At 43.5% G+C, this 72089-nt stretch overlaps 1 protein-coding gene across 1 annotated transcript; it reads right to left on the bottom strand.

The window, feature by feature from the left end:
* Window positions 1-15326: 15326 nt before the first annotated feature.
* ptpn2a (protein tyrosine phosphatase non-receptor type 2a) lies at window positions 15327-60903 on the bottom strand. Its single transcript, XM_084459266.1, has 9 exons — window positions 60766-60903; window positions 58892-58982; window positions 58520-58620; window positions 52035-52133; window positions 28667-28804; window positions 27761-27970; window positions 24145-24306; window positions 23792-23961; window positions 15327-16587 (listed from the first exon to the last, which is right to left on the bottom strand). Exons 1-9 carry the CDS (start codon window positions 60820-60822, stop codon window positions 16401-16403), a joined length of 1215 nt encoding a protein of 404 aa, XP_084315392.1. The 5' UTR covers window positions 60823-60903; the 3' UTR covers window positions 15327-16400.
* Between the last annotated feature and the right edge of the window lie 11186 nt (window positions 60904-72089).

Below are 72089 nucleotides of genomic sequence, written 5' to 3'. Positions count from 1 at the left end.
CAATCGAGAGGAAGCAACGGCTGACATGCCTTGTGGACTAGGGCAATTCTCCTTTGCAAGATCAGGCGTAGCACAGTGGATAGGGAGTCGGCCTTGCAAGCAGCAGGTACTGAGTTCGAATCTCGTTCAACCACATGTCAGATTTTCCTCCAATCTGCATGAAAAGTGATAGGCCTACACAATCTGTAGACCAATCCTAGTCTACAAAGGTTCAATATGAGTTTTGGATTTTCCAATGCGTTCGCTTGTGACAGCCAATTGCATTTGGCGACAATGCCGCTAAACAGGAGTTGTATCAGAAATGCTTTAATAGCATTTAATTCAGGGCCCTTGCACCCTCTGGCCCTTCCAGCTGACATTAATTAAGTGCTCAGGACTCAGGCTCAAGTGTGAAGGGGCGGAAAGGTGGTTTGCGCACTCAAATTGGGATTCAGCTAATGTATCAAAACCACATTTGGCACACTGGTTATAGACCCCCTGTCATCAAGTCACATGTTGACAGCTTGAGAATTAGATACCATTCATGTCGTTTTAATCTAATCTATTTTTATACACTTGCCTTTTTATATAATAGCCTTGTTCTATTAAAGCTGTAAATGGAATGCATGCATTCTGCAATCATACACACTATCTCAAACAGAAATACCATGAAAGTTATTAAAGTCGAAATTCCTTTATAAACACAGAAATAACTGTACTTAAACACGACTGTTACAACAGCAACTATATCACACATACATCAATTATACATAGCTTATAGTATAATATCTCTACCCAAGGCCTTCTACAGAAATGCACACTTTTAAAAATGGGCCTCCATAACCTTAAATGAGTAGATGGCTGCCTCTGCTGCTTAGGGGCCTTTGCAAAAGAGGCCTTTCTATGAGGCCTGTAGTGTTGTGGGTGGGCTTCGGCAAGCCCTGCAACTGGTTGATGGAGTTTGTGGCTGGTGATGGTTGATGAGCATCAGCAATAGCAATAATAATAATAATATTTTATTTGTAAATGCACTTTACATTGAACAAACAAAGTGCTACAGGACAAAACATAAAAAAGCTACAGCAGCTAATGTGAAAAAAAACTAAAACTATGACAAGACAGGCTACACAGGGCTAGAACTAACACAAACAATCTGACACAATCTAACAAAAAGCTTTCATAAAAAGGTGGGTTTTTATGCCTTTTTAAAAAGCATCCAGAATCTGTGGCTCCCTCAGATGGTCAGGGATAGCATGGGAGCGGCGGAGCAGAAGGCCCGTCTCCCATTTGGAGCTTGGTCCTCGGGGGCTGGAGGAGGTTGGCCTGTCCCACTGCTGTTGAAACTGAATGAAATTCAACAAGCCCCACTACTGGTATCTGCCACACAAGATCAATGCTTCTTTATGACCGGTAAGCTCAGAAAAATTTAAAACAGACTAATTTGGTGATCAATTCAATTCAATTCAAACAACTTTATTAGTCCCACTAGGGGAAATTTATTTAGATCAGCTTGTTGCACAAAAATCATAAAAACAAATGTTATACAAATGTTACTGTTGGCTGTGTCGTAAACACTTGGAGACAGCTGGCTGTAAGCGACAAGCAGGCAGACTGGAAAAGATGAGCTACCTGCAACAGTGGTCTCTCTAAGAACCTGTTACAGACATGCATGTACAGAACCTGTTACAGACATGTACAGGGAAGTAATAAGAACCTGTTACAGACATGTATAGGGAAGTAATAATTTACTCAGAATAATTTAAAATAAATGCATTTGTTAATCAACTAATTCACTGTCACCTGGAAACAGCCACGGCTTCTAGTTCTACTTTAACTTATCAATTACCCCCATAATAGGTCTACCTGAGGACTTCTACATAAATGCCCACTTTGAGAAATTAACTGCCCTCCACAACCCCAAGATAGTATAATTGCCTTTGTTGCAAAAGAGGCCTTTCTATGAGACCTGGGGCCTCATATAACAAACAGCGTGTAAATTCACGTGTAAAAGAGGGCGTACAACGAAAACGAGGAAAAGGCGAACTGTCGCGTACGACGAGAATATTTACACGCTTTTCGGATCTGTACACGCTGCTGCGCCGATTCCTCAAAGAAAGATTTGACGGTGTCGTAGAAGAGAGCGGACGTGCACGCGTCTCGTGTTCCGCCCTCTCCACGCCCAAATTCAACCATATATGGTAAAAACTATGACAGCGCACAACGTGGATACCCGGAAGGAACCGACATAATATAGCGTGGAGAAAAAAAGTAAAGACAATTACGTTTATGGAAAAACGCAGAAAGAAGAGAAACTTTTCGGAGACGGAGGTGCATGTGCTTGTTGGTGAGGTCCACGCGAGGAAAGAAAATCATCTTCGGAAGGTAAGCTATTTGTACGAGCCTACATTTGTCTGATTGCTCCTACAGTTTAGGTAGCCTACTGTACGTTTCGTGCATCCTGTATTTGGCGTAGGCTACACGGACATGCTGTATTATGTGGCTGTGAGGAAAGCAAACATTCCACACATTCTGTGGTAGGCTATGATTGATTTAGGACCAAAAACAGGGAACGATAACACAGATGATCACTTCATAATGTTAGACCACATTAAACATTTTCCCCTCTGGGAAATTAAGACTCTCATCTAAATCACCCGGTAAATCACACTTAAGCATTTATTTGGCTGCCAACAGAAAAACATATCAATTGAATATGGCTACACAATTAAATGTTTAATGCATAATCAAGTTAACAGACAAACTCAAAGTAAATGACTGAAATTGTTTCTCCAGACTCTGATGTGGGGTGGGACTCAGAGGAGGGGGAGTCTGCAGTGGTCCTTGACCTGACGGTCGTGCCCCCGCCGGTTGCAGCCTCCACCTCCAGCGCCACGACCTCCAGTGCCTCCACCTCCAGCGCGCCGGCCTCCACCTCCAGTGCCATCTCCAGCGCCTCCGTCTCCATCTCCACCGCCCACGCCTCCACCTCCGGCTGCCAGCGTCCCTGCCTCAAGGGTCCCTGAGGGCTGGGCTTCCTCTCAGACGCTGTGCTGGAGGCTCATGACCCTAGAGGCCCAGAGGGACATGGCAGAAGGGATTGGGGCAGTTGTGCAGCAGTTGGTGGAGGTCACCACATTACACCACCAGAGCCAACAGGACATCCTCACTGCACTTCATTCCCACACATGCTGTCACGGACCTCACACAGTCACTCACTACCACACTCACGGACCTCACACATGCACTCACAAACGCACTCACACACCTCACACAGTCACCCACCAACAGACAATAAAATGGTAACAATGTGAACATTACTTTGTCTTCATAGCTGGCGCCCTTTGGCCCCGATGGTAACCCTCATGACGGGGAGGGGGCTGAGGGCTTGGGTCCTCATTTTGTGGTAGGGTCTTGACTGGTTCTCATTCTTATCAGCTTTGAATATATATCTTGGCAAACATAACACAGGATGATGTACAAGGAGTGGACAGATACCTAGTGAAAGTACTATTGGTTGCTAGTAAAAAGACAATAATGAGCGCTTGGTATAAGGTGGAACCCCCAACCAAGGAGCAGTGGCTGGGTGTTGTGGAAGAGATTTATGTTAGGGAGAAGTTCACGCATGCATTGAGGATGCAGGAAGGAAAGTTTGAAGGGAGATGGGAAAAATGGATGGATTATAGAAGGAAGTGTGATGATACCACTAATATTGAAATTGTAATATTTGATTAAGAGAAAAAAGCTGCATGGATGGAAGTACCCATAAGCTGTTATTGTAAGTTTTTATGTTTTATTGTATTGTCGTTGTATGGATGGAAAATTCTAATAAAGATTAAAGTAAAGAAGAAAAAGAATATATCTTGGCTATGCACACACCAACAAGCCAGCCGTCACGCGCAGCGCCTGCCTCCAGTCTAGCCCCTACCCTGCTGTGCGCCAGGATGGATGAGTCATGCGTGGAGCCAGGCCACCGTGCCACTACACTTGTGATGAGCATGTCGGCGTCACATATGATTTGGGTATTTATAGTGTGCACATTTTTGCGATTCACATAGACGTATTCATTCAATGATGGTGCCCTTATGTGGGTGCAGTCGCCATCGCCGTCACCTCTTTGGAGTTCTATCTCGGCCAGTAGGCCGAGTAGCGCCGGATTCATTTAGGCTCGCATTACGCACAGGAGGACTGTCATTTATATGCTTACCAAACAGCAAACAGGTCCACATTATCACATATTAATGACAATCTAATTGGTCAATTATTGCCGTTTGATGGAGTGCCTGCATTAGGTGTGCGCATAGGTTAAGTTTGGGGAACAAATCCATATCGGACCATTAATGAGCCGGTTAGAGGACACGTCTAATCTTGCATTGCGATATATGTTTTTGCTGAATTGGGCTATTAGCCTACATGATTGTGCGTTCATGAACTTTCGCTCTTATTCTCTCCATCAAACATTGTAATTCACCGACGCACCACCTGCGTCGCCAGTTCCCCTTGTGTTCAAAAAGGGTGTAAAAAAACGTGTAAATCGGTACGACAAGTTGAGAGGTGTCCTACAAAAGCACGTAGAAAGGCGACTAAATATCCGCCCTTTTGGCTTGATAGGTCGCGCTGTGGGGGGGGGGGGGAATGGCGTACGCCTGAAATCGCGGAAAAGACCGTGTAAAAGAAGGCGTACCTCAGTGATATATGAGGCCCCTGTAGTGGTGGTGTGGATAGGCTTCGGCAAACCTGGCCACTGGTTGATAGTCCCTATGGGAGGTGATGGCTGATGAACCTGAGAAGACAAGAAATCTTTTCTTTTTTTTTTAGCATTTTGAGATTGTCTCTCATTGGAAAGTGCATTATAAATATTATGATGATTATTATAGTTATTTACCAGCAGCTTACCAGCTATGAAGAACCTGAGTAGGGGGACGAATGGTAATACACTCCACAGCATTGTAAGGTCTCCTCTACATTCAGGGAAGCTGGAGCAGGGTCGACTACCTTTGTAATAGTTAATTTCAAATCTGTAAGGTAATTAGAGGAGACATGTCCTTCTACAAAAAGTGTACATGCTTTAACATACAGTAGGTGAAGCAAACCAACATAATGAATGTTTAACAAGAATAACATCACTTGTATAATATATCATATATACAGATGTGGGAACATAAGAATGTAACTTGACCCGCGGTATTCTAACAGGCGCTTTACGGCATTCTGCACCACCGCTCGCCTGCCCATAGGGGCGCAGTAATACCACTCATTGACCCATTGCTGTAGCTCATCTCGCACATAAGATGAGCCTACCGTTCTCAAACTCCTTGTTCTCTGTCTGGTTGTAATTTAATTATTACGAACAAAGCCTATCTATTTATAGTTTCTATCTCTGTAAATGTCGCCGGGTCTATATCTGTTAACTGTCGGGACAAGTAGAAGTTTAATACATTAGGCTGACTGAGTGTTCTCATATGGAACATGGCATCAGGACGAGTAAGATGGCTAACGGAGATGACCAGAGATGTGTTTGAAATGGTTCACTCACTCCCTATTCCCTATTACCATGGATGTATTGAGTGATACTCATAGTATACTACATAGGGAATGATTTAACAGTTTTGGGACACTACATGGAATGTCATTGCGTAGGATATTCATGACGCAAACTAGCAGACGCGCCGATCACTGATGGCAGCAGGTTGAAATATCAGGTAGTATTCAGGTTCCATGTTTAGTTGAATGATAAATCCCATATAAATGGTTGGAATTCTAATGATGTGCAAGTGTGATTTTGTCAACTTTAGTGCTGTCTGCTAATAGCAGGCTGTGAAGCTGCACGATAAGACCGTGATAGCAAGTTAGCTCACGACAGCAGCTTCCATAATAGTAACGGTAGCTGTCGGTGGCTAAAAAGCAGATAGCTAACTTTACAACGATGATTCCTGTAGCTATTTTGATTTTGATGCTATTAGTTCAACTTCTGTTTCTCGGGCAGGAACGGAGACGTGCTCGCATTAGCAGCAAAGCAGCTACAGGAATGATCTTAACATTATCTAACTGCTTTAGCCACTGATAGCTACCGTCTTCTTCACTTCTCCTTTGGTAAAACATGACACCGTTGTATTGTGGTATTGTGGAGTGCTTAGGCAGAAGCAGGAAGAGAAACCCGTCATGGGACCTTACATCAGAAAAAATATGGAATGGTAGTGAACGGCGTGAGAAGCTATTGTAAGCTAGCCTGCAACGTAAACAACCACCATTCACGTGACACAGGGAACAGACGTCAGCTAGCTAGCTAACTGTATCAGCTAACAACTATGTGAACTCAAACTCCTTGTTCTCTTTCTGGTTGTAATTTTAATTATTACGAACAAAGCCTATCTATCTATATCAGGCCTATCTATCTCTGTAACTGTCGTCGGGTCTATATCGGTTAACTCATATGGAACAAGGTATCGGGACAAGTAGAGGTTAAAGACAGTAGGCTAACTAGCTAGCTAGCAGAGTGTTCTCATGTGGAACATGGCATCAGGACGAGTAAGCTAGCTAACGGGGCTGACTAGAGATGTGTTTGAAATGGTTCACTCACCCCCTATTCCCCAAGTAGTGTTAGCCATATAGTGAACTACATAGGGAATAATTGCTTCGGATATTCATGGAATGTACACACCAGTTAGCTAGCAACTACGTGGACACAGGCTGATCTACTATACGGAATTGGACCGAGGAGTGTTCTCATATGGAACTAGGCTAACAAGACCAGCAGTAGTGTTTGTGGTTTAATTTTTGTCCTTCGCTTGGCTATTCTTGTTGGGGTGAATTGACCAGCTGTTTCAAATCGCCGGACGAGATGCCTGCTTCTATGACTGGATCTACACAGCAAACAAGCATAACAGTGCGTCATGAAGACCGACGACTTGCTACATTAGGCTACCTCCTGGAATACCCCACTTAAGGTCTTTCATATTGAAATTATCTTGATGGTCTGGGGAGTTGCGAGACGTGTTAAGGGAGTGCATCAGTCGTGATCCTTGACAGTAGACTACCAGCCTGCGCTGCGCTCAGCACAAAGTTGGATGAATGGATGGACTTATTGGAATCCTGGAAAATGTTGATTGCCCTCTAAAATCATGAAAGCATAAATGTAAAAATGCAGCAACAGAAGTAGTCTAGATGAGATGGTGGTTTAAATGAATGGCAACACGTAGCCTAGAGGAAAACATCAATTGAGACTGGTGATAATGCTGATAATCTACAGTAGGGCCTACCTCTGGCTGAGTTCATGGTTACAACCATTCATCTCTTACACATGGGCCTATACAATACTTGCACAATACTTTGGACGTTAAATCCATCCATCTATCAATCAAACTAGCGAATTCAATCCAACACCTGTGGAATGGCCGGTCATGGCAAAGCACCTGCTAACGTAGGCTACCCCCCTCCCCACGATCCAGGGCTAGGAAACCGGTCCATCCAGTTTTACTGAATATAAAATAATTTGTAGGGGTGGGGGGGTTACAATAGTCTAGTCCAGGTTCACTGGCGAGTGGCGAGCTAGTCAGATATGGCGCATGCATGTGTGGACATTGTAGGCCTATAACCTAAAGAATAAAAGTAGGCTATGTCTAACATTCATTGGAGTGGTCCAGTTGGATAGGCTAGTCTAATCTAAATAAATTGAGGACCTGTATTTTCAGTGTTTGCTGGTAGCGAATGCCACAGACAGACAGGGAGGAAATCTATTCGTCTATTCGTTTCATTGTTTCATTGTTTGTGCTCTGTATGCACAATGACTCTTTCCATGTTTTTCAGTTTTACCCTTTTCATCAATAAAACATCATTTTTACAACCATGTCTCATTGATTGGGAAGCCATTTAGAGCTGCTGGTCTAGCCTACTTATTCGGACTCAGAGGATGACATAACTGTTTATTGAGAAACAATTGATAGGCAGGCTGGGCTATATAAAGAAATACCACAGTGCATGTAGTCTAGATATATTACATTATGGTTATACACTTTATGGTAGACTGCCCTCTCGCTCGCTATAAGCAGGCTACATTGTGGCTGTTTTGTTCATCGCAGAAGCCTATAGCCTAGGCTACACATTAAAAAAAATATATATATAGAAGGAATCAGAATATGTGGAAATTTAATTTGAGCCTATTTTAATAGAATTCAAATTGTGCTTAGAGGGAATTATTTTCAACGGACATTATGGCCAGAGCATCTATAGATCATGCCAACACTAGCCTAACTGATGAAGTCGTGGCCTTAAACTTTGCATGATTTGCATTTGCATTGTTTTTAATGTTACTAAAAGCAACATATGATTTGTTTGTGAAAGGCGTCATAGGCCTATAGGCCTATCACGTGTCCTAACTACACGCGACGCGAGCGAGCTTTAGCGACAAAATGCGTTCCATTGCTTTGTTTTTTATTGTTATGTCTTAACTGGATGCGAGCGACGTAGCACGAAGCAGCGCAACGTTTTAACTGCCCTTTTGACGCTCGCCCTGTTTCTATTGTCCTCCTGTCGCTCGCGTTGACAGGCGTTCGTTCTTTAACTGTCTTCAGATGGGAATATAGACAAATGACGTAACAGAACAGGAAATTTAACGGTTTCAGTTATGAAAGCAAGCATGCGATGTCGCGTTCTGTTGCTCGCGTCGCAAGCAGTTAGGACACAGTGTAAGACGCCTTTCTCATTTTTTAGAATAAAGCCTAGGCCGCACTTTAACAAGAATATAGCCTACACTTCACAAAAGGAGAAGAATAGATGAAACGGCTACAAGAACAGCATCCAAAGCAAGGATCCAAATAAAACAGTAGTCTACTGTACAGATGCAGCATAGAACGTAGATACATAATACTTATCTAATTAATAATTATCTAAGTTAATAGGCCTATGAGAACGCAACGCTTTTTACGGTAGGCTAGGCCTATGCGTCTTGTGGTTGTACTGTAGCCTAGGCTACAACTTAAGGCTTAGGCCCTATTGAATTCCTTTTATAGCCTACTAGGCTACTCAATATTATCGAATTATCTAGTTGATATATGAATAAAACAATAAGCCGTTTTAATGGCTATGGGCTACTAGTTGTAGCTATAAACGAGTAACTGCGCTCTGCTCTTACGCACGGTTGAGGCGGCAGCTCAAATACACTTTGCGCATATCCTCTGCACCTTGGCAGTGCAACTGCCACAGACAGCTATGGTGCACTTCATGCATTGGTAGACAGTTCTGTTCTTGCTGCAGCTTGTCTGGGGGTATTCTTCTGTGGACACTGCGAGGGGCGCCGCCGGTGGCTGTTTGGACGCCAGAGGGTGCAGCTCTTCAGCCAACTGGAGGATGTCGCGTCTGGGGAGGCTCTGCGTCTCTCCACCAGTCCCCAGCGAGTCCAAGCTCCCCCAATGAATAATACTTATTTATAATAGCCTACATAGCGCAAAACTGTGCATATAATAGGCTGTAGCCAGCGCGAAACTGCGCATTCCCTATAGCCGTTCATTGAAAGGCTGGCGGCCGGTATAAATAAATAAAAACATACACGGTATTTTGTCATTTGAATGATCTTGAATATATATAAATTCAAGATCATTCAAATAACAAAATATGGTGTATGTTTTTTTAATTTATAATTTAACAATAGGGGGTGCAACAGAACACAATTTTAGGGAAAGTCATTGACAGGCGGACTTCAATGTTTTATTAAAATATAGTTATGTGCAAATGAAAACCCACAATCGACCGATGGACGTCTTTGGCAGTTCTAGTGTTAAGACCTTAGCCTGATGTTGGAAATCAGATAAAGGCGTTCACAAGACCATTTCAATAATCGCATTATTACAATTATCGGTTGATCGGTGTATGGTGTGCATGTGAACGCACTCACTGTCAAACCTGCCGCTATCTATGCACAAGATAGTTAATGTCCGGATATGATTGGCAATGAGTGATCTTTACTCATGGCGACTATGTCAATTTTGTATGGATCCACACCTCCGATCAAGCTTATTTTTTCTTTGTATCGTGCTGAAGCCATATAGCCTACTGCGCTCAGACTTGGCTACATTAGCTGGTGCCCCGTCTTCAAATTTACTTCCGGGGTTTACGAGTAGCCTACCAGTTGAATGCGTTCCAGAAACAAAACGCAAAACCCCCACGTTCACCACATCTTTACTAACAAATATATTTACAATACTGTTATTTTGCGCATTTGACCAAACAGCCACCACGTCTTGACCCGACGTCAGTTATCGAGATAGATAGGTTACCGTAGGCCTGGATATAGGTGTTCGTAATAATTAAATTACATCCAGATGGAGAAAACGTGTTTGAGAACAAGGTAATAATAACAATTAAACGTTATTTGTATAGCACCTTTCATACAGATACATTCAGCTCAAAGTGCTTTACAACAGAGCATTTAAATTAAAGAATATGAAATTTAATGATGCTTCATTCGTAGACTATAGGAGAAAAACACTGAGCCCAGCCTGCTAAATCTACTCAAAGACGCCACCTGGCGGTGGTGCATCACTAAAACGAAATAACACCCGTCTGAAAAAGCCTACCTGACTGGTCTCGTCATTCTCCTCTCTCTTCCTCTTCAATAACCTAGCCTACCTGACTGGTCTCATCATTCTCCTCTCTCTTCCTCTTCAATAACCTAGCCTACCTGACTGGTCTCATCATTCTCCTCTCTCTTCCTCTTCAATAACCTAGCCTACCTGACTGGTCTCGTCATTCTCCTCTCTCTTCCTCTTCAATAACCTAGCCTACCTGACTGGTCTCGTCATTCTCCTCTCTCTTCCTCTTCAATAACCTAGCCTACCTGACTGGTCTCATCATTCTCCTCTCTCTTCCTCTTCAATAACCTAGCCTACCTGACTGGTCTCGTCATTCTCCTCTCTCTTCCTCTTCAATAACCTAGCCTACCTGACTGGTCTCATCATTCTCCTCTCTCTTCCTCTTCAATAACCTAGCCTACCTGACTGGTCTCGTCATTCTCCTCTCTCTTCCTCTTCAATAACCTAGCCTACCTGACTGGTCTCATCATTCTCCTCTCTCTTCCTCTTCAATAACCTAGCCTACCTAACTGGTCTCGTCATTCTCCTCTCTCTTCCTCTTCAATAACCTAGCCTACCTGACTGGTCTCGTCATTCTCCTCTCTCTTCCTCTTCAATAACCTAGCCTACCTGACTGGTCTCATCATTCTCCTCTCTCTTCCTCTTCAATAACCTAGCCTACCTGACTGGTCTCGTCATTCTCCTCTCTCTTCCTCTTCAATAACCTAGCCTACCTGACTGGTCTCATCATTCTCCTCTCTCTTCCTCTTCAATAACCTAGCCTACCTGACTGGTCTCGTCATTCTCTTCTCTCTTCCTCTTCAATAACCTAGCCTACCTGACTGGTCTCATCATTCTCCTCTCTCTTCCTCTTCAATAACCTAGCCTACCTGACTGGTCTCATCATTCTCCTCTCTCTTCCTCTTCAATAACCTAGCCTACCTGACTGGTCTCATCATTATCCTCACTCTTCCTCTTCAATAACCTAGCCTACCTGACTGGTCTCATCATTCTCCTCTCTCTTCCTCTTCAATAACCTAGCCTACCTGACTGGTCTCATCATTCTCCTCTCTCTTCCTCTTCAATAACCTAGCCTACCTGACTGGTCTCATCATTCTCCTCTCTCTTCCTCTTCAATAACCTAGCCTACCTGACTGGTCTCATCATTCTCCTCTCTCTTCCTCTTCAATAACCTAGCCTACCTGACTGGTCTCATCATTCTCCTCTCTCTTCCTCTTCAATAACCTAGCCTACCTGACTGGTCTCATCATTCTCCTCTCTTCCTCTTCAATAACCTAGCCTACCTGACTGGTCTCATCATTCTCCTCTCTCTTCCTCTTCAATAACCTAGCCTACCTGACTGGTCTCATCATTCTCCTCTCTCTTCCTCTTCAATAACCTAGCCTACCTGACTGGTCTCATCATTATCCTCACTCTTCCTCTTCAATAACCTAGCCTACCTGACTGGTCTCATCATTCTCCTCTCTCTTCCTCTTCAATAACCTAGCCTACCTGACTGGTCTCATCATTCTCCTCTCTCTTCCTCTTCAATAACCTAGCCTACCTGACTGGTCTCGTCATTCTCCCCTCTCTTCCTCTTCAATAACCTAGCCTACCTGACTGGTCTCGTCATTCTCCTCTCTCTTCCTCTTCAAAAATCGTCGTATGCCCATCTGGAAAATTGTATTGATATATTAGGTTATAGGATCCGCTAGTTGTCATCAGGGAATTATAAAACCAAAGGCTTTACCAACGTGCTTGAGATGGGCAGGAGCTGTCGGCACGTCTAACTGTAGCTATAACGGCACTTAGATTACTAACATAAATGTATTTTAGACAGTAGGCTAGGCATTTTGTGGAGTAGGCCTAGGTGCCAGCTAGCACCAGTGTTTGGCCCAATTCGCCTTATTCACCTCAGCTGCCATATTGGTCAGTCTGACGTAATGAGGGGTGCGGATGGGGAAGTGCCCGTTGCCATCAACGCTGTAAAAACATCATTTCAAGAACCAAAATAGTCAAAATAACAGGCTGAATACACTACCGGGGTTACAAACTCATCATTACCAGACTACGATTGTTTTTCACTGCCGTTGTTTTCGCGTTTGGAAATACATCGGAGTGAATGCAGCTGACGGCTAACTATGGCTCATACCACAAGTCTGGTAATGATGAGTTTGTAACCCCGATAGTGTATAGAGCCTGTTATTTTGACTATTTCGGTTCTTGAAGTGGTGTTTTTACAGCGAACTTTTAACATTGAAGTCAACGGGCACTTCCGCATCCGCACCCCAGACTGACCAATATGGCTGCCAGGTGAATAAGGCGCATTCAAACACTGGTTAACACTATGGTAATATTTGAGCGTCAAAAGCCTACCTATCTTTCATTGCAACCTCATGCCGCTCACTGAAGAAAAAATCCCTTCACGCGCCGAGTCTTCCGATCACCTCAGAAAGGAGCAGCATGGAGCGGCACAGAGCGCGCGGCCTATAGGCTCTTTATTGAAAATAAATAGTCCTAATGTGGGCGCGACAGTGGTTTTGAAAGCGCATTTAGGCAGAAATATTTAGAAAGTTTTATTTATATATAGCCTAATTTGTATTATTGTTTTTTGTATCAAATGTTTGGTGTGGCAGCAAGGATCTTGCCGTGGTGTTGCGGGTGATTACTGTTTTTTTGCTTCCCTCTGGAATATGTAGGGGTGGGTCGTATGCCCACCTCCCCTCTCTGTAAGGCGCCGTAGGAGGGCCCCGAGTCAATCAATCAATCAAAGCTTTATTTGTATAGCGCATTTCATACCCAGAGGCAACACATGAAGCCCCGGTCCCCAGTGGGCAGCTGCGCCAGAACACAAAGCATTAGACCTCTACACCACATTGGACCCCACTTGTTGGCACATTTATCAATTGTGTAAAACTCAAAGAATTACACAGTTCTTTGAAAGAGTCTAGAGCCGGTGTGTGAGCCAGTCCCAGTTCAAAGCCTGGATTACAGTAATGTGTATTTGCATGGCTACGTATAAGAACCGCTAAAACGATCTGTGATTACACTGGCTTTTTGGGCAAAAACACCACAATGCAGCTCCAGATTTCTAAACTGAATCCTCACCTCGGGAGTATTCTACAGCCTCCGGATTCTCGTTGTCCCTGGGGTAGTGTATTGCTGGGTGCAAATGGAGGAAAATGTGCTTTTTTCATAGTGAGGCAAGAGCCTTTTGACAAGTTCACTTTATCTGTAAGCAATTCAAAGTATCTGGCTTTGGATCTGTCTCCAAACAGGATTACAGAGCTTTTACATCTAGACCTCCCTTCCTTTATCCACTCGATCTGCTCTGAAAGTGTGAACCCATCAGCTGAGACAGTAATGCTTATGAACCATGGTGCTGATGGGACACAGTTGATAACTCACTCATAGCCAGATAATGCTACAAAAGAGGAATGTTTTATTCAAGAAGTTCATGTTTTGCTTTCCAAAACATTGCTGTTTTCACTGCAGCACCAGTGCACAAAACCTAAATCTCACATGAACTCATCGAAAGTTAGTCAAATCTGTTCACAGTAGTCAAAGATGTTCAAAGTACGCTCAAAGTATAATTTGCCTAAACCAATCCAACAGGCACTAATATTCCAGTGCTAAGTAATTAATTAATTCATTTTCATTCATTCATTAGGAGTTAGTACATGCTAACAGTATGTGATTAACAGTGGTTAATACAACTCCCATTGGACCAGAACTGGTAAACAGCATATCATTGAATGCAGTGCACATTGCACAATGTAACATTCTGTTCAGAGGAATGACAGTTATTATGCAACATCCTTGCTCAGTTCCAAATCATCTCACTATAGAAGTTTAACATGTACTCTTCTCAAGGCACATTCATGTATCCGTTTTATCTTTAATCAACAAACCGCAAATACAGTGTGGTCTGACCAATGATTAATTGCACAATGAATACAACATCCCTTTTAATAATTTGGTCTCTGTGAATCATGGAAAAACAACCTGATGGTCATATGACTGAAACATGTTTAATAAATGGATTGACTGCAGGTGAAGAAGACTGCAGGAAACTCTGCTAAAGTTGACCCTGGTACTCTCCCACACACCTGTCACACTACTGATGTGTAAATTCTACTCTGTAATGTTCCTGTCAATCTATAATCTGGTAGCAGTGGGATTTTATATCAAGGTTATTCATGCTGCAACAATAAAAAAAAAAATCATTCAGAATCCTATTAATAAAACTAATGATTCAGGATATAAAAGTGTGACTGATAATATTTTTTACAGACATGATAAACATTTCTCACACTGGGAACACCTTAGGTAAACGGGTAGATACCACCAACAATAGATCTGAAGGTAAGGTTTCTCCAGCTGATAGTACATATATGAAATTAAGTTAATATCCTGTAAAAAATAAAATAATTTCAAAATGGGGCATCTGGTCAAATGTGGTCACGACTGTCACATTAAAAAATGCTTTTGTGCTTGGCCCTGCTCACCCAGTGGAAGAACAATAGATTATTTACCTGGTGTGCATGAGCTCAACATTCACACTAACACTTCTACTGTTATTGACCTAGGCTTTCCTCATCATTGACCTCTACTGTTCCTCTCTAACCTCTGGGAGGATAAAAGGGTAAACTAACAAACGGAAATAGAAAATACCTCCATAAATGAGCAACAGTAAAAAATATGTGGCCGTATGTCCATGCCGGTGCTGAGCGTCGTTATGCCCTAGCGTTTTGTCCGGCGCAAACTGAATATTTCTCGCCTCCACTGAGTTCAGCAATTTTGTGGGCCGCAATGAAGGCGTTGGCGCCACATTGGGTGGGCCAGCGCAATAGGGGGTGTGATAATTGACATGAAAACAGTCAACGCTATGCAAGTTTGGTATCAAATAATGAGTTTGAGTAAAGACCCATCCAGACCAACTCAACGCAAACGCTGTTGCTCTGCGCAATTTGGTGTCTTCATTAATGCGCACTGCACATATGAACATAGGGGTTATATATCTGAAATCACCAGAAAAAGTTTTATTCTTTCCATTTGCACTACAGAAAATGGAGTAGGCCAAAGGCAATAGCGCATATACGTACTGTATCATTCATTCACTCAAACTTTATTTCAGACTTCCAGATAAAAGACAGGATACACAATGAATTACATACATCATCAGGACATTCTATTCTTGGCGCGCACTGGTATTTAAAGGGATGGAAAACAGGTGTTGTGATTGGCCATTTTGAAACCAAACCCCCACCTCATCCACGTATTTTATTGTGTAACCTCTTTTACAACTGTGCTGCATGTGTGCCATCAAGGTGCGCCATCGTCCTCGGTCATGAAATTACCGAAATTGCATTGGCCGCACCTTAAAGCGCTACCGTCCTCACTTTTGCAACCACATTACCGACAGTGTTGGATTCACCAAAATTGGCCTTAACAAATAAAAAATGCAAAAATAAAATGAGAACATTATTCTTTGCTTTGTACAGAGCCTTAAAAGTGAATGAATACAGTACATTCATCATCACTGGTGGTGACAAAAATGGTGCTGGCACCAAGATCCTGAGATGTTACCATTAAGATCTTAACATGAAAAATACACACTTTGTTTGATCAAGCGCTCGGACCTTAAATAAATAATCCCCTGCTGTGCAGAGAGCATCTACATCTATTCTAGAGAGCCCTACCCTGTGTACTGCTGCAAAGAGAGTCAGTAAAGCTGTGACAAGACATTTTACTGGGAGAAGATCCAACAGCCCCAGGGCCACCCCCGCACCCATATTCAGGAGGAGAAGAACCAGCAGATCCACAGCCCCAGGGCCAGGGCTGCCCCCGCACCCACGTTCAGGAGGAGAAGAACCAGCAGATCCACAGCCCCAGGGCCAGGGCTGCCCCCGCACCCACGTTCAGGAGGACGGGTCTCCAGTAGAGCCACTGTTCTCTCTGCCTCTCTGAGTCACTCAGTCTCTGTTTCATCATCTGCACCTTCTGCGCTGTGATGGCGAGCCGCTCCTCCCGCCTCCTTCTGGAGCTGAGAGAAGCACAGAGGCAGTGATCAGAGCTGTTAGTTCCAAATAAGACAACTGTACTTAGTAAACTCAGTTTATTTATGCTCTCAGCAGCATCGTGGCCACAGCCAACAGAACACCTCAAACCCCCGACACCCGCGCACAGCGCGCCTTCCGCATTCCTCCAGTTTACCGTAAAGACTGCAGAAGAAACTCACAAAACTGTATTAGGGCTATCGTATTAACTGTACTATAAGCACCCACCAAAGTTAACTTAACAATCTCGTCTCTTTTTTTTAAACAAAAAAACAAGGATAATTCAGGAAAACAAAAAACATATTTATAAACAGTCATTCAGTTAACAAGCTTCCACTGTCCATTCTTCAGTGCCTCAAGCAATACCAGGGAAGATGCTCCCTTTTTGGTCAGACAGTCTGCCAGCTGTTCCTTTGTAGTTGACCACAGAATACGTTGGATCCTTTTGCTCTGGATAAGTTCTTTAATTCCACTTATTTCTAGTCTGTCGTTTCTCAGTCACTGACTTGGTGGACTTGATGGCATCCACAAGGGAGTAGTTGTCTGTTACACATATCACAGGTAGGGTGCGCTGTTTGACCGTTCCTGTGGTAAGTTCAGAATAGAGGGAGGACAGAAATATGGCATTATCAATACCATCAGCCAGAGCAAGTGTCTCTCCTGCCAGCATGCTACGAACCACTCTTCTGATCCTTTTTGATTGCCAGCAGCTTGGCGAGAATTGTCCTTCCTCGCCCATCAACCATTACTTTAGCTGTGTGAGAAGCACATGTTACATTATCCACAAAGCTGATTGTCTGACCTGTTTTCAGCCCTAGGGAGGCTCCTACCCTTATGCCTGTCTGGTGATTATCCTTATGATTGATACCCTGACAGTTATCTATATCATGGTCTGCTATACCCCCAGCCTCACCGTCATTGTTCATGTCACCACCTATATCACCATTAGTAACATGCATATTCCCACTGTCATTGTTCATATCAACATACATATCACCATCAGTAACAGGTACATTCATATCACTATCAGTAACAGATACATTCATATTGCCCTGTGTCATTTTCCCCAGGTTGCTCCAGACCCTCACTATCACCTACTTTCCCCTGATCCACCTTCCGCAGCCTAGAATGATGAACCCTGACAGAGGTCCCACCATGGTGTACAAAGATCACCACCCCATCTTGCCCTATCACAACTCCAGGGCCTTTCCATTCAACACAGTCTGTCCTTTTGTAGAACACTTTGTCCCCAGTTTCATACTTCTCATCTGTTGGACGAAGCTGCTTTCGAAGGGCTCTTCTGATTCTCTCTGAGCATTCTGCCTCTGTGAAAGCTTTCCTTGCTGCGTGTAATGCTGTTATGTGCTGTCCCACCCATGCGCTCATGGTAGTTCCCTCCAAAGCAGGTGGCTGATCGACTAACACAGAGGGAAGGTTTGGGTTCTGTCCAAACACCAGCTGATGTGGACTAAAGCCATGCACGTTCTGCATTGTGTTCTTCGCCATGAGTGCCCAATCCAGAGCCCTCCTCCAGTCAAGTCCTTTCTCAAGTTTTACCTTCAGTATCACCTCTGTAAGTGTTTGGTTGTGGCGTTCCAGCAAGCCATTTCTCCATGGACTGTAGCCAGCGGTCGTTTTGATCTCGATATTGAAGTTCTCTGCCATGTCTCTTACTTCCTCATTGTTGAACTCTCCGCCATTGTCACTGAAGAGACGCTCTGGTGGACCATGGACACTGATCCAGGAATGTACGAAGGATTTCACTATCACACTTGGTTTCTTTGAGGTCACAATGCTACCCGCACTAAAGCGAGTAAAGTGGTCCATGATGTGTAGATACCACACATTAGGTTCTAGCTCATGTAGATCTTCTACCACAGTCTCATTGTATCTGGAGGCCATGGGAAGACCAACAGCAGGATTGGGCTTAGCCTTGCTGTACTTAAGACATATCTCACATTTTCCTACTATTTCCTCTGGAATAGCAGTGCACTCATCATCTGTATTTCCAGCATTTGTCAGCAGCTTCTTTAGTTGATCAACGGATGCATGTCCAAATTGCTTTGAAGTTTAAGTAAAGCTTTGTGTTTTTGTTCCTTTGTCATCTTCTCTGTGATGGCCAGAACCATTCTCATATGTATCACTTGGGGACTCTTTATCCAGTATGTTTAGACAGTAGTGTCCTGATAAGGTCAACTCCAGAGCTATTGGTTGCCGAAACATTATCGCTGTATCGTTCTCCAAGTTCAACACAGCTCCTGCTCTCTTAAGCGACATTTTACTTAGCAGTAAAGGGATGTCAGATGGGACTACTTCTGTTTCAATACAACATTTTGTTTCTCCTTTCTTGGCTGGTATTTTGACCTTTTTTGTAGAATGTACAACTCGCCCATCCCCAAACTTGAAAGGCTTGTTACTATGTGTGTTAATTACTTTTTTACTTCGCTCTCATTTAGTCCCCCTACATAGTTATCCAGCCATTTTTCAACACATAACAGTCCTTGTGCATGCCGTATCAATGACAGCCGATCCCAGTGCCTCAACCATGAATATTTCCGCATCCGATTCCTTAGAAAACAGTGTTATATTACACTCATCAGGTTCTCCCGTGCATTCATTTTGTTCTATCATCTTTACAAGTTCTTTCTTATGTGGGCAATCTTTCACCCAGTGGAATGTGCTTTGACAAATTCCACACTTCGTTCGTCTTCCATACTTATCAAGTGGATTTGTGCCTGCGAGTGGTCCTCTAGCTTGCCCACCTTGGGCTCATGGCTGCTCTATTCTTTGATCTGTGTAGTATGCTGCATCCTGATTCACTTTAATGACTCCCGCCTTTTGCTCATGCTTGTCTCCAAATATGCGTTTTAGTGCTGACTTCATATCAACAAAAGTATGCCTACCACATGCGGTCAATGCCAGTTGCTTGTCTTTCACGTCGAGACCTGCTGTATCCAGTAGTTTAAATGCTAAAACGGCATCGGGTAGAACCATATCGAATTTACACATCCTGTTATATTTCTGTTCAAAATCAACAATATAGTCCACCATCGAGACGGCATTCTCCCGCGATATCCGATCGAACTCAGAATAGGCTTCGTAAGCCCCGTCCTTCTCTTCTCTCAAAAACACATTGTCAAGTTCCCGAATCAAAGTGGTCATTCCATCATCCTTATTTAGATCATTCGCAGGTATTCCTAAAGCAATATCCCTCGCCCTACCCTTCAACGATAGGGCTACAGCCAACGCTCGTTTCTTCTTGCACAAGTCCGTCACCAGTCTCCATATTTCCACTTCATTTTTCCAACTTTCAAAAGACTTCTTCTCATCAAACTCAGGAGGCAGTCTGTAGTTATTACCATTAGAGGCAGCCATCCTCTGCTACCATTGTTAGTTCCAAATAAGACAACTGTACTTAGTAAACTCAGTTTATTTATGCTCTCAGCAGCATCTTGGCCACAGCCAACAGAACACCTAAAACCCCCGACACCCGCGCACAGCGCGCCTTCCGCATTCCTCCAGTTTACCGTAAAGACTGCATTAGAAGAAACTCACAAAACTGTATTAGGGCTATCGTATTAACTGTACTATAAGCACCCACCAAAGTTAACTTAACAAGCGGAGCGCTCCACTGAGTCCTTCAAGAGGACTCAGACACTGTTACAATGATAACATATATGTAGACTTTTTCACACTATGCTTTATTTTAGCAACAAGGCAATTCAAGGTGCTTTAATGATACATTAAAAGCATCAAGACAGAGTGCAAGAAACACATTATAAAAGGTCATATAAAACAAATGCAAAAAAACAACACATTATAAAAGGACATTTAAAACAAAAAGAGGGAAAAATAAAAAACAAGAATAAAACAGTGCAGTGTACGAATGAAGTACTTGATTTAATAAAAAGCAGCGGCAAAAAGAAAAGTCTTCAGTCTTGATTTAAAAGAACTGAGAGTTGCAGCAGACCTGCAGTTTTCTGGACATTTGTTCCAGACAATACTGTGTGTACCATTATTCAACCAAACATTAAAATGGGCAGCAGGACGTGGGGTCTAAGCAATTTTGACCGTGGGATGATTTTTGGTCCCAGCATCTCAGAAACAGCTGTCCTCCTGGGATTTGCACATGCTACAGTCTTGAGCTCACAGAGAATAGTGCCATAAATAAACAACATCCAGAGAGTTTTCAATGTTGGTCTCATCTGACCAGAGCACCTACTTTCAGTCATCATTTAAATTACATTTGGCAAACTCCAAGTTCTTACTTCTGTGTCTTGTGGTCAGAAAAATCTTGTGGCAACCCTTCCAAAGAGCGTGTGGTTGTACAGGTGCATCTGATGGTGCTTTTTGAAACCTGGTGACCCCAAGATGCCACTAAGGCCTGCAATTCTTTCACAGTGATTCTTGGGGATTTGGTTGCTTCTCTCACCATCCTCCTCAGTATCCTGGGGGGCAACATGCAGTTGCATCCTTAACCCATGAGGTTTTCAACAGTTCCATATATTTTGAATTTTTAGCTGCGACCAGCAGCTCTATAGCTCTGTTGGTCGGTCGGTCAGTCCACAAAGTTTTTCCTGGTTAACTCAAAAAGTCCTTGACCAAAAATGTTCCAAAAGTCCAAAATCAAAGATTTCGTTAACAAGTGATTAACAGCAGCAGCTTTGGAGATATTTGGGCTGTATAAAAAAACGCAGTATGAGGAGATCCTGTGAGAAAACCTGCGCAATTGGAATGGATGTTGGACGCTGTGGACATGATGCTATTCAACTAGAGATCAAGCTACGTTACATCCAACAGGTTCTGTATTTATTAGGGGTGTAACAATACACTAATCACGCGATAAGATACGATACACAATATTGGGTTGACGATAACAATAAGATACGATACACTAAGGGCAGGTGTAAAGCGCTGCAGTAGTGCTGCTGTTCACACCAATAGTGCATTTCTCCACATTTCTACTCCAATACACTTTGTGAATTTAGAGTTGAACTGTTGTAATATCATGGATAGGCCTAGACAAAAGACGTGTTTGTTACCAACGTTGTGTAGCCAGCGTTCACTGATATACAATAAACATATCACAATATTGTTTTCACCTTGACGATACGTACGTATACGTATTGTGACGTTTCTGTATTGCGATATATTGTGGCACGATATATTGTTACACCCCTAGTATTTATACCCTCTTCTGCTGTGGTTAGTCACTATTTCAACTTCTAATTTGAATTAACCCGCCACTCTTTAACATTTAGCTTGTAGCATCCAAGTTTGTACTTATATCTATGCCAAGCTAACCAGTTAGAATAGACTTAAAAGATAGGCTGTTGCGATCGGCCAATTCGACGACCACCACGAGTCATTTGGAGTGAAGATCGGCCAATTTAAATCGGTGGCAGATCGATGGAAGCATCCCTAGCTCTGTGCACACCAAAATTGAATATGTTCTAAATTGGCCCATTCTACACCCCACCACCGAGTTTCATGAAAAACAGTGTGGTAGTTTTTGTGTAATCCTAGTCCAAAAAATGAATGGAGGTGAATAGCCGTCCGGGCTGTATTTGGGCAGCCCATTATTCGCACTTTGAGATTTTACTTAGCACTTTTAGATTTTACTGAAATGTAAAGTACATTCCAAATAAAATTGATGAATATTATTATGATTCACTGAGGCGGAGGTAAAAATGACTGTAGGTGGTGGCGCCCCGCTCTGGTCACAGCTGGACAGAAAATGACTGGAGGTGAATGGGTGGCTTTATTTGACCTGACCCGTGATTCGGATCCGCTCCTAAATTTAAGAACTTGTAAATTGGCCCATGCTACACCCCTCCACTGAGAAATCGGTCAGGTTTTTCTGTAATCCTGGCTCAAAAAATGAATGGAGGTGAATGGCCGGCCGTGTTTGAGCTACTTGTGGACCAGGACTGTGCTTTGGATCTGCTCAAAAATTTTACTTAGTTTAATTCCTAAATTGGACCATGCTCCACCCCTGTCTTTGAAATCGAGAGTTGAACATGTTTTTGAATGATTTTTCAAGATGCCCATCCACATCCATTGTATGATCAAAACGGTGGTAGAGCAATTATCAGACTTTCTCAAAAGTGCTAGTTTTGTCAACGTTTTGATCTGAACCATTGTATATGATCATAAGTAACCTTAAAACAGGGCTAAACATGCATTTCCCCTTTACTACTCCTTTAACAGTTAAGAAATCCAATCCAAGATGGCAGATTTTTTTTTTTTTTAAAGGATACAATTTTCAAGTGCAACTTTTTACAACAATAATCTAGGAATTGACTGGGCATGGGCAGCCTACTACCATGTTGTACCATGTCAAACATTTGCAGATAGAAAAAAACGAACAAACAAGGAAATGGCAGGCATTTCAAATTTGACCATTGTGGACCAACTGGATTCCGTCACCATCGCACGTGTATTCTTGGGTATTCTCTCCACCAAGGGTGATAAGGACAAGTCTTTTTGTTAAATATTGTGTTATTTGTGGCGTTATAAAGTTATCACTTTATGCTAATAATTTGACCATTTTCACAATAAATTCATCAATCCTGCGATTCTTTTTAGCTGCGACTATAAGCTCTATAAATCGCTCTGTTGGCCCACAAAAATTGGGTCAGGTATGCCCATGCGCGTATTTGGTCGCAGCTATTGCAAATTCGTACTGAACAATAATTGCCCTGAGCGTGGTGAGGTATATTCAATCATTTGTGGGTGTTCTTGTAGTCATAACCAGATTTATGAAGGTCTGTGACCCTCTATCTCTTTTGAACTGCCAGTTCTTTTGTTTTCTTCATAGTGTTGGATGATAAAGGGATATTGCAAAAGTGTAACCTCATTTTTATACCATAGAGAAACAGTAGGTGATGTAATGGCTCAATATAATTCCTTATGAATTAGATTGGAAGGGTGCCAATAATTGTGAAACCTTTATTTGGATTTTTAATTAAATCAGTAAATGGTTTTGGAACATTAATATAGTACAGTATTTATCACATGCTGGTATTTGGAGTTTTTCTATAATAATATTGTTTATAATTTTTTTTAAATATTGTTTGTGCATTGCATTGTCAGGGGTTCCAGTAATTTTGGAGCCCATTGTATATACACAATGTTTTAAAGTAATTATTGCAGGGTAGCACGTTTTCCACTCCTGATATCTGTACTTACGTTGTCCCCTCTGCCGTGGCTTGCTCCAGACCGGGAGGGTTGGTCTCCTCTGCTGTGGGCCCTGAGGGGGCCTGGGGCTGGCCGTCCGGCTTCTTTAAGGGCCATCTGGGACACAGCGGAGCGGAGGAGGACTCACACATCGTCTCTCTGTCTTCCCTGGACAACTGACTCTGCACCAGGAGAGAGTGTTGAACAGCTCCTCAAATACAGTACATGGGCCATTTCTTGGGAATTTCAGATGGAGATCTCCCTGTTTAATCTTTGGTGGGACACAGTGCCCACAAAAGCTGTGCAGTATAAATAGTAGTAGTAATTTTATCATCCCCATCATGCTAGGATCATGTGACATTTACCTGGACGGAGCGGTCTCCCATGATGCGCTTGGCGCCCTGGATGACGGCCATGTAAGAGAAGCGCAGCTGGTCGGGTGTTTGGATCAGGCCCATGCGGTACTCCCTCATGTCCAGCAGAACCTTCTGGATGTCCACCGCCGACGGGGCTCTCCTCTTGTCCATCTGCTCACACAGACAGGGCATTCTGATAATCAGCAAATAAAGACAACAGGCAAGTTGACAAACACCCATTCTACTAGGGGTATAAGAAAATAGAATATATTGTGCCACGAAATATCGCAATATAAAAACATGACAATATGCATTGTTGAGATGAAAAACTATCTTGCGATAAAATGTGATTATTTGTGACTTTGGGTACCCGGGAAAGTGCTATACATATTGGATGTATTCTTTTTATAGGACTGGCTGCAAATGAGCCACTAATACCTATTAACTCACACACTCGCATTGAAAAAGACAAGAAAATGCAGGTGTTTATATTGATCAATGTCCTGATATTGTTTTGCAAAGCTTTCAAATAAAATACTATTTTTCCAGTGATATATTCATCATTCAAGTTTATAAAAAAAATATGTAACCTTTATTTTACCAGGTGATCCCATTGAGATCAAAGATGGAGATCATTTCCACTAACTTTAGATCTTTTTGAAGGCTATTCCAGGTAAGAGGAGCAGAGCACATGAAAGCCTTTCCCATTTCAGTCCTGGCACTCAGAACAGACAACAGGACCACATCATGTGATGTCAGACTGTAACTACTGACAGGTCTCTGTCCAATCAGAGAGGAGATGTAGGACGAGAGTTAACCTAGGATAGCTTTATAAATAAACAAGTCAGCAAGGTCAGCGAAGGCCAGCCAGCCCTGGAGTACAGTGATGAGCTAGGCCCTGTCCCAATGCCCACCCTAAGCCCTACACCCTTCACTGAGGTGTGCACTTGGGCAGTGGCGGTTCTACGGGGTGGCATATGCCACCTTAGAAAAATGCCTTGCCACCCCAGTTGCCACCCTAACTGTAGGCAATGAATCTATTAATAATATTTTTTTAATGTTGATTATTAATGTTGGTGATATTTCTCCGTAGTTCATGTAAACGTTTTACTCACCAGTTTAAAATGAACTTTGCCCCCCCTCCTAAATAAAGAAAAGAATGGTTGCACCCGTGACCCGCCCACCTGACTGACCTGCCGAAACCACAACAATACTAAGCTAACGTAACGTTACGTGGTGACTGGAGCGATCCTCACTACCACAGGATATTTCCAGAGTGACAGTCAGGTAAGCAAGCTATAATTTGTTTGTTGTTGCTCTATGTTTAAAATGTTCAAATGTTCTGTCAAGTTTGACAATGTGAAATATGCGATAGAGCTCAACCACATGACTGGTGTAGTTATTCTAAACTCTTGCTAGCTAGCACTAGTGAAATGAGACAACTGTTTCCCTCAGCGTGCGCTGTTGTCTAAACGATTAGCACTAATGAAATGAGACCATCATGGTTTTCCTCAGCGCGCGCTGTTGTCAATAAACGTTACAAAAGGAATGTAGGAGCTCACAGAAACAAGTTGCAACGCAAAGTTGTGTAGCTAGCTACAGTCAGTAGCGCAGTAGGTGTGTTATGTTAACAAGTGAGACAATAATGAGGCTATCATAGTGAGATGATAGGGATAGGTTGAAAGAACGGTGTGTACGCGTGCTGTGTTTAGAATAAATCACGAAATCTACAACAGCAAAAGTTGACTGCTTATTGCCAAGCAAAACCCATAGCTTGCTAGCTTAGCTCATAAATAAAAAATTAGTTCTGGACAATGGACAGTATGTTTAATGTTTAATATGTTACAATGAGAAGACAAGGGGTTGGGGTTACAGAGGTTTGAAATGTGTGTGTGTGTCTATTTGGCAGCCTTGGACATGTTCATACTGTAGGTTGGTTGTCAGAGGACTATGGCTACTTGGGACGTCCAAGAAGGAAACTAAAAGGCTCACCAAGTACTGCTCTGTCTCTGCAATTGGCAGCCGCCATATATGGCGGAGACGTTGCTACTTGTACCCATGAGTGATGTGTTTTGTATGTGAAAGACATTGTCCATGTTAATTGTAAGTGTAGACTAATCTGTGCCTTTAGTATTTGTGTGTGTGTGTGTGTGTGTGTGTGTGTGTGTGTGTGTGTGTGTGTGTGTGTGTGTGTGTGTGTGTGTGTGTGTGTGTGTGTGTTCGGAAATGGGGCCTAAGTGCCTTGGTAAACTGGTTATCTATACAACCAGAGTGGGATGGAAAGGGCAGCCCCAATGATCTATGTCCTGGGAACTTTACAACATCCACCTGGGACCTGGAGGGTCCATCTATAGCTAAGTTTTAAGTCTTATATTACGTCCAGATTTATGGGCAGGAAAGGTGGAGTTGCACATCTTCTGGTTAAATTGTGGAACACAGATTGCATTGGGCGCTCTCTCAACTGACCAGACTTGCTGCAGGTTGCTTGACAAGAAGCCATACTCGAGTGTTTGTAACTATCCTTGGATTAATACACTCTCGTAACTCTGTTGAACTGTTGTGCTTCTTAAACCATATTGAACGAGAAATTCTACAACAGAAGCAACACTTTACCATGGAATAAAATCTCTTGACTACCGATATAGAGCAAGAAGGTTATTTATTTTGGCCTATAAGCGCCGCTACCACCACCACATCTAACAGGGCGGGGCATAGCCTATTCAAACTGTAAAAATGCATTCTCATTCTGCCGGTGTTAGCTCCGAGAGGCGTACTTCTATCGCTGCAAGGGAGCAGAGTGGCAGGCTTGACAGTCATGTACTAGAAGGAACTCTCTGTCTTACATCAGGATATCCTTCTCTCCACTTCGGTGGAGAGGAAGAGTTCTGTGGACAAGAGTTTATTCAGGCTATGCATCTTGTTGCTAGGTTACTACCACCACGTTATCTAGCTAGATTAGCTAGCGTATGGATATCTATTAACGCCCACCCTTGAATGGGTGTTTATTAATGCCACAAGCACTGCGACAAGACGAATTTCTGCCTTGTACTAGCGACATTTTAAGCTACAACGGAAAAGTAATTGACTCTAGCGGAGTCTGGATAATATAAAAAACAGCCTGTATGTTGGCAAGAGCCTCTGTAATAGGGACCAGCATAATCTACCACAGTATCATCTGCATTAAAATTAAAGTTGGCACCATCCACATTATGACCTAAACTATTAAAGCAATACATTGCATGTCTTGTGCTAATTCTCCAATTATATTTACTAAAAGTAAGCTGAATCGTCCAAACAGTCTACTCAGAAAGATAATACATTGACATTTATTATTATTATTATTACAAATTAAATTACAAATGTTTAGAAGTGAGTGTTTTAGGTCCGCTGTTATTCTCCATCTATATTTTTTTGTTAAAAAATATTGTTATCGTATGATATCGATATCGGGAACCCAATATCGTTTATCATATCATGAGCTGAGTGTATCGTTACACCCCTGCATTCTACACATCATTTTTACATGACAGACGTTACTTCCTATAGCCTGCTCATTCCTTCCTTTCATATTTTAACAATCCATAATGCCTCAGCCACCTACTGTTAAAAGATCCTCTGACCTTACCAGAACTAAACAGGTGTCCACCAATGAGAAGGTCCCTGAGCGTCCAATCCCTGCACTGCAGTGCACGACTGAAGGTCCATGCTCCGTACCCAAGGAGCCCGACTCACGCACTTTGAACAGGAAGTTGAGGAAGGAAGCAGGGGATTCTGGGACACCGAAGTCCGGCCATGTGGTGTAATGAAAGTGGTAGATCTCTCTGGTCTGTCCTGTCTAGACCACAAGAGAAGAGCACAGATTGCACAAATATAACATCATTTTGGGGGGTATATCTTACACAGTAGTCAACTGTTGTTGAGAGTACAAAGCTGTTGTTGGGAATACAAATTCAAAATAATGGTCTAGTATACACTCAGTTGCCAGTTTATTGGGTACACTTAGTGAAAACGAATGTAGTCAAATAAAACGGACCTGCAATAAATCGTCCTTCATGATTGTTCTATAGTTCAGTTAAATGTTGAAACGGTTTACAAGAGGCAGTGATTTGACTGCATGATCATTTTGGAGGATGTATTTTGTGGTGCTGTTAAACTGTTCTTAATTAAGCACAAAGGTGTTTCTATTATTTAGCCTAGCCTCACTGATTGAAATGGTAGTCAAAATAATAGAAGCGTGTGTCAGTACAAAGCAATACAATTCAAAACTTAATTAGTTTGAGCGAATACTGAATATTGCAACCTTCATGAAGCTAAGATTTATTGCAGGGCTGGTGCATTAAACGTTTTAGCTCAGAGTTCCTAATAAACTGGCAACCGAGTGTATGTGCATGTCATGAGGCCAAACAATTATACACATCAATGTTGTACTTTCTCAAGTTGGGAATTATCCATTAATTCAATACATTTTAACAATAAAGGATGTCATCGTCCAAATGTCAGACAATGGTCAGATTCAGGTTCCAGTGCTAACCTTTGTGTTATTCAGCTCCAGCACTCGTATTGTGTAGTAAGAGTTGTCTTCTTCTGAGAGTAGTGACACAACAAATCCTGTGTCTGAAAAAGACATCTGCTTTTTCTCACATGTTGGCCAGTATTGGGCACATTTTTCCTTTGAGGAGAAAACAAAGAAACAATTGAAAGGTGGCAATGTGGGCAGAATATCACCATGAATATTCTTATAAAAATGTTTCTGCTGGTTGAATGATTTGTGATTAGCCTCTCGTCCAATTACCAATCGCTCTAACGTATTTCATACAACAGGTAGTTCTGACCGTATGTTGTGATTGGACGAGAGGCTTTCTGAACTGTGCGTACAGTGTATACAGGATATAGCAGAGTTTTGAATGGTTAAATCAGCTGTGAATGTATCACTGTGCTGCTGGCTGTATGCTTTCCAATGTTACAATCACCCAGCGTGCGAATTGCTGGGGGGGATGGGGGGGATTCCCCCCCCTCTGGTTTTGATATCCCCTCCTCTGATCATTCATTTTTATCGCCGGTGGGGATACGTTTTTATCCCTGATTCTGGTCAGACTGAATATAGCAACAATTCCTGTGCCCGAAAATAGATGGTGCAATTTAGAAAAACTACACAAGCTATTTAAAAAAAAAAAGAAAAAAAAAAGATTTACAACAGCTAGTTCTAACCACGCGTTTGATTGTCATGGTAACTGTCAATCAAGCGCCTACTCTAACTAGCAAGAATTAGCAATGAAACGGGGTCAACAAAGCATTTCGTCATATTTTGCTGCGAGGAATTTGGAGGATACCCAAAACACCAGAGGTCCGTCACCAAAGCAGACTCTTCTGCTAGTGCTAAACATCGGTAAGTGACAGGATGAATATTTTACCGGTGAAAGTGCGCGTGATTGTGGACCAAGATTGATCCATGCTGAATGTTAGCCTACAGACTTGTCGGGATAGATGGCTGGTGTTCAAATTTGCTTTCAAGGCACAGGCCTACTGTAACACTGATTTGATGTAGCCTATAATGGACCTACCTTTAACTAGCCTACGCATATCACTTTTTAATGAGGTCTAAAGGTCTATGATGAGGACGGGATAGCTCTACATTCATAGCAGTGTGATCAATAACCTAACATTGTATGGTTTGGGTGTATATATAAGAATACAATAAGAGCATACAGTCGTTTCCTTTGTTCTGATGTTTACATTTGTTCAATTTCTGGACATTAAAGGTATAATATGTAATATGTGGATTAAAATAATCATTTTTTCAAAAATAATACATCCATAGGGCTTTGTGAAGGCTGCAGAGTAAAAATATTGCTTTTCCATAAAAAATTATATTTTGTCTGAAATTATTACATTATGACATTTTGACGGCCCGACAATGACACTCTGTTGATATCATACCAGCCAATAGTATTACAGTGTTGGTACTGCGCGCTGGGTTGCCAGATACTATTCTAGCTTCAACACTGAGATTAGCAGTAGCCAGCTAACGTTATACTTCCATGAATTAGCAGCATTATAGATGTTGGTTAGCATTAAGTGTGTGTGCAACTATAAAACGGCAGCTTTTCCGTCCACTTTCGCTCACTCTTTTAAGCTAAATGTTTGGTAAAATGGTTGAGTTTTGTCATCCTGCTTCTCCGCCTGAGCCCCGGCGAACCGTGCGATACGAATCTCAAAAGCTCAGTGACCGAAAAAGGAGCAAAAGTCAGATAAATATCGGGCCAGACTTTGCTTGTTGGACAGAGTTTATGGGATAAAGTTGCATGGTGACATGGCTACTTTTCTACTAGACCAGTAAGCTAGCTAACTAGCTATCGTTATCTTTCTTGGAATCTGCATAGCCAGACCTAACGTTATCTCCACACTACAGCATCTAAAGTAACTTATTACATGGCACTCTGAAATACTTGATTGTGATTACTGATTAGTGCAATGTTATGTTCCTCTCTGAGTGAAGATCTTATCACAGTATGACTGAAAAAGTGCATTCTCTGGCATTTTGGCAACCAATATGTTGTGTTGTTGCAGTTCTTATCTTTAGACACTAGATGGGGGAAATAATCCACATACTACATATTCTACCTTAAAATTGTATTTGAAAATATCCCCCCCTCTGTTTTGTTTTTTTTTTGGCAAAAAATGCAATCACCACACATCTGACTGTTTGTTGCCATTCCAGGATGCCCCTTTGGTAGTAGTATCCACACACACACACACACAAACCTCTCAGAATGTTGCATCAGTGAGTGATGCATTAACGTTAGAATAGTAGTTTCTGTTGTCTCTGCCTGCATGCTGCCGAAGTGCTGTCTGGTTTAGCTTACTGTGCCGTGTGCACCAACCTGCTAAATTAAGTGGGGGAAAATATCGATATCACAATATCTTCATCTAGAGCTCTGTAAACTAGATAGAAATGGCCTTCACAGCAAACAAGCTAGCTGAGTGTCACTCCTGACTCACTGGACTGCACAGGCAGATGTGATGGGTGGTATTATACTGTCTGGCAAATGTGATGGGTGGTATTATACAGTAGTAGCAGCACCACCTACGGTTGAGTGATGTTTACTCAAATATGAGTAATGATGAGTAATGTGCACATCCAAACATTGTGATGGACGATGACATAGTCCTACAGTACTGTGGTTTTAAAAATAAAAGCTTAATCCTATAAAATAGCCTACTGATTTTCATTATTTTATAGGCCTATTTCTTATGCATTTACACTGTATTCTTTGTCTTTTGATTAAGGTAGGCAAAGCTACCTTTAATTACACAATGATAATGGGGAATTTCATAATATTCTCTATCTTTAAGTATTCCTATAGGCCTCTAGGTGTCAAGTCCTGTTGGCAAGTCTAGGTTCTAAAGGGCTAGTCTAGGGTCTAAAGGGCTAGTCTAGGGTCTAGGTCTATGATTTCAGCAGAAGGAATCACGGAATTAGTTAGCCTAATTAAAATGGAATCAACTGTAACACGCAGAACATTGCAGAATTTTCCATTATCTGCCTATAATTGATCATTTGTTTGATTGATTACACGGACATGGGAGCGTACTTACAACTGCTTCTGTTATATTTAAAAAGTGAAAGGAGGCTGAGGGCTGCTCTAGACTCGTTTGTGAGGCTGTCGCTCGCTGCCTGGTGCGCAAGGGAGTGAATAGAGCAGGTTTATAGCATCCATTACATTTTTACATTACATTATAGTAATTTAGCTGACGCTTTTACCCAAAGCGACAAACAATAATTGCATTCAACGTAGGAAAAGCCAATGTACTACTACTTGCCAGAACTCACAAGTGCATCTCCTTTCTAAAACAAGTGACTAAGTGCATAATCTAGTGCTGAAGGCAAAGTGCAAGAATAGCGATCTAAAATACAATAGGTGCTTAAGAGGGAGGATCGTTGAAGTACTTCTTGAAGAGATGAGTTTTGAGCCTGCGGTGAAAGATGGGCAGTGACTCTGCTGTCCTGACATCAGTGGGCAGTTCGTTCCACCACTGCGGGGCCAGGACAGCGTCTGTAATGGAAATTAATTTGATCTAGCTATCAAAAGTAAAAAGGATTTGCCAAGGTTCGCTCAAAAAGGTTCAGTCTTATTTATTAAGAAAACAATATGATTGCAAAAGGACTTCAGGATAAAGCAGAGTGGTTTATCCAACAGAAGTGAAGCAGAGTGGTGTTGCACGGTCTTATATTCAAGCAATACACAGATATGACGTTGCTAGAGATCTGATTGGCTAACCCATCTTTACACATCATAATAAATGGCAGACATCATCAACAAGGGTCAAGAGTTCAGACGTGATATTAGAAAGGGCGGTAAATCTTGAATAGGTTTCAGGTAGGAACAATAGAACAATGGAAGGTCACTCTAGGCCAGACTGAAAGTCTGGGGTGCCCCCCCCCCCCTGGAGATGCCTTCCTGTTAAAATAATAAAACCATGGCTGGGGGTGTTTGGAATAGCAAAAGGCAGAGGACGGCGAACCAATAGGCTTAAGAACAAAAGGCTGAAATCTGAAAGGGTTGAGGCCAGTTGTCTCTAAAAATTCCATGACACGTCTGTCATCTTGTACTGATTACATGCTTAGTATTTTACAAATCAGAGTTGTTTTTTTATTAACCTGGGCGCTGATACACGAAAATGAACCCAACACCAAGACACCGGTAACAGCGGCAATCCTAGCACTCATCAAGCTCAACAGAGGCTGGCAACCATGTAGTTACTTCAATGGAGATGTCTGTGATAGATGGGAAACACAGGGAGCTCATAATTCCATAGGTTGGCTTTTCTACTGTTCTACTATTGCCTAGATTCTTCTATCACCGCTACAGTAGGAGAACCCTGAAGCCTATTGATTTGCCTTGATAAAAAATGAATATTGTGTTGCATTTAAAACATTGCATCCAGACAAATGAAAATGGAATTTGGGAAAGAATAGAACTCATTTCATAGGCTTGCCCCTCGGAGCAGCCATTTATTTTTCGGGGTTACAGTATGTCTGCCATAATAGCTTTTTATCGCAAAGAAACAAGTAATTTTCTGTTCAACAGATGAACGGCCTGTATTTTACGGTGGCGTATTATTTATTGACAGCTGGTTCGTTTAGGACCGTGGGAAGTAGCTAACTGGACTTATTAATGAAAAGCCCTATGGTCTCAATGTGGCAGTTTGCTTGGAGGAGAGTTGGAATGTCATATTTGTCATGGAAAAAAGTAAGAAACCACACCTAATAACTTCACTTCACTTTATTATGAAATCCGAGAGGGCAATTGATTTGCAGGGAGCAAATCAGGCTAGAGCTATATTATTGTAAATGCACAGTAAAAACCTTGTAAAAACACGTCAAAAACCTCGGAGTCATTTTTGACTCTGAACTGAACTTTGACCGACAAGTGAGCTCTGTGCTGCAGTCGTCCTTCTACCAACTACGCACCATATCCAAGATCAAGTCCTTCCTCACCCCAGTGACCTACAGAGGGTCGTCCTCATGCTCATTTCCCCCCTGGTTAGACTATTGCAACTCCCTCTCTGCTGGGGCTACAGACAAAACCATCCATCGCCTGCAGTTAGTACAAAATGCCGCTGCCAGACTGGTGTCAGGCACCAAAATGAGGGACCACATCTCCCCTGTCCTCATCTCCCTCCACTGGCTTCCAGTGAAGCAGAGAGTAATATATATAAGATCTGCATGTTTGCTTTCAAGGCTCTTAACGGTCTCGCCCCGGCCTACATCAAGGACCTCCTGGACCAGTCCCCCACCTCTAGGTCCAGGCCCAAGCTCAGATCTGATCCTGGACCAGTCCTCCACCTCTAGGTCCAGGCCCAAGCTCAGATCTGATCCTGGACCAGTCCCCCACCTCTAGGTCCAGGCCCAAGCTCAGATCTGATCCTGGACCAGTCCTCCACCTCTAGGTCCAGGCCCAAGCTCAGATCTGATCCTGGACCAGTCCCCCACCTCTAGGTCCAGGCCCAAGCTCAGATCTGATGACTAACTGAGCCTGAGGGTCCCACGGACAAACCTAGTGAGGAAGAGTGACAGTGCTTTCGCAGTAATGGCACCGAAGCTGTGGAACGGGCCTCTGAGCCTCAAGACCGCCCCCACTCTAGAGTCCTTTAGGGCCAAACTTAAAACACACCTTTTCAATGTTGTTTTCTGAGCTAGCGTGTTCTGTGTTTTGTCATGAATGTTTCAGTCTCCTGTTCTCTAACTGTTGTCTCTGTGTTGTCGTGTCTCGTTCTGTTACCTATCTGTCTCCTGGGCTGCGCCCCGGGCCCATGTAATTATTGGATGGGGGCGCATTACAAATAAAAATAACATAACATAACAGTATTTATTTTGCATTAGGCTGATCATGGTGGGTTAAGTTTGATAAAATCTTTTAGATAAAGACGGTGGAATCCAAAGGCGTAGGCCTAGTCTTGTCTTAACAGGCTAATAGCATTACGCACAGGCTGTTGAACGGCATCCGATAAAGATCATGTAAATTTAGCTATAGGTAAATTATATTCTGTTAAATTTTATGACACAGATTGCTACATAAATCTAATCTAATCATTTACATGCCATACTCCCATTGCATGTTTATCATAGCCTGAATGTTTATCATAGCCTAAAAACTATGATAAACATGCATTTTCAAGGCAGGAAGCACACGGTGTGAACTTACCGGTGGCATTATGCTGTCATGTGAAATATATCGCATTCTCAAACCGAATATTGAAACAAAAGCTCAATTTGAACCAGAACTATTTCGCCGAATGCACTACACCATACCTTTCACACTAGGTGGGTTCCCATCCAAATATATCGCAAATTGTAAGCGAATTTTGAGAAAATCCGCAAAAGAAAATGCGAATGTACGCACATTTCCATTGTTTTGTTTTGTGAATATTGGGAGTCAGCAGGTCGAGCTACTGACTCCCAATATGGTGGCGCTTCTCGTGAAAATTAAAATAAAAATGCAAAAAAACACCCGTAGAAGAAGAACCGCCGCAGCTCACTATATAGGCTACCTATATCGGCCAGTAGCCGTAAGAACGCATCATTTTTTACGGTAGGCCTATAGGATACGGCCTTAGGATTGTTCTGTACAACTCAAGGCTTAATGTTGTCCTTTCATACTACAGATGTGGGAAGTTAGAAATGTCACATGCTGCAGCATTTCACCTTCGCGGTATTTGGCAGGGAAATCCCGTTGGAAATCTCGTGGGATTTCAGACGGGTGTTATTTCGTTTTAGTGATGCACCACCGCCAGGTGGCGTCTTTGAGTAGATTTAGCAGGCTGGGCTCAGTGTTTTTCTCCTATAGTCTACGAATGAAGCATCATTAAGTTTCACATTCTTTAATTTAAATGCTCTGTTGTAAAGCACTTTGAGCTGAATTTATCTGTATGAAAGGTGCTATACAAATAACGTTTAATTGTTATTATAACCTTGTTCTCAAACACATGTTTTCGCCATCTGGATGTAATTTAATTATTAGGAACACCTATATCTAGGCCTACAGTAGCCTATCTATCTCGGTAACTGACGTCGGGTCAAGACGTGGTGGCTGTTAGGTCAAATGTGCAAAATAACATTATTGTAAATATATTTGTAAGTAAAGCTATGGTGAACGTGGGGGTTTTGCGTTTTGTTTCTGGAACGCATTCAACTGGTAGGCTACTCGTAAACCCCGGAAGTAAATTTGAAGACAGGGCACCAGCTAATGTAGCCAAGTCTGAGCGCAGTAGGCTATATGGCTTCAGCACGATACAAAGAAAAAATAAGCTTGATCGACTTGTGGATCCATACAAAATTGACATAGTCGCCATGAGTAAAGATCACTCATTGCCAATCATATCCGGACATTAACTATCTTGTGCATAGATAGCGGCAGGTTTGACAGTGAGTGCGTTCACATGCACAATATACACAATATTTTGTTATTTGAATGATCTTGAATATATATATATATTCAAGATCATTCAAATAACAAAATATTGTGTATGTTTTTATTTATTTATACCGGCCGCCAGCCGTTCCATGAACGGCTATAGGGAATGCGCAGTTTCCCGCTGGCTACAGCCTATTATATGCACAGTTTCGCGCTACGTAGGCTATTATAAATAAGTATTATTCATTGGGGGAGCTTGGACTCGCTGGGGACTGGTGGAGAGACACAGAGCCTCCCCAGACACGACATCCTCCAGTTGGCTGAAGAGCTATGCGCTCTGGCGTCCAAACAGCCACCGGCGGCGCGCCTCGGTGTCCACAGAAGAATACCCCCACCAAAATACCTGCATGGTGAAGACAAGCTGCAGCAAGAACAGAACTGTCTACGAATGCATGAAGTGCACCTAGCTGTCTGTGAGAGGCTATAGCAGAGGATATGTGCGAAGTGTATTTGAGCTGCCGCCTCAACCGTGCGTAAGAGCAGAGCGCATCAACTCGTGTATAGCTACAACTAGTAGCCCATAGCCATTAAAACGGCTTATTGTTTTATTCATATATCAACTAGATAATTCGATAATAATGGTTGAGACATGAATGTAAAACTGATGTTTTATTGATGAAAAGGGTAAAACTGAAAAACATGGAGTCATTGCATTGATCGATACAGTCCGTTCAAATAGGCATCAAAAGATAAAGTAGGCCCATTTAAAATGACCAATTACATCTTCAAATCCCTTCTAATCTTGGCCTTTGATAGGGTTTTTTCCCGCCCTACTGCCAATTATATCCGAACATTAACTATCTTGTGCATACAGAGCACAAACAATGAAACAATGAAACGAATAGATTTCCTCCCTGTCTGTCTGTGGCATTTGCTACCAGCAAACACTGAAAATACAGGTCCTCAATTTATTTAGATTAGACTAGCCTATCCAACTGGACCACTCCAATGAATGTTGAACGTAAACTACTTTTATTCTTTAGGTTTTACAGAATCGGCCTACAATGTCCACACATGCATGCGCCATCTGACTAGCTCGTCACTCGCCAGCGAACCTGGACTAGACTATTGTAACCCCCCCCCAATTCTTTTATATTCAAATAATGGATGGATGAACCGGTTTCCTAGCCCTGGATCGTGGGGAGGGGGGTAGCCTGCGTTAGCGGGTGCTTTGCCATGACCGGCCATTGAATTCGCTAGTTTGATTGATAGATGGATTTAACGTCCAAAGTAGATTGTGCAAGTATTGTATAGGCCCATGTGTAAGAGATGAATGGTTGTAACCATGAACTCAGCCAGAGGTAGGCCCTACTGTAGATTATCAGCATTATCACCAGTCTCAATTTATGTTTTCCTCTAGGCTACGTGTTGCCATTCATTTAAACCACCATCTCATCTAGACTACTTCTGTTGCTGCATTTTTACATTTATGCTTTCATGATTTTAGAGGGCAATCAACATTTTCCAGGATTCCAATAAGTCCATCCATTCATCCAACTTTGTGCTGCGCGCAGCGCAGGCTGGTAGCCTACTGTCAAGGATCACGACTGATGCACTCCCTTAACACGTCTCGCAACTTCCCAGACCATCAAGATAATTTCAATATGAAAGACCTTGGGATTCCAGGAGTCAAGGCCGTTTCAGACGGGGAGCGACATTCCGCCTGCGTTCTCGCTCGGATCAGCGGGGGACGCACGCGTCCTGCGCGCAGCGGGGAAAGCTGACTACAATTCAGCTCTTGTCGCGGGCGGGCGTGTGCAGCCTAGTTCCATATGAGAACACTCCTCGGTCCAATTCCGTATAGTAGATCCGCCTGTGTACTTTCAACGAATGTATTATAAGACATAATATCATAATAATATATATAGCCTTCAACGACCTCCTGAGCTGCCTGCCTGATGGTCTCAGGGCTAAAGAGACCGTGCGTCGTTTTCCTCACCCTAACTATTGGCATGCTATCAATGAAAGAAAATACATTGTAAATAAACATGGTTTTAGGCTATTGTTTTTATGTAGGCCTATAGGTTAGGCTATTTGTGTTCATAAGGTAACGTCATTGTAAACGAAAGTAGCCTATAGCCTATAATCCAATTGACTGGAACCAGGGGGTTTGACAAAAGTTAAGAGGCAAAATAATTTGTCTTGACTGCATTCAAGATGTATCTTTCACATTAACTTTCACCTGTTCATTCTGCCCAAATGTCACTCGCGCACCCCTCTGGTTCTAAGCCATAACAATGCTGTCCCTCTACGGGATGCGACTTTTGTCCCGCCACGGTCTCCTGTCATTTCTCCCTGGCTTGCAGGCACGACTTGCTCGCACAAAACTTGAAAGCTATGTTATCATGTAGCCAGTAGATATGCTAAGACAATTGCATATGTTTGCAAACTAAAACAAGTGAACACAATTTTACAATCGAAAAATGCTTATGAGACCATTATTTTACTTATATGAGGCAAAAGTGGTTTCTCTTCCTGAAACTATAAATAGATAGGCTTTGTTCGTAATAATTAAATTACAACCAGACAGAGAACAAGGAGTTTGAGAACGGTAGGCTCATCTAATGTGCGAGATGAGCTACAGCAATGGGTCAATGAGTGGTATTACTGCGCCCCTATGGGCAGGCGAGCGGTGGTGCGGAATGCCGTAAAGCGCCTGTTAGAATACCGCGGGTCAAGTTAGATTCTTACGTTCCCACATCTGTACTCACACAATGACTATATGGCAAAAAAATAACACAACAAAATGTTATTTTTGCAATTTAACCAGAATAGTATAGCCTACACTTCACAAAAGGATGAACGATGAAACGGCTAGCCTACAAGAACAGCATTTTGGCGAAGGATCCAAATAAAACAGAAGCCTACTGTAGGCCTACAGATGCAGCATAGAACGTAGATACATAATAATGATCTAATTAATAATTATATAAGTTAATATATGAGAATTTATCGCTTTTTACGGTAGGCTAGGCCTATGCGTCTTGTGATCACAGATGCAGCATAGAACTTTGATGTTTAATCATTATCTAGTTAAATTAATAATTATGTAATTATCTAGTTGATGTATGAATAAAACATTAAGCTGTTTTATTGGCTATGGGCTACTAGTTGTAGGCTATACACGAGTTGATGCGCTCTGCTCTTACGCACGGTTGAGCTGGCAGCTCAAATACACGTCGCACATATCCTCTGCACCTTGGCAGTGCAACTGCCACAGACAGCTTTTGTGCACTTCGTGCATTGGTAGACAGTTCTGTTCTTGCTGTCGCTTGTCTTCACCATGCAGGTATTTTTTTGGGAGTGTTCTTCTGTGGACACTGCCAGGGGCACCGCCGGTGGCTGTTTGGACACCATCCAGTCGGCGCGCAGCTCTTCAGACAACTGGAGGAAGGCCCATCGTGTACTGAACTACGACGAGATGGAGAGATTCTTTGTAAGCTTGATGGCTCATGGGAGAACTCTTTTTTGTCAGCTTTGTCAGCTTACATCACCGTCTTGATGCAGATATGAGAAAGAGTAAATGCAATGACAAGAGTACTGTCGGAAATAGCTGGAACGTCATCGTTTATTCACAAAATCTGTTTCCATTGCAAAAAGTTGCATTTTCCTACTATCGATACGCTGACTTTTCCACCTCCTCCGAGCGTAATTTTTTTTTTGCGATATTTCGCCATTTTTTCGAATTTCTGGCGTTTCCATTCAAGTTTAAATTCTCGCAATTTTGGAAAATGTGAATTTTAAGAGGTGGATGGAAACGTAAACTTCCGCCGCGGTAAAGCTAGACGATTGTTTACATCCTCCTAGCCATGCCTAACACGACAACACATGGGGATGGCGATTCATTTCACAAGACAACATTCTACTGAGACCGGTAAGGGGCTTCCTGGCGCTTCCTGCCTTGAAAATGCATGTTTATCATAGTTTTTAGCAGAGGCCCATAGACCTCCATTATAAAGGGGGTGCTGCGCGCAGAGGAAAAATGAGCTAGCTTACTACTGCACGGATCGGTTAAATGTTGGTGTGTACGGATCGGTTTCATTGAGGACAAAGCGACATTTCAGCTGTACTTGCTATGATAAAACATGGAGAAGTTCAGTTCAGAAGCATTCAGTTTTTATGCTCCACATATCTGGAACAAACTTCCAGAAAACTGCAGGTCTGCTGCAACTCTGTTCTTTTAAATCAAGACTGAAGACTTCATTTTGCTGCTGCTTTTTCATCATCATCATCATCATCATCATCATCATCTTCATCCGCTTATCCAGGGTCGGGTCGCGGAGGCAGCAGCTCCATCAGGGGGCCCCAGACATCCCTTTCCCTAGCAGCATCAACCAGCTCTGCCTGGGGAATCTTTAGCCGCTCACAGGCCAGTGCAGAGATGTAGTCCCGCCACCTAGTCCTGGGTCTACCCCGCGGCCTCCTCCCAGCCGGACACGCCTGGAACACCTCCCTAGGGAGGCGCCCAGGAGGCATCCTCACTAGATGCCCGAACCACCTCAACTGGCTCCTTTCGACGCAAAGGAGCAGCGGCTCTACTCCGAGTCTCTCCCGGATGACTGAACTTCTCACCCGATCTCTCAGGGAGACCCCAGCCACCCTCCGGAGGAAACTCATTTCGGCCGCTTGTATCCGTGATCTCGTTCTTTCGGTCATGACCCATCCTTCATGACCATAGGTGAGGGTGGGGACGAAGATAGACCGGTAGATCGAGAGCTTTGCCTTTTGGCTCAGCTCTCTTTTCGTCACAACAGTGCGGTATAGCGACTGCAGAACCGCACCAGCTGCTCCGATTCTCCGGCCAAACCCCCTCTCCATGGTTCCCTCACTCGTGAACAAGACCCCCAGATACTTGAACTCCTTCACTTGGGGTAAGGACTCATTTCCTACTCGGAGCGGACAGGCCACCGGTTTCCTGCTGAGAACCATGGCCTCAGATTTAGAAGTGCTTATTCTCATCCCAGCCGCTTCACACTCAGTTGCGAACCTATCCAGAGAGTGCTGGAGGTCGCAGGCAGCTGATGCCATCAGGACCACATCATCTGCAAAAAGCAGTGACGTGATCCCCAGCTCACCGAACTGCAAACCCACCTCCCCCCGGCTACGCCTCGATATCCTGTCCATGAAAATCACAAACAGGATTGGTGACAAAGCGCAGCCCTGGCGGAGGCCAACACCCACCGGAAAGGCAGACGACTTACTGCCGAGGACCCGGACACAGCTCTCGCTCTGGGTGTACAGGGATTGGATGGCCCTAAGTAGGGACCCCCTCACCCCATACTCCCGCATAACCCTCCACAAGACCTCTCGGGGGACCCGGTCGTAAGCCTTCTCCAAGTCCACAAAACACATGTAGACAGGTTGGGCAAACTCCCAAGCCCCCTCCAAGATCCTTGCGAGAGTGAAGAGCTGGTCGGTAGTTCCACGACCAGGACGAAATCCGCATTGTTCCTCTTCGATCTGAGGTTCGACTATCGGCCGGACCCTCCTTTCCAGCACCTTGGAGTAAACTTTCCCTGGGAGGCTGAGTAATGTGATGCCTCTATAATTCGCACACACCCTCTGGTCCCCTTTTTTGAATATTGGGACCACCACCCCAGTCTGCCACTCCTTCGGCACTGACCCAGACTTCCACGCAGTGTTACAGAGGCGTGTCAACCAAGACAGCCCCTCTACACCCAGCGCCTTCAGCATTTCTGGACGGATCTCATCAGTCCCTGGGGCTCTGCCACTGTGGAGTTGTTTGACTACCTCAGTGACCTCCTCCAAGGACATTGACGACCCCCCATCATCTTCCGGCTCTGCCTCGATCGTAGAGGGTGGATTAGTCGGGTTCAGGAGTTCCTCAAAGTGCTCCTTCCAACGCTCAACAACCTCCTCAGTTGAGGTCAGCAGTGTCCCCTCCTTGCTGTATACAGCTTGGATGGTCCCCCGCTTTCCCTTCCTGAGGTGTCTGATGGTCTTCCAGAAACACTTTGGTGCCGACCGAAAGTCCTTCTCCATGGTTTCTCCGAACTCCTCCCACACCCGCTGCTTTGCCTTGGTCACGGCCGAAGCCGCAGCCCTCCGGGCCAGTCGATACCCTGCAACTGTTTCTGGGGTCTCCCGGGCTAACATAACCCGGAAGGCCTCCTTCTTCAGTCGGACGGCTTCCCTCACCACCGCTGTCCACCACGGTGTCCGAGGGTTACCGCCCCTTGAGGTACCTATGGCCCTCAGGCCACAGCTCCCAGCCGCAGCTTCAGCAATGGAGGCTTTGAACACCGACCACTCATGCTCGATGTCCCCAACCTCCACAGGGATGCCTGAGAAGCTCCGCCGGAGGTGGCAATTGAAATCTCTCCGGACAGGCTCTTCCTCCAGACGTTCCCAGTTCACCCTCACTACACGCTTGGGTTTTCCAGGTCTGTCCAGAAGTTTCCCCCGCCATCGAAACCAGCTCACCACCAGATGGTGATCAGTGGACAGCTCTGCCCCTCTCTTTACCCGAGTGTCCAAAACGCATGGCCTCAGATCAGATGATACGATAACGAAATCGATCATCGACCTTCGGCCTAAGGTGTTCTGATGCCAGGTGTACTTGTGGGCATCCTTGTGTTCGAACATGGTGTTTGTTATGGACAAACCGTGACTAGCACAGAAGTCCAACAACAAAACACCACTCGGGTTCAGATCGTGGTGGCTGCTGCTTTTTATTAAATCAAATAATTACTCATTCATACACTGCACTGTAACTTTTTGCAACTCAGGTTTGGCACGCATGCAGCCTGCCTCTAGCTCCAGTTGGTTGTTCTTATTCTTCAAGAGGGACGCAATATGGAAAATAACAAACGGGGACTAATTAATTGCACACATACAATACCCAACTGTTGATTTTGACAGCCTACGTTAAAGTGTCCTGCAATTATTTTAACACGATCTAACAATGTTTTCTCAACCATCGTATTTGGATATTGAACATGGCCGATGGACGATGACATCATTCATGGGCCCAGCCCTAGCACCACCAGTCCATTGTCTCCAAACATGCTGGACCATGCTGGTTTATCTTCACCACTAAAGCTTGATATCTACAACACCGTTATGCCTCATCCTTATATCACCACGAACCCAAACAGCAGACCAATATAACGTACCACAGAAGAGTCACATCACCATGAACCCAAACAGCAGACCAATATAACGTACCACAGAAGAGTCACATCACCATGAACCCAAACAGCAGACCAATATAACGTACCACAGAAGAGTCACATCACCATGAACCCAAACAGCAGACCAATATAACGTATCACAGAAGAGTCACATCACCATGAACCCAAACAGCAGACCAATATAACGTACCACAGAAGAGTCACATCACCATGAACCCAAATAGCAGACCAATATAACGTACCACAGAAGAGTCACATCACCATGAACCCAAACAGCAGACCAATATAACGTACCCCAGAAGAGTCACATCACCATGAACCCAAATAGCAGACCAATATATTGACCACAGAAGAGTCACATTTATTTGGGAAAAATAGTTGACAGCTGGCCAGTTGAGATGTTGCACAGCAGATATGCAGCATGCTACACTTGGTTCATGGCAGCCAGGTTATCACAATCCGGTCACGGCATCACGGCACTCGGGTTGCCCTCTTGTGCCCATGACCACAGCTCACTGTTCCAGAGCCGGTTGCACCAGCTGATCTTAGGTTCCACCTTAAGTTCCGTCCTAAAGTCCATACTAAACCCTACGTTCAAACTAGTTAGTTTGATCTTAAAGTTGTGCTTATCTTTGGTTGCACCACAGAGACGTAAGTTCCATCTTAGTTACACTGGCATAAAGTCCACACTAACCAAAATATTGTCGCAGAATATTACGTGTTCGCCGTTTTAGCCAATCATCGCCACCCGGCTCAGGCCGGCTGCGCTGTCAACATTGCAGTCGCTCCGGAGTGAAGCAAGCAAGAAGACGATACGTTTGATAATCCTTTTCCCCTATTTACCAAATTGTTTTAAAAGGCTATGGTTTATTATATCCTATTGATTAACCTACTTGTAGCGAGTGGACGATAGCATACTTGTCCTATTTGCATTATAATTAACCACAATAACGATGTGATCCTTTCGGAAATTCAAGTAGGCTAGCCTAATCAATCGCTGTGTAGGCTAACGTTATAGTCATTTGTAATGTACAGTAACATGTTAACGTTAGCTATAGGCTACAAGTTCAACATGTCATGATTGTGTACATACTGTACGTCTCGTGTCAGTATAGCTATTTGAACACTATAAACGATTATCAATAACATGTCTCGTGCCCCATGTCTTTGAACACTAATTAACGGTCAACATAAAAGCTTACTACAACAACGTAGCAACCGAAACGAAAGGTAGGCTATAAGGCTAATAAAAATCAGAGAGGCCTAACGTTAACTATAATGTCCAATCAATCAACTGTAGTCACTTTTTATAGCCCCAAAATGTAGGTCTATAGGTCGTATAATTCTTAACTGTATAACGTTACTGTTTCAGGGATTTGGTCGACATGGCTGATCGTAGGCCAAGAAAAAAAAAACTTCACACATGAGATAATTATCTTATTGGCGAAATACAAAGAAAACAAAGAGCAATTAGAATCCAAATTCAACAACTTCATAACAAACAAACAAAAAAAAGAAATATGGGAAGACATAACAGAGGCTATCAGTGCAAAGAAAGTGGAGCACAGGGACATCAAAGATGTGAGAAAGAAGTGGAGTGACCTGAAGATGCAGGCGGTGAAGGACTTCCCCAAAACTGTCCCAACAGGAGTTGGTCCAAAGCCAGATATGGGGCCGTATTCATCACTGGTTTTGGACATTGTTGGAGAAGATTCCCCCTCTGTCATTGGTATTGTAGGTGGGGTTGAGAGTGGAACAGCAGTCTCGGCATCTAGGCCTACACCAGCCATGCCACCAACATCAGCCCTTCCACCGGCAACAGCCCTCCTACCAGCACCTCCTCTCCCACCAACACCAGCCCTTCCACCGGCCACAGTCCTCCCATCTACATCAGCCCTTCCACCAACACCAGCCATGCCATCTACATCAGCCCTTTCACCAACACCAGCCATGCCATCTACATCAGCCCTTTCACCAACACCAGCCATGCCATCTACATCAGCCCTTTCACCAACACCAGCCATGCCATCAACATCAGCCCTACCACCAACACCAGCCATGCCATCTACATCAGCCCTACCACCAACACCAGCCATGCCATCTACATCAGCCCTTTCACCAACACCAGCCATGCCATCAACATCAGCCCTACCACCAACACCAGCCATGCCATCTACATCAGCCCTTCCACCAACACCAGCCATGCCATCAACATCAGCCCTACCACCAACACCAGCCATGCCATCTACATCAGCCCTTTCACCAACACCAGCCATGCCATCAACATCAGCCCTACCACCAACACCAGCCATGCCATCAACATCAGCCCTACCAGCCTGACCAGTCCAGCAGCCAGCCACCACCAGCCAAGTGTGCAAAAGCTAGAAGCCCCCCTGAAGATGTAGACTCACTACGGCGCCGACTCTATGCTGCAGAAATCGAGAAAGTAAAAGAAGAAACCAAAAAAAATCAAGCTGAAAGAGAAAAGATTGAGCTAGAAAAGACCGAATTGCACAGAGATATATAAATTACAAGAGGAGTTGAAAGCAGCAGGATACAATAACGTTAGTGGTGTCCTCTAGTGTCACCTATTATAGCACCAGCCTTACAATAGTGCGCAGCAAGGTTAGATGGATTGGCCTACTGTATGACACCGTTTAAGTGCAAGACGTGTGTTTAAAAAAAAAAGAAAAAAAAGAAATAAATAAAAAGAATCAAATGCAGATGCAAGTGTAGCCACTCGGAGAAAAGGCTTTCATCTTTCCAAAGATGTCTTTAGGCCTACTTCGGACTCTATACGTGTTGGTGTTTTTTTGTTTTTTTTGCGCTGCTCTGACATTCAGCACCACAAATCTGGACAGCGCCATAGTAGGCTACTTATCCTGGTTAATTGGTTAACGATGTTTGATTATGTTTGAATGAAAAGGCTATAATCGGATACCTCTCTGTAAACAAGCCCAACGATTATTTAGGACGCCTATACACCGCTCCACCGCATTCCTTGTCCTTGTGTGAGCTGTATTGTAGCGCTGCTCCCCCACAGTGGTCGGGTTAAGGTACGGGGTCATGAGCCATGTTTAAGATACCCCGAATCCCCCAGATCCCCCAGAAGCCTCCCAGGATACCTCCCTGCCTCAAAATCCCTCCACAGGGCAGACTGTTTGATAATGAAGCTGTCATGTTTCGCTCCGGGCCACTTGATGACAGCGTTTGTTATTTGGAGGTCGGCATCGCAGACTATCTGCGCATTTATGGAGTGGTATCCCTTTCGATTGACAAATGCATTTTCATGCTCCTTGGGCCCTTTAATGCGGAAATGAGTGCCGTCGACGCAGCCTAGAATGTCAGGGAAACCGGCTATTCGGTGGAGTTTCTGCCGTGTTGTGGCTTGTTGCTCAGGGTCTGTTGGGAACCTTACATACTCGTCAAAGGATCTACACAATGCTAGAGCGACTGCTCGGATGGTTCTGCAGGCGGTTGATTTGTGGACTTGAATTGAATCGCCAACAAGGTTTTGGAATGATCCTGTAGCAAAATATCGAAGTGCCAGACAGACTTGAAGGGATGGACTGAGTGCCCCGTTATTGTCCGTTGGATGCTGGATGTCAACTGCTAGCAGGTCAGTGATCCTTAATATAAGGGTTCTTGGGAACCGAAAACGCGAGTAGCCTACAAATCAATGTCATCAAAAGTGTCTAAGGGGTGTAGCCTATCGCGCAAAACACGCTGCCGTGGCAAAATAGCGTTTTGTTCATGATCCTCCTCAAAATATCTCTCTCGACAAAGCGCCATGGCTACCGTTAAAATTATACCAACTGAATACTTACACCTACTGTACTAAGGGCTAGGTGTAACATGTAAGTTATAACTTAGGCCTACGTTGGACTTTCAGCTGGTGCAACCCAAAAATCTAAGTAGGACGTAAACTCCACCCTAAGTTAGAATTTAAATTCAAACTAGGCTCAGTTTGAACTTGCGATCAGCTGGTGCAACCCAGTCCTGATATCCATGATATAGTGCAGCTTCTCCTGTGTTATTGCTTTAAGGATAGGACCAGTATTTAGCATTATAAGCCATGGTATAAGGTTATTTACGATCATATACAACAGCCCACATCAAAGTTTCGACAAACATTGCACTCTCGAGATATGACCCGTCGCCTCTAACACAAACAATTGATCAATAGGTGCATGGAGAAAATTGCTCAAAAACACCATACAATTCTCGAAATAAAAAATCACCACAAAGTATGATTCCTTTCGGGTTTTATTTATCATATTATATCCATTGACTTGTATTGACAGCAGAGACATAGAGGTTTAGATTCCTCCACGTCCCATATTTGTTTTGATCACCAAACATTTCTACCTAACACTATTGATGTGGGCAGAACTTCACCAATTTCAGTAACCTCTGGTAACCCTTGCCTTAGCTTAGGCCATAGCCAGTCTGAGGGCATAGAAGGTCAGAGAAGGTTCTCGGCTGAGTCAGTTCAGCCGTAAGGAGCAACAACAGCTGTTAGAATTGGGTAATCAGACATAGGAGACATTAGGAATGTCCGGTCCCCTAGCAACGGTCTAATCTTGGTACTGTGCCATCATAGCCTCTCACCATAACTAAGATTGTCATGTGACCAGCCTCTTGGCTAAACAGTATTTAAGAGCACCGGACTGTAGCCCGAGCGCGCGGCTTGCGCTTTACCTCATAGCTCATGTTAAACTATCATACGCTAGCATTAGCATTAGCTTAGCTCCTAGCCTAGCATGTTAGCTTGTTAGCATGCTAGCTCACACCTGCTGTCCACGCTACTTCAACTTCATGCTACTCTGCGGCTGCTACGGTACTGTATCACTAATTGTATCTCAGCTACTGTCTTGTAATTTGTCATAACTCTGTCAGAATTGTATCTGACCAAGCCTGAAGTTTGGTTATTGTTGTGTATTGTATATGCTTACTCATGTTAAATAAACTACATGATTTATAGCTGTTACGTAATCCAAACTGTGTCTGAGCATCTGTTTAAGGAATCCACATCACTATCAATGAAATACCAGCTGCAAAGCTATCCTGGACTTTCTCAACTTCTTGTTGTGTAGACTTGTGACCCGGAAGTGGCTCTTCTTCTTCTAATGTAGCCTCAGTCAAGACCTCCCAAAGTTCAAGCAGAAGTTTCGAAACGTATGTACTGGGAGTGAAAATAGTTATATGCTAAATGATAAATAAAAGCCGATGAGAAGAATACTTTGTTACGATTTTTTGTCACAACACTAGTGACCACTCGGTGAGTTTCCCGTCTTTGAAAACAAGAGTTTATGGTGTTTTTGAACAATTTTCTATTTTCACCTATAGATCCATTCTGTGCGTTATTGGCGACAGGTCATATCTCGAGTGCAACGTTTGTCAAAACTTGAATATGGGCCGTTGTATATGGTCGTAAATAACATGGCTTATAAATCGAAATACCAGTCCTGTTCTGTATAAAATCTGTAGTTCCTGAGGAGGCTCAAGTCCTTCGATGTATATAGAACATTGCTGAAAATGTTCTACCAGTTTGTTATAGCAAGTGCCATCTTCTATGCAATTGTGTGCTGAGGCAGCAGCATCAAGGCAGAGGACAGCGACAGAATGGACAAACCGATCAGCTCTCTCGGTCTTGGGGTCCTGGGGGTCAGCCTGGACCAAATGAGAATGGTGGCGGAAAGGCGAATGCTGGCCATCATGGATGATCTCTCCCACCCTCTACACGACACCTTGGTCAGACAGAGGAGCACCTCCAGTTACAGACTGATCCTGCCACGGCGCTCGACCAAGTGCTTCCGGAGGACTATTACTACTCAGTACTTTTACCAACATGGATTTACTGTACACTGCTACTTGAATCTATTTGATACTTAAATCTTGCACACAAATATCTACTGTTATACACTTTTTAAATTTGTTGTTGTATGTGTGTATTTGGATTTCTAAGATCAAATCTATTGTACATTTGTATTTAGTCTTGATTGTGCTTCTTTGATGTCCTTTGTATACTGCTGCTGTAACAGTGCAATTTCCCCCCGGGGATCATTTAAGTACCTACCTAGTAGAGGTCGACCAATAGTGGATTTTTGAAGGTCGATATCATAATGATAGTTTGGAGCAGGAAAAAGCCGATTCATCAGCCGGAAAAAAAAACGAACCAAAAAAACAAATGCCACTGTCAAAAAAAAACTTTACTACCGGCACACACTTGCCCTGTCACTTGTTACATGTCTAACAGTGCATAACATATTCCCTGCACTATTAATTTCCTCTATGAATGATTGTGTTTCACTGAAGAGAATCTCTAAAAATGTCTTCCTCACACCCAAGAGTAGTCTGGGAGAAAGTTTTTTGGGAGATTTTGTTAAAATCACCCCTTTTCTTTATTATCATCTTCAATCAAGTTCAAATAAAGAAGCCTACTCCTTTTCGTCAGTTGCTGGATGGCTGCGATCCAGATCCTTGTCAATTCATCCAATATTGCTACTAACTAAAATAAATAAATAAATAAATAAATAGATAAAAATATACTTTGAAAAGTAACGGAACATCCTTAAGTGTGATTTGGTGGATTGGGCCTATATTGTTTGAATATGGTTTATTTACAATGGACGGGCCATCGGCCACTATCGGAGCCCAGTTCAGCCGATAATGATAGTTGAATGATAGAAAAATGTCCTATCAACGCCAATTAATCGTTCAACCTATACTGCCTAGTACCTACCTAGCTCATCTTACTCCAGATTAGGGTTGGGCATCGTTTGGATTTTAACGATTCTGATTCCGATTCCGATTCTTCTTTTCGATTCCGGTTCTTAACGATTCTCGATTCCGATTCTTTGATGGGTGGGGTCAAAACAGGCTGCACGCTTATTTCACAGAAGAAACATTTATTTGTAATAATCTTTTAAAAACAAGTCATTCAAAATTCATTTCATACAGTTGAACCTGTGAATTCACAGTTTAATTTGGTGTGTGTGACAGTGAATCTGTGTGTGAAAGAGTGAATAGGGATGCGTCAGCCGTGTGTGTGTGTGTTTGTGCGACCCTTCTCTGTACCCACAACCCCCCTCTCTCTACCCACAACTCCCCTCTCTCTACCCACAACTCCCCTCTCCAATCCTGCCAATCCCTTGAGACAACCTGCATCTCCCAGAATGGGAGAATCTTTTCAAAACCTCCACACCCCCTCCCTCTCCTCTCCCTCCATCCCTCTTCTCTCCTTGCGTCCCTCCACCTTCTCCTCTCCCTTCATCCCTCTCCATCCTCTCCTCTCCCTTCATCCTTCCTCCCTGTCCTCCTCTCCTCTCCCTGCATCCCTCCATCCTCTCCTTTCCTCTCCCTCCATCCCTCCTCCCTCCCCTCTCCTCCTCCCCCTCCATCCCACCATCCTCTACTCTCATCCATCCCTCTCCTCTCCCTGCATCCCTCCTCCCTCCCTCACCTCTCCCTCCAGGCAAACACAAAAACAAACATAACGTTACTGTTACTCTAGGTCAGGGTGGTGAGTAGCTAGCTAGCTAGCTAGCGCTAGCTAGCTATCTTAGCTAGCTAGTTGAGCTAGCTAGAGTTAGAACTAGCCTAGCTATCTTAGCTAGCTAGTTTAGCTCTATTCTTATGTTTGCTTACCTAAATGTCGGTGCCTCGACATCTGAGAAGGGGTGCAGCCGTTTTACCACATAAGCTGTCACTTTTCTGTGGCACTCTTTAACTTTCTCCACTGGCATCTTTCCCTTTGCCGCCAAGGTGAATGGCGTGTCACGTGGTGGATTAGCACTAGCAGCAGTAATGCCAGGCTGGCTACTAGCAATCTGCGGACGTTCATCTACGAAAAAATACATTACAGTATTTGCATTTGGCCAGTTCGGTCTAGTATAATTTGTTTGCTGTCTCGCTGTTGACAATAAGACAAACGTTAGTGCTATTTAATTTTCACGTACCCGATTGCGACGACGAGGTGCTGGCTGTTGGCTCGTGAGGGTTGAGTGAGGACGAGGCGGGAGAGACGGAGGGAGACCGGCGCAACGCATCAAAGATGCTACATTTGTTGATTTGTATGCCATGCAAGCGCAGGTGTTTCATCAGATTAGTTGTGCATCCTCCCTTTTGCACGAAATAAACTTCTCACAGGTGTTGCACTGGGCCGACTCATCATTCCTCTGAGAACGGCTCTACATTCAAATCGCAAAGACGGAAACTACTTCTTCTTCGTTGGTTTTTCTGGCGGACTGCAAACCAAAGTCAGACGCGCAAGCCACCAACACGGAAACTGAAATTAGCGCAAGTGAAATTTGTTTAGGAACCGATAAGCAGAATCGAAATTAAAATATATAAACGATTCCTTTGGAATCGGAATTTTAGAACCGGTTCCAATTTAGTCCCGGTTCTCGATGCCCAACCCTACTCCAGATATGCTCTAATATACACTGCACCTGTGATTTGACGTATAGAGTTAAGCATATAAATGTTCTTAGCCGGTAGACAAACATACTCCTGGAGCTTGCTCGATCGCCTTGTTGAGAGGGGTCAGGGAAGAATTTTTACAGCTCACTTATCTGGCCCCCGGGTGATTACTATTTTTTTTCTTCCCTCTGGAATATGTAGAGAGTGGTTCGTATGCCCACCTCCCTTGTTCTCTGTAAAGCGCATTGTGTTGCCTCTGGGTATGAAATGCGCTATACAAATAAAGCTTTGATTGATTGATTGAAGCGTTGCTTTGTTAGTCAATAAGAGATGCCAGTGTACTCACAGATCCTTTCTCAATGACTCTGTTGAGCATTATAACAGCTTTGGTGCCCTGCTCCCAGATCATTAGCCAGAAGTGGCCACAGGTGTTCCTCAAGGGGCCCTGAGGAGGCCAAAGATAATTAGCCTAAATATACAAATACAAGCTGCTTCATTGTCAACATTATTATTATCATCATCATCATCATAATCATCACCACCTGGATACCAAACTTGAGATCCACCCGTTTTCACAACTTAAATTCTCCATGTAAAATAAATTACTAATTTAATTCTTTGATTATTTTTTTTAAATTCATGCAGATTCTGTGCAAATTGCAGTAACATTTAAAGCTATATGTAAGATTTAAAACATTGACATATATTTCTATACTTCTATATAGCTCTATATAGCTGCGTAGCTCGGGAGGTAGAGCGGCCGGCTGGGGATCGGAAGGTCCCTGGTTCGATCCCATCAGTGTGCCACAGTGTCTTTGAACAGGACACTGATCCCCAAATCGCTCATAAGTGGCTCAGTATTTAGCAGTCGCATCACAGCAAGTAGGCACTGTGCCTTTCTGTGCAGAGTTTGCATGTTCTCCCCGTGTTCGCAAGAAAATGGTAATGGTAAATGGACTGCACTTAAAGGAGTAGTAAAGGGAAAATGCATGTTTAGCCCTGTTTTAAGGTTACTTATACAATGGTTCAGATCAAAAAGTTGACAAAACTAGCACTTTTGAGAAAGTCTGATAATTGCTCAAGGTGGGCACCTTCAAAAAATCTTTCAAAAACATGTTAAACTCTCGATTTCAAAGACAAGAAGCTCACCGAGGGGGTAATTGGTGTCCGTTGGTGTTTGGACATCAAATTCGCCGCAAAGTATGAATCCTGTAGGGTTTTATTGATCATTTTATGAAATCCATTGACTTGTATTGAAGCGACCGTTGTAGATGTGTAGATCAATCCTCAGAGTGGATTCAGGAAGCGGAACTACTTACGGTAGCTATTGTTATTGTTTATGTTGCTAGGCTACCTCGTTTGCGGAAGTTTACACACGTATGTGCTGCAACTAAATAGTTCTATGCTAAATAGGGATGGGAATTTAGACTAATTTTAAAACCGAGTAACCTAACCTGATCCTACTCGAGTAACCGATTACTTAAAAAAAGATTACTCAAAAAAAGATAGGCTACCGTCCAGACGAGCGCATTTAACCCCGGCCCCCTCGGAGGGGAAAACGTTTTTTTTCCGCCGTCATTAGGCTACCGTGGCGGTGCTTTCATGTCTCTTCCATGTCCTTGCAAAAAAACATATTTTAAAGCTGATGTGTGGTTGGATGCATTACTTACCATCAGATTGAATAACCCACAACCAAGTTTTCATGAAGCTATCGGAATCGAAAAACGCAGCCTTAATGTGGATGCACTGTCATAGCCCATCGTTAGGCTACTCTGAAAACTCTAAGCCTACAATATGCAACCAGACCTCTAATTTACTAATCAAAATTAAGTATTAAACCAATCCTTTACTGCCGATACCGGATAACAAGTGAATTAATTTTTAGCCTTATCTAAAAAGCAGAAGAAACGTGGCACTCACTGCCTATTTCCAATTTATTGGACAATAATGGATGTTTCGGCGTCAAGCCTTCATCAGAGAAATGTCCATGCAAAACTAAATAGATTTATTGAACAATAGGCCTATTTATTCAATATTTATTTATAGCAGGCTGGAAAACTATAGGAGTACGCTATACGCACATGGGCCTGTGCTGGTAATCGCTGTCTTTTTCAGCACCACCTCAGGGCTCATTACCAACATGATTAGCCTACCGCAAAATGATGGGAGTGCTGCGTGGAGCCAGAGTACAAAGTCCACTCACACCACTGCCTACTATGCACAGTATGCAGATAAACAACATCAGAGACCCGGCAAAATCAGAGACCCGGTACCAGCGTTTAATTGTCAAAACAAAACAAATGAAGTGGCATATATATAGGCTATACATACTCACTAGTTCTCTCATAGGCTACGCTGTAACAGATTTGAAAGTCCGAGTCTCGATCCATAAAATGCTTTAACACTATGCAAAACCACGGTGTAGTTTGATCCGAAAATGCTTAACAGTACGGAAAACCGAACCATGGACAGAGCATTAGCAAGCCCATGGGCTAATTATTGCTAGTTTTCGTGACCACGTAACTTTGCACCCGAGAACTGTGTCCATGTAAATAAATATAGCTTTTAAAACGTAACCAGTTAGCTGGCTAGACAGTAATCAAGTAATCAGTCATCCTTGCCCCTGACAGCTGGCTGCATTTATAATTTTTACGATTGGTGCACTTTCAGATATTCTGTACGGAATAGCCAGGAAGGGGGGTCCCCCGGGATCCCCAGACAGCTGACGAGTCATGCCCTATCTAATATCTGATCATTAGTTGCCTGAAAGAGCTGCAGTGACGTTGGCAGCGCCTTTCTGAAAAGTTGAGATGGCGATGTTTTCAAAAAGCCGGAGCGCTCAAAAAAAGACTTACAAGAAAAGAAATACAGCGCTTTTCTCCAGGCAGCCGCCAACGCTCTATCCTCTTTGGTAACAGTTGAAAAAGGGCACAGGCGCTCAGAAATGCACGCTTTCACGGCCAAACATGCCATATTATATAGCCTTTAGATTAACCCAGTAGTGTTTATTTTCCGACTAGCAGATCGCCTACTTGGGTACTCGAGTACTCGGTTAACCGTGCACATCCCTAATGCTAAATATTTTAAAAAGCCTTTCCAGATTAACTAGAATCTTACTTTATGGCGAATTATATGTCAGAACGCCAACCAACACCTCGGTGAGTTTCGTGTCTTTGAAATTATCCAAATATCTTTATTGAGTCTCACACACTGAACCATATAGTACAGCCATTTGCCATTGAAAACGTGCTCAACTCCACACCACACATTTCACGTTTTCATAAACAAAACAAAACAAAAACACAAATTAACAGAGTGTCAGCAATTACCAACATGAAGTGAAATGGAAATGCATGCCAAGGCAACATAATACACTCAATACAGATAAAAACGGGTGTGGGGGGGGCTACATTTCCTCACAAAAATAGTTGTAGTGTCAGGAACAGAAAAGAAAGAAGGGTCGTTGGATCTAAATTAGAATAACATTTCCCAGGGAGCATGGTTAGGCTGTGCAGCAAGAAGGGTTGTTAGATCTAATTAGAATAACATTATCCAGGTTGCGTGGTTAGGCTGTGCAGCAAGGAGGGGGGGGGGGCGGGCTACCTGGCCTCGAGGGCAGAGAACTCAGACTCAAAATAGGTGATAAACGGTTGCCATACCCTGCAGTACTTCTGGGCGGAGCCTCGGGCAGTATGTTTGAGGTGTTCAAGTTTAAGATGGGACATTACCTCCTCAACCCAGCACTTGTGAGATGGGGGCATAGCTTTCTTCCATCTAAAAAGAATCAGACGTCTAGTGATTAGGGTAGAAAATGCTATAGCCTCCGCCTGGTGAGTTGTTATTGATATCTCCTGCGGGACTACTCCAAACAGTGCAGTCAGCGGGTTAGGGTCAACAATCTTATTACAGGTATATGAAAATGTGTCAAAAACAGCTGTCCAAAATGGGATCAGCTTGGGGCATAGCCAAAACATGTACACAATGTCCTTTCCTGAAATCTTGTCCTGAAAAACTGCAATTAAAATCCCTTGAACTTGGTGATAGGGTTGTAGCCCGCAAAATAAGAAAAAGAAAAGGGGGGGGGGGGTGAAAACGTGAACACATACACATTCGTAAACATTAAACAGAACACACAAATCGAACTTATCATCCTTAAACACGTTGAATGTTACCGCGCTCGTCTCTCGCATGTAGACTGCTTGCTCTTCCAGTTAACCTCTTCTCCTACTGCTTACCATGCGAGCTCAACGCAGGAAAAACAATAATAACACTAAATGTTAAACCAAAACAGCTCTTGACTCAAACTGATTTAGCCATGCTGTATGCAACAGATCACATAGCATGTTGAACAGGTCACAGGTGTAAAATGGTGTTAGGGGATCTGAGCAACTGAACCTACAGTAATAACATTAGTAGTCTACAGCTAGTAAGTGCCAAATCAAAATAGTCCCACGTATCCTTTCTCACCTACAATATTGTCCGTGATGTAGCTAGCTTACACCGTTGCATGCATAACCAGACAAACAAAACCTGAGTATTACGGTGTGCGCAACACATTCCTCAACACGAACTCCTTGGCCAGTCTTGGGTCTTGAAACCTCACCTCCTGGCCGTCCGCCGTTGTAATTCTCAGTGTTGCTGGGTAGCTCAGTCCATAGCGGATCCCTTCGCGCCCCCGGAGCAGACCCCTCACCTTCGTGAAGGCTGCCCGTTGCTTGCTCACGAGCTGGGTGAAGTCTGGCAGGATCCGGATCTGGTCACCGTCGGCAGTCGTCACTGTTTTCATAGCCATGGCTTTCTTTAACAAGAGCTCTTTTTCAGTGAAGTAATGGCATTTCACCACAAAAGCCCGCGGTGGAAGATTGTCCGCCTGTCTGCTGCGGAGAGCGCGGTGGGCCCGGTCCAGGGTTGGCGGCTTCTCGAGTTTCAGAGCTTCTTTGAGCATATTGGCCACAAACTCAAACGGTTGTTTTCCGTGCTCACGTCCTTCCTTCACTCCTATGATTCGGATATTGCAGCTCCTAGACCTCGCCTCCAGATCCTCGCACAGGTCTCTCAGCGTGGCCAGTTCCTTTTTCATAACGCTGATGTCTGATTCCACAGTGGTAAGTGAGTCCGCGTGCCCGTTAACACCCGCTTCCAACTCGGACACACGACCCTCGACCGCCTCGGTTCTTTTCTCAGCTTGTTCCACCGCACTCCGCAGTTCCATCTGAATCTGGGCAACCTGGTTCCGTAATTCTGCAGACTGGGCCACTGCCTTTTCTTCCATTTTAGCCATCAAGTCCTGTTTCAGAGCCTCAATCGCCTTCAGTATTGCATGTTGGTCCTCAGTCGCAACTGTAGCGCCCTCAGCTAGGCTAGCCTCCCCACTAGCCACAAGGCTAGCAGAAGCATAAGCCAAATCTTTGCCTCTATTTTCTTTTCTTTCGACATTCCTTTTCTCCGTAAAACGAAAGGATATCAACTCAAAACGGTGTAACTGACCGAGTGGGACTAATTTATGTGATATATTTAGAAAAAAATTATGAAATTAGTTATTCCCACGAGGAGCTCCAAAAACTACGTTTTTACATGGCGTCGCCAAACCGGAGGTTCTTCATCGTGTCTTTGAAATCGAGGGTTTAACATGTTTTTTGAATGATTTTTCAAGGTGCCCACCCACATCCATTGTATGACCAAAACGATGGTATAGCAATTATCAGACTTTCTCAAAAGTGCTAGTTTTGTCAACTTTTTGATCTGGACCATTGTATATGATCATAAGTAACCTTAAAACAAGGCTGAACATGATTTTTCCCTTTACTACTCCTTTAAATAGCGCTTTTATCCATTCACACACCAATGGCGGCAGCCTGCTCACTGGGAGCAATTTGGGGTTCAGTGTCTTTCTCAAGGACACAGGAGGCGGGATTCGAACCGCCGATCCTACGATGAATGAATGAATGAATTCTTTATTTTTAAGACAGGGACAGTGTACAAATAACATTAACCTTGTAAAACAAGGAGGGATGTTTTGCACCAGGTTTTAGCAGATTGCTAATTTCTGCCCGTAGTCCCTGGGCAGGTAAGTAAAAAGGAAGATAAAATATAGTACGAAACCATGACATTATAGACGCATTAAAATGTCCTAAAATACTATGGTGCAAAACAACAAATGCATAACACTAAAAGAGTACATCCATCATACATACACTGCATTAATAATCAATATCCAAAAGGTCAATAGAATACATCAATAAACAATAATGGACTACGATCATTGGACGGCACGCTCTACCACTGACCCACAGCTGCAAGAGTTTCCCCAACTCAACTCAGGCCCCTCAAGCTAAGTGCATGTGCATGTCCCGATAGAAGCCCGCCCACATGGAGCAGTATTGTATGAATCCCTATGGACACTATGGAAAGAGAGTGCTGTTTTCCCTATATATATATATATATATATATAATTACATATATTTATGTATATAATATAATTACATATTATATAAAAAATATATATAAATATATATATATATAAATATATAGATAAATATATATATATATATATATATAATATAAAACACATATATATATATATATATATATATATAAAATTACATATTAACCACTGAAAGTTTAAGTATTTTAATTTTCTTTGCCATCCTCCAGGGTGGCATAAATGATTGGATTTAATAGATTTTATTCTATTCTTTGTAAAGAAACAGCAACATATTGTCATGCATATTTTTGTTTTGCCGTCCTGCTATTCCATGGGACTTTTCCCTGTGTCTGTCTGCCATCTAGCGCTTGCCTGATTCCACGTCATGCCGACTGATAATTACTTACCTGAGACAGAATATAAGCTCTTTGAGCTTCCTCCACTGTAACTAAGCTTGCATTGATGTAGTCATTTTCAGAGTGTTCAAGTTTAACACGACTGTGATCATCTAAAACCAGAAATCACAAAACATTCATGTTATTTCAGACACTTATTCTAAAGCAATTACTGTCAACTTTGCCACATGAACCCACCCTGCTTTATACTGCTTGGGTCTTTTCATCTTTTTTTTCTTTTTTTAAGTGAAAGGAAATATAAGTCTCTTCTGAGACTTCATTGATAATCATTGGACTCATAATCCATTGGAAACAGCATTATATGGGGGGGCTTTAATAAAAGGGCAAGAAGGTGGGCAGAAAGCAGAGAGATGGCTGACTTACAAGGGCTGACGTCCCTGTATCGGTTGAGATTGCGGTTCTCTGGACATTTTGCTACTTTGTATGGGTACTCACTGGCCTGGGTTCGAATTTCCTGTAAAGATATGTTAGGAGTTTAGGTACAGACACAAATCGCCTACACTGCAGTGGCATACTTCAAAAGTAACAGAGGAGTTGTCGTGTGATTCTGGAATGGCACAATACAACCCACACTGCTAATACTGCACGCAAAGTGACCAAAGTGTGAAGGTAACTCAGCTCAGAACAGCTCTCCTCTGTTTTCCGATCACTGTCAGGACAGCGGAGACAGGGGACTCTGTCCAGCGGAGACAGGGGACTCTCTTAAGTCTCTTAAGAACACCTGGGCTCCTCCCCCACTGACCTCTCCACCTGCTAACACTCACCAGGTTCCCCATTGTCACTTCCAACTTTTATTGTATGTAAAAATGTAACATTTTAAAATAAATCCCCTTCCTGTCTCTAGCACTGTAACTGCTGGTGGACCTTATTGAAGGCTATTCTGATGATGACTGGGATGTAGTTGGTTCTCTTGCTTATTGTAGCCTACGCGTTGTTGCTTTGGATAAAAATGTAGGCCTATCCCAAATGACAAATATGTAGTGAAATAGATGTCAACAAGACAATGTCAACAGAAGCGCCACAAATGCTTAAGCACAGGTATTTCAGTCCCCTGTGGACTAATATCAGACCTGCAAACTCTACTGGAGTGAAAAAGGTGACGACATACAAAACTAAAACCCTCTAGATTCACTGAAACTACCATGGTTAACATAAAAAGGTGACTGTAGCCAAAAGGTGACAAGTTTGCAGGTCTGTAATATGTCAGTCCACTGTAATGGCTCATAGGCTAGTTTCTGTTAGTTTCCATCTCAGATCAAGTACACACATTACATTACAGTAATTTAGCAGACTTTTATCCAAAGAGACTTACAATAATGGCATTTAACATAGGCAGTCAGTGCACTACTACTCATCAGAACTCAGAAGTGCATGTCCTTTCTTAACTAGTGACAGGGCATAATCTAGTGCTACAGCCAAAGTGCATGAGTCTCTTCACATGTTGATATTCAGGGAAAGTGCACATCTAAGCATACATAATGTGAGGTTCTGTCCTGGACTGGTATCTCAGAATCCACATCATTCATCAATGTGTGAGATCCCACTCTTAGCACAAAATGCACTAGTAGGCTACCCCCACCACATACACCTAGCCTCCTAACACAGTGCATCATTGCACTGGGTTGACCACTGATAACAGCTACTTGGCTGTTTCATCTGATATGATGACATAAGGAAGAGAACATGGAACCGACGCACAGCGTCACACTGCTTGTTGTGAGTGACAACATTTGAAATCTGAGTGTAGAAAACCTCAAACTGACAGGATCCGACATATTCACCGGGGGGCAGAGAGAAATAGATTTGGAAGTTGGGTGGCTAGTAGTCATATTAATACGGTACCGTGGGTAACAATCTAGAAGAGACTAAAGGCTAACATGCACATAATTCCTGGAAATCTTGGCGACTTCTCAGAAACGGAGAAGCTGTGTCAACTGGTGCTTCAAATGTTGATGCACATTTCCCGGAAGTCCCAGTTGAATCCTGCATGAGACTCATATTGACAGATTAGCTGGACTACCTTGCTCCCTAGCGAGCCTAGTCTACTAACTGGATTGATACAGAACTATACTAGCTATCCTAGAAATATATGACCACGCTAAAAGCTAGTTCTAACTAACCAATCGAGCTGACAATTCAACATGTCCACATCAACTAAACAGAAGAAGCTAATGACAATACGTTGTCTAACGTTAGCTAGCTAACACACGGAGCTAGTTAACAAGAGCCCGACTCACATTATAGAGGTTTTGCCATTGCCCAGACGAATCTATGTCCTCAAATTCTTGGTCCATGTTCTGTTAAGAGTAAATTCAAACTTGCTAAAACAATGATTTAATGTTTGCCTTTGTCAGCGGCGTTAGCTAGTCCACCACTAGTGCTTATCTGAACCCATCTAGCTAGTCTTCTTCTTGTGGTTATTTATTGGCGGTTGGCAAACAATTTATAGGCGCATTACCGCCACCCACTGGTCTGGAGTGTGAATAAACGCTAGGCTAACTCATCAACCGTGTCAGAACCAGGCCCCCAGGATGGCCCAGTCCCAATGTCCCCCCTAAACCATGGAGGTATAATATAACTGGAGACGGCATTGAAAATGGCTGCCTATTCATTTCAATGAAAGTTGCTCACCGGCGCATGAAGCCATTTGACGTAGTGGCCAAAGCCCGGTATTGCAAGTCAAATCAAGGCATGCGGCCCAAGAACCCTTATTTCCCATGTTAGTGGATGATGATAGATAGGGCTAGAAAAGGAAAACAAAATTTTTCTGGGTATCATTCAGCATCAGAGACCAATCTTATCAATATAAACTTTTAGTTTTAGGGGTTTTGGGGTTTTTGAAGCCACCAATACCTGTATTGAGCCATTTAAACATGTGCTGTGCACGAGCCTCGGGGACGCGCTGGTCGCGCGTTCGTGAGTCCTGCGAGCTCGGGAAAGCACGTGACCATAGGAAGACCCGCCCTACTCTGCCTCTGATTGGATAGGAAGTCATGTAATGACGTCGGTTAACGTTTGCTATGCTTTAGCAATGAAGCTTATGATCATGCTAATCATAGATATGAACGTATGTCTATGATGCAAATGATCATGACATGTGGTTACTTTAGGACATCGTTGGAAAAGATCTAGAGGGTAAGTGGGTCAATGTTGAATAACTTAGCTAACATTACCTAATGTTACATTTCTTTATATTAACATCAACTATATTGATAGGCTAGGGAGCTATGCTAACGGTAGCTAATGCTAACGGCTTAGGGTTAACGTTAGTTAGTTAATGCTAACGTTACGTTCGGAGGTCTCAGATGTATTTCAATTTTAACAATGTTGAGCATGATCAATGTGACATTGTTCATACATTGATTACAGTCTGTAATCTTGTCTGGCATTATTTAGCTATAGTGGGCTGATGCTTGCTGCTGCTACTATAGCATTTGCCACATTATACATCAAATTAATCAAGCATAGTGTTATTACCTGAAGGCATTATTACCATTGCAAGTAAGCATGCCATGTATATGCCATGCCTGGAAATCAAATTAATAGTGTAATTATTCCCCATCATAGCTCATTGTACACTGATATAATCATTCTCCTTGCCTTTGCTAATACTCATCTCTTTTATCAAACTTTGTGCTAGGAAAGAAATCTGGCTGTGATTCGTCGCTAGTGCTCATCCAGGCTGTTGTCATCTCCCGCCTGGACTCCTGCAACTCCCTACTTGCTGCCATCCTGCAGCGTTGGCCATCAGACTCCTGGAGAAAGCTGCTGCTGACCTGGTGTTCAACAGCCCCATGCTCTTCCACAAAACTTCCCTACTCTGTTCTCTGCACTGGCTCCCTGCGCTGTCCCATCCAGTTTAGGACTGTGGTTCGAGCCTACAGGGCAAATGAACAGCTCCCTCCGACCTCCAGGCTGTGGTCAAGCTCTGCTGCCTTGAGGTGATTGGTTCCCCAGTTGCTCCAAGCCCCCCTACGGCAGATTGGCGTGGCCATGGCTTTTTTCTGTCCTGGCCTCACAGTGGTGGAATGAACTGTGCACTGATGTCAGAACAGAGCCAATAATACACACTGTTCATAGTGAGCCTAGTTATTATTGATTAACTTGGACTGTTTCCTCTCTCCTTGTCAGTCATTAAAATATGTTCAGTGTTTCACAATACTGATGTATAACATTTCATTATTTTGTCTCAGACCATTTCTGAAACAATCATCAGTGTCAGTATACATTTCCCTCCAATGTTATTGCTTGCCCATTTTTAACCATTTAACTACTAGACTGTACAAACGAATTGCACAACTATAGTATTTTCTAGGTATAGCCTACTTCTCCACTTTCTCTTAATGTTGGTATGAAATGGCAGTCAAACTATGCAATGATGTTCCACACTGTTTCCACCCAAATTCCCAACAAATGTGGCCACCACACTGTTCAGGACATTCACAGGTCTTGCTCTCAGGGATCGGTAAAAGAAAGGGACATGGTTCCTCCATAATGTGCTAAGGCTCTGCTTAGATCAAAGGCTTGGTCATCAGAAAATATCACAAAGACAGTGATCACAAAACAATTAAAAACATGTCACCAGTGTATGCCTTAACCCTAGTCAAATTTCTAGTATGTGTGAACCATATACATGGCAGTAAACAGATCTTGAGTCATACAAACTGGAGGATGCTTGACCCATACAAACTACTTTAACTCAATTTCAATAAACAACTTCAAAATATGGCAGACAGAAGAGCTGAGCAGACTTGGTAGATGACTGGATGATCTTACAGAGAACCAAGGGAAATTGACTGGTATTAATGCTAAGAGTAATGAGGGATGAGGTGCAGCTGGGCAGAGTGGAGACAGGTGGCAGGTGATGCAGGAGATGGGAAGGTGAGTAGGCAACAACCAAGCATGAACAGGAACTGGACCACTGGCTCCCCTTGACTGTCCAACCCATCCATCAGCGCCAGCAGAGTGGACACGATAGAGCCAGAGAGAGAGAGACAAATGCAACGCAAGGTTAGTTTAGTTCCAATCGCCCATGTGCAACATCAATCAAGTACGCAGCCAAGCTAAAGAACCGAGTTACACCAGAGGCGGAGCGAGGCGGTGGCTCCGTGACAGACAGGCCTCACCTGTGTATCTGGTCCTGTCTGCTGGAGCATACTGGGGACAGCCGGTCTATCTTGTTGAAGAAGATGAAGGAGGGTCTCATTAGGTTGACCTGGGGAGAGACCAACAAACAGCCATCACAAGCTCTCAGTCAACACTGAGGATGATGGTCAGGTGTCCTGTCCAATAATTATACCCCCCTCCCCCAACCGCCACAGTTGCCCCATTGGCTAACCTGGTCAAAGAGAAGGCAGAGCTGATTATGTGTTCTGATTCACCAACCCACTTGCTAAGGCAGTCAGCTCCTTTCCTTATAGACACCTTTGTGTTTCCCTGCCTACACTCGTTAGTCTGCACCCGCGCCACTGGGGTCTTGCCTGTACTTGGGGGACTGTAGATCAGAGCACTACACATCTGTAGGTGGGGGGGGGGTTGGGGGGAGTATGTGAAAAACAGGGACTTCACAAGACAGCTCAAATTAGACAAGACAGCTTAAATACGTCTGGGTCTTCATATGTTTACTGGAGCAACGTACTGTAGTGTGGTCTCACCTAGGAGGTTCTTCTATCAGGTGATCGAACACAGAGGGGTTGCTCTGCTTCCTGTTCACTGACTGAAAAAGCAATCACAGTGGGATTTAGTGACATCATTATGCACATCAGGAATTCATTATCTCATCTAGTCAGTCAAAAAATGATTTTGTCCTCACCAATAGGTGGCGCCTCATATCACTGCATTTATCTTTTAAAACAGCAAACACTATGTGTAAATAAGGTTTTAAACTTCACCAACATCATTATAAATAATCAGCCCCTATGGCTGGATACAGGCGCAGCAGAAGTCGAGGGTGACAGTACTAGGTTTTTTAGCTGGCAGGTGCCCATCAGGCTCAGTGAATATCTGGTTGAACTGGTTTAAACTCTGTCCTCAGTATTAGTACTGCCCATGTGCACAATTGATTCGCTAGCTTTTCATTGGGATAGCTGGTGGCAGTGTTCTAGAAAGGTGGGTGCGTTCCTAAGTCAGAGGACCCGGGTTTGAACCCAGTGTGGGCAAGTGTGGTGGAATCAATACACCTGTTACAATCGCAGGAATTTTATGGGAAGGAAGGGGCTTCTTTTTTCTTTTCTTTTTTAAAGGTTTTGTACCTTCAATATTAGACACTTAAGCAAACAGAAAAACACAAAACACAACTATAAAAGGCCTGGCTTGGTTTAAAGGCCTGGCTTGATTTCCAGGCATGGCATATACATGGCATGCTTACTTGCAATGGTAATAATGCCTTCAGGTAATAACACTATGCTTGATTAATTTGATGTATAATGTGGCAAATGCTATAGTAGCAGCAGCAAGCATCAGCCCACTATAGCTAAATAATGCCAGACAAGATTACAGACTGTAATCAATGTATGAACAATGTCACATTGATCATGCTCAACATTGTTAAAATTGAAATACATCTGAGACCTGTTAACCCTAAGCCGTTAGCATTAGCTACCGTTAGCATAGCTAGCCTATCAATATAGTTGATGTTAATATAAAGAAATGTAACATTAGGTAATGTTAGCTAAGTTATTCAACATTGACCCACTTACCCTCTAGATCTTTTCCAACGATGTCCTAAAGTAACCACATGTCATGATCATTTGCATCATAGACATACGTTCATATCTAACATTAGCATGATCATAAGCTTCATTGCTAAAGCATAGCAAACGTTAACCGACGTCATTACATGACTTCCTATCCAATCAGAGGCAGAGTAGGGCGGGTCTTCCTATGGTCACGTGCTTTCCCGAGCTCGCAGGACTCACGAACGCGCGACCAGCGCGTCCCCGAGGCTCGTGCACAGCACATGTTTAAATGGCTCAATACAGGTATTGGTGGCTTCAAAAACCCCAAAACCCCTAAAACTAAAAGTTTATATTGATAAGATTGGTCTCTGATGCTGAATGATACCCAGAAAAATTTTGTTTTCCTTTTCTAGCCCTATCTATCATCATCCACTAACATGGGAAATAAGGGTTCTTGGGCCGCATGCCCTGCAATACCGGGCTTGGCCTGAAAGCCCATGGTGGCTTCAATGCGCCAAGCTGATCCTGGGGGCTTGCCCTAAACCCTCAAGCCCTGAGCCCTCACAGCATTGTTGCCAACTCTTCAGTAAGGGAAGTAGCTATTGGCTGTCCCAGAAGTCGCTAGAAGTAGCTAGATGGCGGTGTGTGGGGGGGGGGGGGCGGTGAAAAATACAAACAAACTATTTACATATTTACAAACTTTTTAGGGGCCAGGCAGCATAGCTGCCGGAACCCTATTGTATTTGCCTATATTATTATTATTATTATTACTATTATTATTATTAATCTCCATCTTCCACTGAAGTCTAACTTCCCGTGGACAAAAAATCACCAACATTTGCACATAGCTCCAGTACTATACCCAAAGTCCTCAACCTGCATTGTAGGTCAATAAACCTGAAGGTGGCGCTACAGCAACAGTCTAAAGTTCCTTCCTTCCTTCTGCCCTCCTTCCACCCTTCCTACCTTCCTTCCATCCTTCCTTCCTTCCATTCCTTCCATTCCTTCCTTCCTTCTTGCTTTCTTTCCTTCCTTCCTTTCCTTCCATCCTTCCTTTCCTTCTTTCTTTCTTTTCTTCCCTTCCCTTCCTTCCTTCCTTCCATCCTTCCTTCCTTCCTTCCTTCCTTCCTTCCTTCCTTCCTTCCTTCCCTTCCATCCTTCCTTCTTTCCTTCCTTCCTTCCTTCCATCCTTCCATCCTTCCTTACTTCCTTCCCTTCCTTCCATCCTTCCTTACTTCCTTCCATCCTTCCTTCCTCGGGATTCCTACGGTGTCAATATCTAGGCTGTGGCCTTTATACTTTTTGAGAGAGAGCTGTCTGAAGCCAACATGCCTTTCCATTGAAGTGAATGAGAGGATGCTCACAGTGTCAGTTGGGATTTGAATTTGGGGACACGTGCGGGCTTCTCTGTACAGGCACCCTTTTATGACTATTGTGGTAGCATTCATATTCATTCATTCCTTCCTTCCTTCCTTCCATCCATCCATCCATCCATCCATCCATCCATCCATCCATCCTTCCTTCCTTCCTTCCTTTCTTTCCTTCCCTTCCTTCCTTCTGTCCTTCTTTCCTTCTTTCCTTCCTTCCTTCCTTCCTTCCTCCCTTCCTTCCTTCCTTCTTTCTGCCTTCCTTCCACCCTTCCTTCCTTCCATCCTTCCTTCCTTCCATCCTTCCTTCCATTCCTTCCTTCCTTCCTTCTTACTTTCTTTCCTTCCTTCCTTCCTTCCTTTCCTTCCTTCCTTCCTTCCTTCCATCCTTTCCTTCTTTCTTTCTTTCTTTCTTTCTTTCTTTCTTTCTTTCTTTCTTTCCTTCCTTCCTTCCATCCTTCCATCCTTCCTTCCCTTCCATCCTTCCTTCTTTCTTTCCTTCCTTCCTTCCTTCCTTCCATCCTTCCTTCCATCCATCCATCCTCCCTTCCCGTCCCTTCCCTTCCCTTCCCTTCCCTTCCCTTCCTTCCATCCTTCCTTCCTTCCTTCCTTCCATCCTTCCTTCCTTCCTTCCTTCCATCCTTCCTTCTTTCTTTCTTTCTTTCTTTCTTTCCTTCCTTCCTTCCTTCCTTCCTTCATTCCATCCTTCCTTCCCTTCCTTCCCTTCCAACCTTCCTTCCTCCTTTCTTTCCTTCCTTCCATCCATCCTTCCTTCCATCCTTCCTTCCTTCCATCCTTCCTTCCTTCTTTCTTTCCCTCCATCCTTCATTCCTTTCCTTCCTTCCATCCTTCCTTTCCTTCCTTCCTTCTTTCCTTCCTTCCTTCCATCCTTCCTACCTTCCATCCTTCCTTTCATCCTTCCTTCCATCCTTCCTTCCTTCCTTCCATTACTTCCATCCTTCCTTCTTTCTTTCTTTCTTTCCTTCCATCCTTCCTTCCTTTCCTTCCTCCCTTCCATCCTTCCTTCCTTCCTTCCTTCCTTCCATCCTTCCTTCCTTCCTTCCTTCCCTTCCATCCTTCCTTCTTTCCTTCCTTCCTTCCATCCTTCCTTCCTTCCCTTCCCTTCCCTTCCCTTCCCTTCCCTTCCCTTCCCTTCCCTTCCTTCCTTCCTTCCTTACTTCCTTCCATCCTTCCTTCCATCCTTCCTTCCCTTCCATCCTTCTTTCCTTCCTTCCTTCCTTCCTTCCTTCCATCCTTCCTTCCTTCCTTCCTTCCCTTCCCTTCCTTCCCTTCCATCCTTCCTTCTTTCTTTCCTTTCTTCCTTCCATCCTTCCTTCCATCCTTCCTTCCTTCCTTCCTTCCCTTCCTTCCCTTCCTTCCATCCTTCCTTACTTCCTTCCATCCTTCCTTCCTTCCATCCTTCCTTCCATCCTTCCTTCCCTTCCATCCTTCCTTCTTTCCTTCCTTCCATCCATCCTTCCCTTCCTTCCCTTCCCTTCCATCCTTCCTTCTTTCTTTCTTTCCTTCCTTCCTTCCATCCTTCCTTCCATCTTTCCTTCCTTCCCTTCCTTCCATCCTTCTTTCTTTCCCTCCTTCCTTACTTCCATCCTTCCTTCCATCCTTCCTTCCTCCTTTCTTTCCTTCCTTCAATCCATCCTTACTTCCTTCCATCCTTCCTTCCATCCTTCCTTCTTTCCTTCCATCCTTCATTCCTTTCCTTCCTTCCATCCTTCCTTTCCTTTCTTCCTTCTTTCCTTCCTTCCTTCCTTCCTTCCTTCCTTCCTTTCCTTCCTTCCATCCTTCCTTCCATCCTTCCTTTCATCCTTCCCTTCTTCCATCCTTCCTTCATTCCCTTACTTCCATCCTTCCTTCTTTCTTTCCTTCCATCCTTCCTTCCTTCCTTCCTTTCCTTCCTTCCTTTCCTTTCCTTTCCTTTCTTCCTTCCTTCCATCCTTCCATCCTTCCTTCATATCCTTCCATCCTTCCTTCCATCCTTCCTTCCTTCCATCCTTCCATCTTTCTTTCCTTCCATCCTTCCTTCCTTTCCTTCCTTCCATCCTTCTTTCCTTCCATCCTTCCTTTCCTTCCTTCCATCTTTCCTTCCTTTCCTTTCTTCCATCCTTCCTTCCTTCCATCCTTCCTTCCTTCCATCCTTCCTTCTTTCCCTTCTTTCTTTCTTTCCTTCCTTCCATCCTTCCTTTCCTTCCTTCCTTCCCTTCCTTTCTTTCTTTCTTTCTTTCTTTCTTCATTCCTTCCTTCCTTATATTCAAAGAAATATTCAGAATGACACTTTTTCAGGCTGCAAACTCATATTAATATATGTTCTCCTCTTTCAGCTATTGAACTCAATAAAACTATGAGTTATGATGAGTGGTCTAATCTATTTTTGAGTGTAGTACTAGCAGTACTTATAACAAACACCTACTGCAACACCTCCACAGCTACTGCTCCGCCTGGAGTGGGCTATAGACACATGGTCTCCAATGAGGGGTGCATGGGGATGGCCTGGCAATCACTGACCTGCCCCCCACAACCTCTGACCTGAGGGGGCGGAGTCTCGCCACCACGCCACTATCCACGCCACCGTCCCCACATCTCAGACCCTGAGTTGGCTAAAGACGCAATTTTCACGGTTGGGTGCATGTGGATGGTCCGGGGAGCAGTACGCTGTCCTAGACCGGCTCTGACCCGAGGGGGCGGAGTCTCGTCACCACGCCACTATCTATGCCACGGGCCCCACAACTCAGCCCCTGATTGGGCTAGAGACACATGGTCTTCAGGGCGGGTAGGTGGCCCGGAGAGGGGTACACTGTCCTCGACCAGCTCTGACCTGAGGGGCAGAGTCTCACCACCATGCCACTATCCACGCCACAGACCCCACAACTCAGCCCCTGAGTGGGGTAGAGACGCACGGTCTTCGCTGGTGGGTGCATGAAGATTGCCTGGTCCGTAGTAGTTCTATCAGTAGCTGTTACATACAGCTGCAGCAGCTAGCCCACCTCACATTTTCTCCAGGAAATGTACTTTCTAATTATTATTCTCCCAGTTTTTTGTGTCCTTTATAACTTCTTCATACTTTGTGCTAGAAACTTCATTCAAACTTTAAAATGTTCACGATGTTTAGCTCTTTAACGGATGTATTCAGATTTTTGATATTTGTTATCTTTTTTAGTAATTTAACTTTTAATAGTAATTTTTGTGCCATTGAAACTGCCGGTGGAATGTTCAGTATCATTATGTTTTTAGAGTGGTGGCAGCTGTTGCTTTGAAAATATTTACACATTTTGTAAACTGCTGGCACTCCTACAGTTTTGAAAGCTCACACACGTATTATACATCAAAACTTTCACACAACTGTGCTGATTTGTACAATGTAAGTATCTGAGCTGTGTGACTTATACTTTTCGCTGTATGATGATTTGTTCGGCAACTGCGCTCCCCATTGAAACGTATGGCGCTGCACTCTACCTTTTGAGCTGCTAATTTTGCATTTTTACCCTTTTTCTAACTCGTCGCCATGCCTACAGTTTTTAAGCTACACGGACATATCATAGCCTAAAATGTTCAGCAGTTTCTCAGGATTCCTACGGTGTCAATATCTAGGCTGTGACCTTTATACTTTTTGAGAGAGAGCTGTCTGAAGCCAACATGCCTTTCCATTGAAGTGAATGAGAGGATGCTCACAGTGTCAGTTGGGATTTTAATTTGGGGACGAGGGCAGGCTCTCTGTACAGGCACCCTTTTATGACTACTGTGGTAGCATTCAAATGTGACAGCGGCTGGTGATTTGGTCCGCAACTCGGCAAACCCCGAAATGCGCTAGGGGGCAAAATAACTAAAAAAACTTTTTTTTTCGTTTTTTGTTTTATTGTGTATTACCAAAATTGAAGTTGTGAAGAACCTACTTACTATAACAGACAACAGTTTTAGGTTCACGAAATACGTTTAATTAGTCTGCAAATTAAGCTCGTTTTTAGCTGATTTCGAGCCGGGCTTGGGGGCGGGCAGATCGATTAGCATGATTTGTTTTCATTGGCTATTGCTTCCGGGTTCTCCGCCCCCCACCCTGCCCATAAGAACAGCACGCCGTCTTTGTTTACATTCAGTCCCAAGTTTACCCATGGATGCTACAGCTTTTGCTAAAGCTCTGAACAAAGATCTGCTCAACGCCGCTCGACGATTCGACAATGGAGAACTTATGGATTCGTACCTAAAGGACTACATGGATGTTGACGATGGTACAAACTCGGAATTTGGTAGTGAAGATGAAGACAATGCTTCTGATCTCGAGCTGGAAGTCGACGAAGATGGAGAAGACGGGGATGACATCCAGGACATGGAAAGAGTTTTAAGAGCAATCGATATTGTTACCGTGAACATCGACTGTGAAGCAGAAGAAATGGACAGGATCAAAAACTTTGATTGCAAGTGCCAAGTGAGACGAAAGGAGAATTCTGCTGTGGCTCCTACCTCTTGCCTTCGCAAAGTGAACCCTGAATTGGTTTACCGGTCGAGACTGAACATGGCAGCTAGAACTCCAGAAGAGCAGGACTCGTTCGTACACGCAGTTTTGTACTTGATGACCTGTGATACAGAGCTGACTGTATCAACAAAGCAGGTGGCTGCCAAACGAAAGTTGCAGCGAATGACGTACCAGATTCACACGACTGTTGTCTGCCGCCAAGCATTCTGCTTTTCTATAGGGTAAGCTATCTTTATACTATCTGTGCTGTTTACATTTACATTAGTCGTTTAGCAGTAGCTCCTTTCTAAACAAGTGACTGAGTCTAGCTAGCATAACAAAGGCACTAGCACTAACTAACAAAGGCTAGCTAGCTAACGTTAGCTAACACGCTAGTTAGCTGAACTAGCCCTTTGTTCCTAAACTAGCCAGCGAGGCAGCTAATATCTAGCTAGCTAGCTAGCTAGGTAGCTATATTATAGAGAGAAACAGAATGAGAGAGCATGAGAGGTATGTTAGTCTGACACCTTTGTTTTTTGTTTTGGTTACAGCATGAGCAAAAACAAGCTCCAGGCCATAGCCCAAGACTACCAGGAGAATGGTGGACAAGTGCGAGAAAGGAAGAAAGGTCCACGTACAAACCGCTACTTCCTTAAGAAAGAGGACATCGAACGAGTTGTGACGTTCATCGGCAACTACGCTGAAGACCATGCCATTGTCTTGCCTGGCAGACACCCTGGTCACAGGGATTTAACTGCAAAGTTGCTGCCATCCAATGTCTCCAAAGCTTCAGTGTGGCGGCTCTACAAAGATGCTGTGGAAAAGCTTGGTATGTTAAAGTTGGATAAATACATACATATTTACATCCTATGGTTAAAAACATACATATTTAATTCAATATCATACTAATAAAATATTATTTATTTTCAGAACACCGTGTTGTGGCTCTGGACACCTTCAGACGGCTGTGGAAGTCATTGCTCCCTCACATAGCAAGCACCAAACCCCGGACAGATCTCTGCTGGCAGTGTCAGAGCAACAACTATCAAGTTTAC

Source organism: Borostomias antarcticus (assembly GCF_949987555.1).
Source record: "Borostomias antarcticus genome assembly, chromosome: 27".
Taxonomy (NCBI): Eukaryota; Metazoa; Chordata; class Actinopteri; order Stomiiformes; family Stomiidae; genus Borostomias; species Borostomias antarcticus.
This window is presented reverse-complemented; position numbering and strand designations above follow the sequence as displayed.

Bases quoted from the DNA above. Each gene is read 5' to 3' on its own strand.
- ptpn2a (XM_084459266.1), bottom strand. From the start codon at position 60,822: ATGGACCAAGAATTTGAGGACATAGATTCGTCTGGGCAATGGCAAAAC. The intron at 52,134-58,519 runs GTAAGTAATTAT...TGGCCTCCTCAG, and splicing joins GAGCTTATATTCTGTCTCAG to GGCCCCTTGAGGAACACCTG. The intron at 27,971-28,666 runs GTTAGCACTGGA...CTTGTGGTCTAG, and splicing joins TGGAGCTGAATAACACAAAG to ACAGGACAGACCAGAGAGAT.